The following is a 72089-nucleotide window of genomic DNA, read 5'->3' as shown; positions in this document are numbered from 1 at the left end:
GCCATATTGAGACACTATTAGAGTTCTCCAGAGTCCATCAATTGGAGTGTTGTATTAGGGTTGCAAATACCCTATTAACTTTCAATCTAGAAACACTCCTAGAGTTCTCCGGGCACCTGCAATTGGAGTGTTGTATTGGGGTTGTAAGTGACCTATTATCGCGCCACATGGAGACACTATTAGAGTGCTCCGAACACCTTCAATTGGAGTGTTGTAAATGCTCTATTATGTTGCCGTATGAAGACAGTATTAGAGTTCTCCAAACTCCTTCAATTGGAATGTTGTATTAGGGTTGTAAATTACCAATTATCTTCCCATGTGTGGACATTACAAGAGTGCTCAAAACACCTTCAATTGGAGTGTTGTATTAGGGTTGCAAATACCCTATTATCTAGTCAACTGGAGACACTATTAGAGTTCTCCAATCACCTGCAATTGGACTGTTGTAAAAGAGTTGTAAATGCTCTATTATCTTGCCGTATAAAGACACTAGTAGAGTTCTCCAAACATCTTCAATTGGAGTGTTGTATTAGGGTTGACAATGCCCAATTATCTTCTGATCTGTGGACATTACGGGAGTGCTCAAAACACCTTCAATTGGACTGTTGTGTTAGGGATGTAAATACCCTATTATCTTGCCATATAGAGACACTTTTAGAGTTCTCCAGAGTCCATCAATTGGAGTGTTGTATTGGGTTGCAAATACCCTATTAACTTGCAATCTAGAAACACTCCTAGAGTTCTCCGAGCACCTGCAATTGGAGTGTTGTATTGGGGTTGCACGTGACCTATTATCGCGCCACATGGAGACACTATTAGAGTGCTCCGAACACCTTCAATTGGAGTGTTGTAAATGCTCTATTATGTTGCCGTATGAAGACAGTATTGGAGTTCTCCAAACTCCTTCAATTGGAATGTTGTATTAGGGTTGTAAATGCCCAATTATCTTCCCATGTGTGGACATTACAAGAGTGCTCAAAACACCTTCAATTGGAGTGTTGTATTAGGGTTGCAAATACCCTATTATCTAGTCAACTGGAGACACTATTAGAGTTCTCCAATCACCTGCAATTGGACTGTTGTAAAAGAGTTGTAAATGCTCTATTATCTTGCCGTATAAAGACACTAGTAGAGTTCTCCAAACATCTTCAATTGGAGTGTTGTATTAGGGTTGACAATGCCCAATTATCTTCTGATCTGTGGACATTACGGGAGTGCTCAAAACACCTTCAATTGGACTGTTGTGTTAGGGATGTAACTACCCTATTAACTTGCCATATAGAGACACTTTTAGAGTTCTCCAGAGTCCATCAATTGGAGTGTTGTATTAGGGTTGCAAATACCCTATTAACTTGCAATCTAGAAACACTCCTAGAGTTCTCCGAGCACCTGCAATTGGAGTGTTGTATTGGGGTTGCAAGTGACCTATTATCGCGCCACATGGAGACACTATTAGAGTGCTCCGAACACCTTCAATTGGAGTGTTGTAAATGCTCTATTATGTTTCCGTATGAAGACACTATTGGAGTTCTCCAGGTTCTCCAGAGTCCATCAATTGGAGTGTTGTATTAGGGTTGCAAATGCCCTATTAACTTGCAATCTAGAAACACTCCTAGAGTTCTCCGAGCACCTGCAATTGGAGTGTTGTAAAAGGGTTGTAAATGCCCTATTATCTAGTCAACTAGAGACACTATTAGAGTTCACCAAACACCTTCAATTGGACTGTTGTAAAAGAGTTGTAAATGCTCTATTATCTTGCCGTATAAAGACACTAGTAGAGTTCTCCAAACACCTTCAATTGGAGGGTTGTATTAGGGTTGTAAATGGCCAATTATCTTTCCATCTGTGGACATTACAAGGGTGCTCAAAACACCTTCAATTGGACTTTTGTATTAGGGTTGTAAATTCCCTATTATCTTGCCATATTGAGACACTATTAGAGTTCTCCAGAGTCCATTAATTGGAGTGTTGTATTAGGGTTGCAAATACCCTCTTAACTTGCAATCTAGAAACACACCGAGAGTTCTCCGAGTACCTGCAATTGGAGTGTTGTATTGGGGTTGCAAGTGACCTATTATCGCGCCACATGGAGACACTATTAGAGTGCTCCGAACACCTTCAATTGGAGTGTTGTAAATGCTCTATTATGTTGCCGTATGAAGACAGTATTAGAGTTCTCCAAACTCCTTCAATTGGAATATTGTATTAGGGTTGTAAATGCCCAATTATCTTCCAATCACCTTCAATTGGACAGTTGTAAAAGAGTTGTAAATGCTCTATTATCTTGCCGTATAAAGACACTAGTAGAGTTCTCCAAACATCTTCCATTGGAGTGTTGTATTAGGGTTGACAATGCCCAATTATCTTCCGATCTGTGGACATTACAAGAGTGCTCAAAACACCTTCAATTGGACTGTTGTGTTAGGGATGTAAATACCTTATTATCTTGCCATATAGAGACACTTTTAGAGTTCTCCAGAGTCCATCAATTGGAGTGTTGTATTAGGGTTGCAAATACCCTATTAACTTTCAATCTAGAAACACTCCTAGAGTTCTCCGGGCACCTGCAATTGGAGTGTTGTATTGGGGTTGTAAGTGACCTATTATCGCGCCACATGGAGACACTATTAGAGTGCTCCGAACACCTTCAATTGGAGTGTTGTAAATGCTCTATTATGTTGCCGTATGAAGACAGTATTAGAGTTCTCCAAACTCCTTCAATTGGAATGTTGTATTAGGGTTGTAAATGCCCAATTATCTTCCCATGTGTGGACATTACAAGAGTGCTCAAAACACCTTCAATTGGAGTGTTGTATTAGGGTTGCAAATACCCTATTATCTAGTCAACTGGAGACACTATTAGAGTTCTCCAATCACCTTCAATTGGACTGTTGTGAAAGAGTTGTAAATGCTCTATTATCTTGCCGTATAAAGACACTAGTAGAGTTCTCCAAACATCTTCAATTAGAGTGTTGTATTAGGGTTGTAAATGCCCAATTATCTTCCCATCTGTGGACATTACAAGAGTGCACAAAACACCTTTAATTGGACTTTTCTATTAGGGTTGTAAATACCCTATTATCTTGCCATATTGAGACACTATTAGAGTTCTCCAGAGTCCATTAATTGGAGTGTTGTATTAGGGTTGCAAATACCTTATTAACTTGCAATCTAGAAACACTCCTAGAGTTCTCCGAGCACCTACAATTGGAGTGTTGTAAAAGGGTTGTAAGTGACCTATTATCGCGCAACATGGAGACACTATTAGAGTGCTCCGAACACCTTCAATTGGACTGTTGTAAAAGAGTTGTAAATGCTCTATTATCTTCCCGTATAAAGACACTAGTAGAATTCTCCAAACATCTTCAATTGGAGTGTTGTATTAGGGTTGTAAATTGCCAATTATCTTCCCATCTATGGACATTACAAGAGTGCTCAAAACACCTTCAATTGGACTTTTGTATTAGGGTTGTAAATATCCTATCATCTTGCCATATAGAGACACTTTTAGAGTTCTCCAGAGTCCATCAATTGGAGTGTTGTATTAGGATTGCAAATACCCTATTAACTTGCAATCTAGAAACACTCCGAGAGTTCTCCGAGCACCTGCAATTGGAGTGTTGTATTGGGGTTGCAAGTGACCTATTATCACGCCACATGGAGACACTTTTAGATTGCTCCGAACAACTTCAATTGGAGTGTTGTAAATGCTCTATTATGTTGCCGTATGAAGACAGTATTGGAGTTCTCCAAACTCCTTCAATTGGAATGTTGTATTAGGGTTGTAAATGCCCAATTATCTTCCCATCTGTGGACATTACTAGAGTGCTCCAAACACCTTCAATTAGAGAGTTGTAAAAGAGTTGTAAATGTCCTATTATCTAGTCAATTGGAGACACTATTAGAGTTCTCCAAACACCTTCAATTGGACTGTTGTAAAAGAGTTGTAAATGCTCTATTATCTTGTGGTATAAAGACACTAGTAGAGTGCTCCAAACATCTTCAATTGGAGTGTTGTATTAGGGTTCTAAATGCCCAATTATCTTCCCATCTGTGGACATTACAAGAGTGCTCAAAACACCTTCAATTGGAGTGTTGTATTAGGGTTGTAAATACCCCATTATCTTGCCATATAGCGACACTATTAGAGTTCTCCAAACTCCATCAATTGGAGTTTTGGATTAGGGTTGCAAATATACCTTATTAACTTGCAATCTGGAAACACACCTAGAGTTCTCCGGGCACCTGCAATTGGAGTGTTGTATTGGGGTTGGAAGTGACCAATTATCGCACCACATGGACACACTATTAGAGTGCTCCGAACACCTTCAATTGGAGTGTTGTAAAAGGGTTGTAAATGTTCTATTATGCTGCCGTATGAAGAAACTACTAGAGTTCTCCAAACTCCTTCAATTGCAGTGTTGTATTAGGGTTGTAAATGCCCAATTATCTTCCCATCTGTGGACATAGTGGTCCAAACATCTTCAATTGGATAGCTGAAAAAGGGTTGTAAATGTCATATTATCTTGAGAACTGGAGACACTAAGAGAGTTTTTCAAACACCTTCAATTGGAGTGTTGTATTAGGGTTGTAAATACCCTATTATCTTGCCATATAGAGACACTATTAGAGTTCTCCAAACTCCATCAATTGTAGTGTTGTATTAGGGTTGCAAATACCCTATTAACTTGCAATTTAGAAACACTCCTAGAGTTCTCCGAGCACCTGCAATTGTTGTGTTGCATTGGTGATGTAAGTGACCTATTATCGCGCCACATGGAGACACTTTTAGAGTGCTCCGTACACGTTCAATTGGAGTGTTGTATTAGGGTTGTAAGTACCCTATTATCTTGCCATATAGAGACACTATTAGAGTTCTCCAGAGTCCATCAATTGGAGTGTTGTATTAGGGTTGCAAATACCCTATTAACTTGCAATCTAGAAACACTCCTAGAGTTCTCCGAGCACCTGCAATTGGAGTGTTGTATTGGGGTTGCAAGTGACCTATTATCGCGCCACATGGAGACACTATTAGAGTGCTCCGAACACCTTCAATTGGAGTGTTGTAAATGCTTTATTATGTTTCCGTATGAAGACACTATTGGAGTTCTCCAGGTTCTCCAGAGTCCATCAATTGGAGTGTTGTATTAGGGTTGCAAATGCCCTATTAACTTGCAATCTAGAAACACTCCTAGAGTTCTCCGAGCACCTGCAATTGGAGTGTTGTAAAAGGGTTGTAAATGCCCTATTATCTAGTCAACTGGAGACACTATTAGAGTTCTCCAAACACCTTCAATTGGACTGTTGTAAAAGAGTTGTAAATGCTCTATTATCTTGCCGTATAAAGACACTAGTAGAGTTCTCCAAACATCTTCAATTGGAGTGTTGTATTAGGGTTGTAAATGGCTAATTATCTTCCCATCTGTGGACATTACAAGGGTGCTCAAAACACCTTCAATTGGACTTTTGTATTAGGGTTGTAAATATCCTATCATCTTGCCATATAGAGACACTTTTAGAGTTCTCCAGAGTCCATCAATTGGAGTGTTGTATTAGGGTTGCAAATACCCTATTAACTTGCAATCTAGAAACACTCCGAGAGTTCTCCGAGCACCTGCAATTGGAGTGTTGTATTGGGGTTTCAAGTGACCTATTATCGCGCCACATGGAGACACTATTAGATTGCTCCGAACACCTTCAATTGGAGTGTTGTAAATGCTCTATTATGTTGCCGTATGAAGACAGTATTAGAGTTCTCCAAACTCCTTCAATTGGAATGTTGTATTAGGGTTGTAAATGCCCAATTATCTTCCCATCTGTGGACATTACTAGAGTGCTCCAAACACCTTCAATTAGAGAGTTGTAAAAGAGTTGTAAATGCCCTATTATCTAGTCAATTGGAGACACTATTAGAGTTCTCCAAACACCTTCAATTGGACTGTTGTAAAAGAGTTGTAAATGCTCTATTATCTTGTCGTATAAAGACACTAGTAGAGTTCTCCAAACATCTTCAATTGGAGTGTTGTATTAGGGTTGTAAATGCCCAATTATCTTCCCATCTGTGGACATTACAAGAGTGCTCAAAACACCTTCAATTGGAGTGTTGTATTAGGGTTGTAAATACCCCATTATCTTGCCATATAGCGACACTATTAGAGTTCTCCAAACTCCATCAATTGGAGTTTTGGATTAGGGTTGCAAATATACCTTATTAACTTGCAATCTAGAAACACACCTAGAGTTCTCCGAGCACCTGCATTTGGAGTGTTGTATTGGGTTTGTATGTGACCAATTATCGCACCACATGGAGACACTATTAGAGTGCTCTGAACACCTTCAATTGGAGTTTTGTAAAAGGGTTGTAAATGTTCTATTATGCTGCCGTATGAAGAAACTACTAGAGTTCTCCAAACTCCTTCAATTGCAGTGTTGTATTAGGGTTGTAAATGCCCAATTATCTTGCCATCTGTGGACATAGTTGTTCAAACATCTTCAATTGGAGAGCTGAAAAAGGGTTGTAAATGTCATATTATCTTGAGAACTGGAGACACTAAGAGAGTTCTTCAAACACGTTCAATTGGAGTGTTGTATTAGGGTTGTAAATACCCTATTATCTTGCCATATAGAGACACTATTAGAGTTCTCCAAACTCCATCAATTGGAGTGTTGTATTAGGGTTGCAAATACCCTATTAACTTGCAATCTAGAAACACTCCTAGAGTTCTCCGAGCACCTGCAATTGTTGTGTTGTATTGGGGATGTAAGTGACCTATTATCGCGCCACATGGAGACACTTTTAGAGTGCTCTGAACACCTTCAATTGGAGTGTTGTATTAGGGTTGTAAATGCCCAATTATCTTCCCATCTGTGGACATTACTAGAGTGCTCCGCACACCTTCAATTGGAGAATTGTAAAAGGGTTGTACATGCCATATTATCATCTCAACTGAAGACACTATTAGAGTTCTCCAAACACCTTCAATTGGACTGTTGTAAAAGGGATGTAAATGCTATATTCTCTTGCAGTTTAAACACACTATGAGAGTTATCCAAACACCCTCAATTGGAGAGCTATATAAGGGTTGTAAATGCCCTATTTTCTTGTCAACTAGAGACACTTTTAGAGTTCTCATAACACCTTCAATTGGAGGGTTGTATTAGGGTTGTAAATACCCTATTATCTTACCATATAGAGACACTTTTGGAGTTCTCCAGAGTCCATCAATTGGAGTGTTGTATTAGGGTTGCAAATACCCTATTAACTTGCAATCTAGAAACACTCCTAGAGTTCTCCGAGCACCTTCAATTGGAGTGTTGTATTGGGGTTGTAAGTGACCTATTATCGCGCCACATAGAGACACTATTAGATTTTTCCGAATACCTTCAATTGGAGTGTTGTAAAAGGTTGTAAATGCTCTATTATATTGTTGTATAAATACACTATTAGAGTTCTCCAAACTCTTTCAATTGGAGTGTTGTATTAGGGTTCTAAATGGCTGATTGTCTTCCCATTTGTAAACATTACTAGAATGCTCCATACACCTTCAATTGGAGAGTTGTAAAAGGATTATTATTGCCCTATTATCGTGTCACATAGAGACACTATTATAGTGCTCCAAACACCTTCGATTGGAGTGTTGTATGAGGGTTGTAAATGCCCTATTACTTCAATTGGAGTGTTGTATTAGGGTTGCAAATACCCTATTAACTTGCATTCTAGAAACACTCCTAATGTTCACCAGGCACCTTCAATTGGAGTGTTGTATTAGGGTTGTAAGTGCCCTATTATCGTGCCACATATAGACACTATTAGAGTGCTCCAAACACCATCGATTGGAGTGTTGTATTAGGGTTGCAAATACCCTATTAACTTGAATTCTAGAAACACTCCTAGAGTTCATCAAGCATCTTCAATTGGAGTATTGTATTAGGGTTGTAAGTGCCCTATTATAGTGCTACATAGAGACACTATTAGAGTGCTCCAAGCACATTCAATTGGAGTGTTGTTTAAGGGGTAGTAAATGCTCCATTATGTTGCGATATAGAGACTTTACTAGAGTTCTCCAAACATCTTCAACTGGAGTGTTGTATCAGTGTTGTAAATACCCTATTATCTTGTCAACTGGAGACACTATTTGAGTTCTCCAAACACCTTCCATTGGAGTGTTGTATTAGGATTGTAAATTCCCAATTATCTTCCCATCTGTGGACATTACTAGAGTGCTCCAAACACCTTCATTTGGAGAGTTGTAAAAGGGTTGTAAATGCCCTATTATCGTGTCACATATAGACATTATTATAGTGCTCCAAACATCTTCGATTGGAGTGTTGTATAAGGGTTGTAAATGCCCTATTTTGTTGCCATATAGATACACCATTAGAGTTATCAAAACTCCTTCAATTGCAGTGTTGTATTAAGGTTGCAAATACCCTATTAACTTGCATTCTTGAAACACTCCAAGTGTTCACCAAGCACCTTCAATTGGAGTGTTGTATTACTGTTGTAAGTGCCCTATTATTGTGCCACATAGGGACACTATTAGAGTTCTCCGAACACCTTCAATTAGAGTGTTGTATAAGGGTAGTAAATGCTCCATTATGTTTCCATATAGAGACACTATTAGATTTCTCCAAATATCTTCAATTGAAGTGTTGTATCAGGGTTGTAAATACCCTATTATCTTGTCAACTAAAGACACTGTTTGAGTTCTCCAAACTCCTTCCATTGGAGTGTTGTATTAGGGTTGTAAATTCCCAATTATCTTCCCATCTGTAGACATTACTAGAGTGCTGCAACCACCTTCAATTAGAGAGTTGTGAAACGGTTGTAAATGCCCTATTATCGTGCCACATAGAGACACTATTGGAATGTTGTTTAAGGGTAGGAAATGCTCTATTTTGTTGCCATACAGAGACGCTGTTAGAGTTCTCCAAACATTTTCAATTAGAGTGATGTATCAGGGTTGTAAATGCCGTATTATGTTGCCACATGGAAACACTATTAGAGTTCTCCAAACATCTTCAATTGAAGTGTTGTATCAGGGTTGTAAATGTCTTGTTATCTTGTCAACTGGAGACAATATTAGAGTTCTCCAAACACCTTCAATTGAAGTGTTGTATTAGGATTGTAAACGCCATATTATCTTGCCATATAGGGACACGATTAGAGTTCTCCAAATTCCATCAATTGGAGTATTATATTAGGGTTGCCAATACCATATTAACTTGCAATCTAGAAACACTTCTAGAGTTCTCCGAGCACCTTCAATTGGAGGGTTGTATTGGAGTTGTAAGTGACCTATTATCGCGCCACATAGAGACACTATGAGAGTGCTCCGAGTACCTTCAATTGAAGTGTTGTAAAAGGGTTGTAAATGCTCTATTATTTTGCCGTATAAAGACACTATTAGAGTTCTCCAAACTCCTTCAATTGGAGTGTTGTATTAGGGTTGTAAATGTCTGATTGTCTTCCCATCTATAGACATTACTAGAGTGCTCCAAACACCATCAATTGGAGAGCTGTAAAAGGGTTCTAAATGCCCTATTATCGTGCCACAGAGAGACACTATTAGAGTGCTCCAAACACCTTCAATTGTAGTGTTGTTTAAGGGTAGTAAATGGTCTATTATGTTGCCATATAGAGACACTATTAGAGTTCTCCAAACATCTTCAATTAGAGTGTTGTATTAGCATTGTAAATGCTCTATTATCTTTCCATATAGAGACACTATTAGAGTTCTCCAAACATCTTCAATTGGAGTGTTGTATTATGGTTGTAAATGCCCAATTATCTTCCCATCTGTGGACATTACTAGAGTGCTCAAAACACCTTCAATTGGAGTGTTGTATTAGGGTTGTAAATACCCTATTATCTTGCCATATAGAAACACTATTAGAGTTCTCCAAACTCCATCAATTGGAGTATTATATTAGGGTTGCCAATATCCTATTAATTTGCAATCTAGAAACACTCCTAGAGTTCTCTGAGCACCTTCAATTGGAGTGTTTTATTGGGGTTGTAAGTGACCTATTATCGCGCCACATGGAGACACTATTAGAGTGCTCCAAATACCTTTAATTGGAGTGTTGTAAAAGGGTTGTAAATGCTCTATTATCTTTCCATATAAAGACACTGTTAGGGTTCTCCAAACTCCTTCAATTGGAGTGTTGTATTAGGGTTCTAAATGGCTGATTGTCTTCCCATCTGTAGACATTACTAGAGTGCTGCAAACACCTTCAATTGGAAGCTGTAAAAGGGTTGTAAATGCCCTATTATCGTGCCACAGAGAGACACTATTATAGTGCTCCAAACACCTTCAATTGGAGTGTTGTTTAAGGGTAGTAAATGGTCTATTATGTTGCCATATAGAGACACTATTAGAGTTCTCCAAACATCCTCAATTGGAGTGTTGTATCAGGATTGTAAATGCCCTATTGTCTTGTCAACTGGAGACACTATTAGAGTTATCCAAACATATTCAATTGGAGTGTTGTATTAGGGTTTTAAATGCTCTATTATCTTACCATATAGAGACACTATTAGAGTTCTCCAAACTCCTTCAATTGGAGTGTTGTATTGGGGTTGTAAATGCTCTGTTATTTTGCCATATAAAGACACTATTAGAGTTATGCAAACTCCTTCAATTGGAGTTTTGTATTAGGGTTGTAAATTCCCTATTATCTTGTCATCTAGAGACACTCCTAGAGTTCTCTACACACCTTCAATTGGAGACACTACACCTTCAATTGGAGTATTCTATAAGGATTGTAAATGCTCTATTATCTTTCCATATAGAGATGTTATGAGAGTTCTCCAAACTCCTTCGATTGGAGTGTTGTATCAGAGTTGTAAATGTCCTATTATCTTCCAATCTGTAGACACTACTAGAGTGCTCCAAACACCATTGATTGGAGTTTTGTATAAGGGTTGTAAATGTCCTATTATGTTACCATATAGAGACACTACTAGAGTTATCAAAACTCCTTCAATTGGAGTTTTGTATTAGGGATGCAAATACCCTCTTAACTTGCATTCTAGATACACTCCTAGAGTTCTCCAAAGACCTTCAATTGGGGAGTTGTAAAAGGGTTGTAAATGCCCTATTATCGTGTCACATAAAGACACTATTAGAGTGCTCGAAATACCTTCAATTGGAGTGTTGTTTAAGGGTAGTAAATGCTCCATTATGTTGCCATATAGAGACACTATTTGAGTTCTCCAAACATCTTCCATTGGAGTGTTGTATCAGGGTTGTAAATGCCATATTATCTTGTCAACTGGAGACTATTAGAGTTCTCCAAACACCTTCCATTGGAGTGTTGTATTAGGGATGTAAATTCTCAATTATCTTCCCATCTGTAGACATTACTAGAGTACTCCAAACACCTTCCATTGGAGAGTTGTAAAAGGGTTGTAAATGCCCTATTATCGTGCCACATAGAGACACTATTAGAGTGCTCCAAACACCTTCAATTGGATTGTTGTTTAAGGGTAGTAAATGGTCTTTTATGTTGCCATGTAGAGACACTATTAGAATTCTCCAAACATCTTCAATTGGAGTGTTGTATCAGGGTTGTAAATGCCTTATTATCTTGTCAACTGGGACACTAGCTCATTTATAAGAGTGTTATAGGTTTATGATATTATGCTCAAACCCTTTACAAATCATGTCATGTAGAAAACTCAAAGGCTTATCAATTTGACTTTTCTTGCATTCATGGCATTAGGCTCAAGCCCTTTAAATTTCATGTCGTGTAGAAACTTCATTGCCTTCTCAATTTCACTATTCTTGCACATGCCCTTTAGGCATCATTTCACATAGAAAATCTGGTGCCTTCTCAATTTCACCTTTCTTGCACAACTCATATATAAGATTTGTATATGTCACAAATTAGGATGCATGTATTTTTCTTAGATGCATGTATTTTGTCATCTTTTTTAGTTATTTTGAGATGATAACAAGTGCATTATTAATTTAACTAGATAGTAAAGAATATTCAATGATTTATTGAATCCCTTATAGAACTTGTGATGAGCATATAATACTTTTGGTATTATTTTTTTGTTTCTTGGCCTTTTTTAGGATGAAAGTGATGACTGAGTTGGACATAAATAGCTGGGTTAGAACTTTATTAATTACGTATATGTGTTGTTTTGTTAAACGGGGGTGTTTGATATTATGCAAAATAACAATAGGCTAGCTTAAGTTGGGAAAATTAGAATTGAGAATTTTGAGGAATATGTGTTGTTTTTTTTATATTTCATGACTTGAGAATTTTGAGGATATTGTAATTGATACTATGGAAAAATTAGAATTGTTGTGTTGATATTGTAACCGTTGTATCTCAAATAAAAACCGTAATTTTGTATGATATCTGATGTTACAATTGAATCAATCTATTGTGTATGTTTTGAGAAAAGTAAAATGAAAAAAAAATCCAAAAAACTAACAGAAAAGTAAATAACAAAAAAAAATGACATAATAGTATCAGGGACCGGGTTTTGGTCGCAGATACCTCTTCGGGACGTTAGCAAAAAAAATTAACAGCGACAAAAAAATGGTCGTAGAAAAAGTATCAGCGACCGGATGACGTCATTCAGCGACCGGTGACATCATCGATTGACTATTTGCGACAATGCTTTCAGCGACCGAAATCAGATTTATGCGACCAGAATAACTATCTGCGACCGACGACGTGACTATCAGCGACCGGAAAACCGGTCTCTGATAGACTTTTCTACTGTAGTGACTATGTTATGTACACTTGTTTCAATATTGATTTGTTTTGAGGCTTGAGCTATAGGTATTCTCAATTTCCTCACACACTTCCTGATCGAGTACTACCTACCTTCCTTTTTGGTCGCCTGAGTCAGTCATGTTTTGCATATCCTCAGTGTCTTGAATCATAGGGGAAACAAAAAATCAAACGCCTACCTTCTTACATGATGCCGATATATATACCACTATGCATGATTGAAGACTTCAAATTCCACTATGATTGAATTTCGCTCCATCTTCTATGTGACTTGAAATTTATTGATCATTCCTTTGTGGTTCTTTTCATTTTTTTTAATATTATATAACATATGTATGTGTTCAATTCCAATCATCCTGAATTGTTTAAATTATCTTAGTTAATTACTCATCGTTAGCGCATACAATAAATGCATGCTCGATGAAATATACAACATGGACTTATCAGCTCAAACAACATCGAGTAAGCCAGAAGCAAAATATACTCTCTTTTTTCAATCCACGGGTAAAACACGATTCTGTAAAAGGAGACTTAATTTCATTGCCTGTGATAACGCACAGATCGCTAACAAGTATATCTAATTCATGTTGATTGGCATCTGTTTACGTATATACCTTGAAACTCTTATTCTCCTTTCCTTGATTGTGTTAGAGGAGTACTATCTTCAAAAGTATCCAACTGATGATGAGTAGTATCTTGTATACATTGGGAACTTTTGTAATTTTTTATTTAGTTTATTTGAGATATTAATTAAAAAATTTGGCTCTAAACCTTGCTATAATAGATTTAATTCTCTTACTAACATAAAGTATCGTACCTGACATACGTGTCAAATAATCTTCAGAAGCCACTATAAATTTGCATGGAAAATGAGTAGTGTAAATCCTAAATTCTTTTTTCACACAATATATATTATGTTTCAGCCACATAAAATCGTCATAAATGACAATCGCAAGGTAACTTGGAATAACCGAATCGATCGAACTTTTATATATTATGAATTTGATCCAGACTGCCTCGGTTTATTTCTTAATACTCTGATTTATTTCTTAATCAATTGCTTTAAATACTTCAGTTTATTTCTTAATATCTTAATTTATTTCTTAACACTCTGATTTATTTCTTAACATACTTCGGTTTATTTTAAATCAATTGTTTTAAATAAACAAATTAATATATTTTGGTTTAAACCGAACAAACTGAAATAAAACTTTGGTTCGGTTCAGTTCGGTTGCAATGCTAATTCGGTTCGATTCGGTTCTATTTTTAAAACTAAATTATAATTTTGGTTTGCCTAGTTCAGTTCGAACCGAACCGATGAACACCCCTAATAATAACCAAAGTTTGATAAGGTAAGGACAGTAACTTATGCGAGAAATATTAATTAAGTGAAAGATAACAGAATCATACCTTATTTTCTACAACAGAGTAGACACTTTTCGTGAGGGAAAAAACACATTTATGATGGTACTCTCTCGCGAAAAGTACCGTCGCAAAAAGAAAAAGCTGAACAATGACGGTACTCCGTCACGAAAAGTCACTTTTTTTATTCTCGTGAAAAGTGTCTCATTCTTCTCATAATAAACCAAAAAGTACCTTAATTATTTGCATATTAGAAAGTGAGAGATAACATAAATGTCCTTCATCTTATTATTTCTATTAAAACTCCATTCACAAGTACTGTCATTAATTATTCTCATTTTTATACATATACGTTAAATTATCTCAATTATGTAAAATTGAGGTAAGTAAAAGATAGATCACGTCTAATTGCCTTGGCAGATTAATTGTAGCAAGTGTTCATTTTGGGGCTCATCGAGATCCCGATCACTTTCATTGACAAATTTTGTTTAATAATTTAAATGCTCATCTTGGCCTTTTTCACATTCTCATACTCTTTCTTCTTTCTCTTAGCCTAAATTTGTCAATTTGCATGATTCATTCAATTTGCTAAATTTTGAGATTCCTACACAGATGCATAAAATTGAAATTAATAATTAATGGCAGAGATTGAAATATGATTTTGATAAGTGGCTCAGATCCTCTAATAGTTGTTTGAATGCTAAAAAAATAATGGAGGGTGTGTGGCACAATATGCAGGTGTGAATTGAAAAGGTTAATGAAAAATGTGGAGGAGGTGAATTTAAGAAGTTATCAAGATTCAAGCCTGCTTTTAATGAAAAGATATATTGCACAATGAGCCACATGGCTAACGCAACAGAAAGATTTCTAAAAAAGGGAATTCGTGATATTCGAACAACATCTATTCCGGTGATCCTATTAATTGCACCGTACAGCCTAAATCTTCTCCAATCTTTCGTTTCAGAGATTAAATATTACAGATTTCAGATATCACTGTCTTTTGTTCTAATAGAAATTAGATAACAACCGACAAAAATTGATTAAGAACCAATAAAAATCAAACGACATGTTTTTTAATTAATGTATTACTTACCATAAACATCAAATAAGTGAATAACAAACTTGAAGTTCAAAATATAAATTTAACATTCATAAAAAATAAAATGGAAAGCGGCCAGTTTAGATTACATGTCTCATTCTGACATAAGCATTAATTAAAAATATCTAACTTTAAGATAGAAAGCAATACACAATTAATAATATATAACTTTAAGATAGTAGGATTCCTTGATATGTGAAAAAGTATAGTTCAAAATAGTTAACTAAATTTAATAAAAAAATTGATTGATCAGAGATAAAACAAATTCATAATATTTTGTCTTATTTGAATCATATATATATTTTTAGCAAGTTGTCCAGAAGCGTTTGAGTTTTATATAATAAGTTGAATTAGTAGAATATATTTTGTTAATTAGAAATTAAACTGAGAAGAAGAAAAGATTCAGTTGCAATTTCGGCACATCCCATTTGTCATATATATTTTTAAAATTTCAAGAAGTACATAAGCGTGCTAAAAAAACAAAAAAAACGTTACTAGTCTACTGCTAGCTAGGCACTGGCATAGCCTGCTGCTAACTAAGCATGCAAAAAGGTGATGAATGGAAACTATGGAACTTCAAATAAACTGTGGAATTTTGTATTTTGTGATTTCAGAATCTAATCCTGTAAAAACAATTAATTATTTACGCTAAAGATCTTGATTTCCCAACATGAAATTTGAGGGAATTGTTTAGTCTAAATGTCTAATCAGTTCATTACCAATGATAATTGCGGTTCGCATTCAAATTCGAATCTCGACCTTACCATTTTTTTTGGGTATTGAATGATTGAATCAAAAGAGATATAGAAGGATCTGAAATTCTGAATAGGAATCTAAATCCAATAGAAAAAAGTGAGTCTCATAAAATATTTTGTTAAAAAATTTAGGAGGTAAGGACCATATATATGTTTTAAGGTTTTTGAAAAAGGTGAATTTCATTTAATTTCCCAGTGTTAATTATAACAAATTCCTTAGAAAATTAGTTGAATATTCATATTTAAATTAGTGATCACAAGCTACGCATAAAAACAAATTCAAAGAAAAAATATATTCCTAAAACACAGAATAAGGATTCAATCCTCAAAACTAAAGTGATAAGCACACACTATAAGTATTTGAAATAATAAAAAAAACAAAGATTTTAAAAGGGTTAACTGACACGAGTGGAAGGACACAAAACAAATGAACAAAATTAAATGTCAACAATAGTGAATAAGGATTCATTCCTCAAAACTAAAGTGATAAGCACACACTATAGGTATTTGAAATAATAAAAAAAACAAAGATTTTAAAAGGATTAACTGACACGAGTGGAAGGACACAAAATAAATGAACAAAATTAAATGTCAGCAATGGTAAATAAGGATTCATTCCTCAAAACTAAAGTGATAAGCACACACTATAAGTATTTGAAATAATAATAAAAAAAAGATTTTAAAAGGGTTAACTGACACGAGTGGAAGGGCACAAAACAAATGAACAAAATTAAATGTCAGCAATAGTGAAGTGAATGTGTGAACAAAATTAATTAATTAAATGCTCCAATTCACATGTTTTTATGGCAATGTAGATTTATTTTTATGGCAATGTTATATATATATATATTCATCATCCGGTTAGACATGTAGATTTATTTACTACGTAACATGTGTAGAGAGTAGAAAGCAATACACAATTAATAATATCTGCTTTAAGATCGAAGGGTTCCTTGATATGTGAAAAAGTCAAAAAGACAATTCAAAAATAGTTAATTAAATTTAATAAACAAAATTGACTGCTCCTAGCGTTAGCATCTGGTGAAACAATTGTTTGTCCCACAACTATTGTGTTAAATATTGCGATACGCTTTATATATAAGTTAGTACGGAAGTAACACGTATATAGCGAATGTACAAGAGAGAAACTTGGGTTGTCAATTTGGGTTTGCAATTGACTTTGGATAGAAAAGTAGTTCTGCCAAAATGGGTTCGGGTAGGAAATTATTACGGATAGATATGGGTAATTCGCTCCGTTTAACCATCTTCAACTAATTTTAGTTGAAAAAAAAATATATTAGAAGAAGTGTTTAGTTGAAAAAAAAATTATTAGAAGAATTGTTGCCTCTATTTATGTATATTATATTATGTGTTTTAATGTAATCAGCAACTTTCAAAAACATTTTTAAAAATAATTTAACAACATAGATCATTAAACAGCATCAACAAAAATATTCACCGGAATATTATTTTTGAATAATATCTACATTTAATTCGTATTATTATCTTGAATTATTTCAGACAAGTTGTACAAACAATACATTTTTTTATTTTATAATCCATCACTCGCTTCATAGACCTCAGTACCGTGCTAACTCACACAGGAAAATAAAAATTAGTAGTAAAAATCAAAATACAAACTGTGCATCGCAAATTCTAAACTATTATATTACTATCCATGAAATTACAAACATTTTGTTTGTTTAATAATATAATTAATATTTTAATATACTATCATACTACAGAACTAACAAATTATTTCTGAATTACATTCTTATTATATCTAAATCCCGAATTGGAATGATAGACTTATTTCTTCTACATGCGAACTTTTTGATTAGATACATGTGCACAGTTGCCTTTCTTTCTGATAGGCTATAATCACAAAGAATCCATTACGAGAAAGGGAAAAGGGAAAAAAATAATAATTCAAGCGGTATTGATATGGACTTATGGAGTATGGAATGGACCATATGCCGACATTTTTAAAAATATTCAATTAGCTAAATCTTTTAATAATAATAACCAAATTTGAGCCAATTTAATAAAAATGTCCAAACCGTGGAAATTTTCACTGCTTGGAATTAAAATTCCAAGCCGTAAAAAATTTCCACGGTTTGGATTTTTTTTTTTTTTGCAAAACAGAAATTTAAAAAAAAAATTAGTTTTTGTATTGAAATATTAGAAATGTTAAACATATTTCTTTGAAAATAGATGGAATACAATATAATTCGATTTATTAGAAAGACTGTAACAAATAACCCGATCAACATTTTTGAAGCCAGATTTTTCGCGGCTGTAAGAAAAATTAATATATTTCTTTATGTGTTATTGGAAAAAATAAAAATGCTTGGATTTTGAGTAATTGATCCTGGTTCAAAAGTCACTTCTAGGTAATATAGAAAATATTGTGATCCTTCTAGTACATTTAGTTTCTAAAAAGTTGTATCTATTTTTGAAAAAAAATAAAAAATTTAAGTTATTTAATGATTGTTATTCAAAAAGAATTCTCAAAATAGATACAACTTTTTAGAAATTAAATGTACTAGAAGGATCACAATATTTTCTATATTACCTAGAAGTGACTTTTGAACCGGGATCAATAATTCAGAATCCAAGCATTTTTTTTCCAATAACACATAAAGAAATATATTAATTTTTCTTACAGCCGCAAAAAATCCAGCCTGAAAAATGTTGATCGGGTTATTTGTTACAGTCTTTCTAATAAATCAAATTATCTTGTATTCCATCTATTTTCAAAGAAATATATTTAAAATTTATAATATTTCAATACAAAAAATAAAAAAATTTAAAAATTTTCTGTTTTGCAAAAAAAAACCCAAACCGTGGAAAATTTCCACGGTTTGGAATTAAAATTCCAAGCCGTGAAAATTTTCAACGGTTTGGAATTAAAATTCCAAGCCGTGAAAATTTTCAACAATTTTGGCATTTTTATTTAATTGGCTCAAACCTATTTATTATTATTAAAAGATTTGTATTTTTTAAAATGTCGGGACCATATGGTATGTACTGCTAGCCTTAGCCTACCAGGTGATGTGATGTCACGTTGATTTTGGAAAAGAAAATTTGAATATCCACTTTTATTGTTGACTGACGTAGACTTTGCATCCAAAAAAAGTAATAATTTATAATTACATTCCTCTCTTGGAGAATTTTCTTTTTTTTTCTCCTTGGCTTATTTCCTCTGTAATATATTGAAGCTTGACCATTGACCAACGTAGAATCACCTCTCTCTCTTTCTCGACCAACGTAGAATCACCTCTCTCTCTCTCTCTCTCTAGGGTTGCTAATGATTAAGGTTTGGCTCAAACTCGGCTCGGCTCAATGAGAAAAATAAAATAATTCGGCTCTAACTCAGCTCGCTTTAATTTGAAAGGAAAAAGCTCGACTCAGCTTGGCTCGACTCGACTCCGCCCGCGAATCAGGTCATATTTTTACTTAATTATTAGCAAAAAATTGTGCCGAATATTTAATTCTGTTGCAATACATAAACATCATTTACGTTACTATTCAAAAGTTAGGTCTTCATATTATACAAATATTAAATAAATAAGTTAACAATAATATCATCTAAAGTAGCATAAGTATACAAGTTAAATAAAATAAAGACAATAACAGCGAAAATATAACTAATCGAATACAATAGAACTATGGATATGTGAAAAGTTAAATAAATTAATAAATAAGGTAATAAACTAAACTATATCATGTAAATAACATTCATATCAAACATAGAACACAATAGACATTTTTTTTCATCGATTTCAAATTTCAAATTTTTTCAAATATTAAACTTTTTTCAAATTTCAATTTTTTTTATATTTCAAATATTTGAAAAAAATTGAAATTTAAAAAAATCTGATATTTGAAACAAAAATTTGAAATTTGAAAAAAATTGGAATTTGAAAAAAAAATGAAATTTGGAAACAAATTTGAAATTTGAAAAAGTTTGATATTTGAAAAAGTTTGAAATTTGAAATCGATGGGCTTAACAAATTTCATTAGATATCCTAACACCGTGCCTTGATTCACATCATCCTGTCTACAAAAGTAAAAAAAAATGAATATATATGTCATGTTATTCAATTTTAAGAACAAATGTATTATTTAATGAATCAAAGCTTAGTGAGATAACATATAGTGTATGGTGCCTACTCGAGGATAGCGCAAATTAAGGAGTATTATTGTGCACAACTTCTTTGAACAGTTGAGATTGATGCACGTACAACTTATTTAAACTTTTGAGATATCTGACTAAGAGGATGCGAATTAAAAAACGAGAAATCGATCTGAAAAGATGGTGTGTACCCATCATCTCCTCATCTCTTGATCTTTATAGCGAACTGGAGAATGAAGGGAGAAGAATCCAACTGAAGCCGTCAAGGATGTTAGAGCAACACTGATTGGTGCCGGTGCATCAGTTCCCCCATGAAAACTCAAGCAATCAAAGCTCCCAACCACCCACAGTTACTCCTTCGTGTTACTTATTACTAGTTTCACATCGACCACAACAACAACATATCTCTTCCCCTAAGCAAACATTAACTCCTCTCTTAAATTCCTACACGGTACACACCCCCAGAACACACATATAAACCTTTGCACTCAGCACCATCCCACACACCTTACACCCTACAACAATTCTTCTTACAACTGCCCAAAGAAACAGTGAAAATTCACTCTACCTCACTACAATCTCCCAGATTACCACCACACAAAAAATTCACTCTACACATACTCTCCCCATGCCAATCTCAGACCCTTTCCCGCTACTCAGCCGACAGGCAGGAGAAGGATGCGCCTACCTCAGGCGTAATGCAATACACCGTGAACTACACGAGGGGCTGAAGAGATCTATCCTAGTGGTGGCACAAGGTAACAACCAAAACGGCGGTGGGGTTCTTGGAGAGGTACAATACTACCTACATAATACTTATGGTGGTTCACTCAGGCAATATACACCTCTCCAGTACTCCAAGGATATCTTCTTATTTCAACTACCGGCCGGGCTAGACCATGGAGAGGTCATTGAAGCAGGAAACGAATGGGGCTCATCCCATGAGTGGTCATTCCGTTATTTTGACATAGATGAGGATGCTGGAATGCAATCCAAAGCCTACCGGGTCAGGTTGCATATTACAAACTTTCCTTTGGATTTTTGGCATGAAACATTTATTCAAGATGCATGTGCTGCGTTTGGCGAGGTTAGACGCATTGAAGAGGAATTTATACAGCGGAACAATCGGTCACGATTGGCTCTCGATTTAATATGCATAGACCCGCGTCGTATTCCCCCGGCTACAACTCTCCCGTATGGAAACCAATGGAAAAAAATGTATATCCACATTGCGGGTTGGGAATATAACCAGTGGATACCTGAAGAGGCCAAGCTCACAAGAAACGAAAACAGGTCGTTGAGTTCCCTCACCGCAGGCACGGCTGATTTTTATAAAAATTCCTTGATAGCGGCACACGATAAACTCCACAGATATCTGACCACACCCGAATCACCTCCACCACCGACCTCACCTCCGTATCCATTCTCAGATTTCTCAGATTTGCAAAAATCTGAAGCCGCACCAGAACATGGGAAAGATAAAAAAATCAAAGAAGAAGGGCCCACACAAACTCCTACACAGCAAAACGATGGTCGATCATTACCAATGGCAGCGCATGACAAAGGGCCATTTTTTCAGGTGCAGCGCAGCTCTCCTCCATCTTCTTCACCTTCAAAATCAGAATCCTCTACTCCGGTTCACCATGTACCCAACCCAGGCACGCATAGGACAAATTTGGACCAAATGGAGGTGAGCGGTCCAATAGTTGAAAAGGAGTGGAAGGTGTTTCATGAACAGAGGGGCAAGCTATCTGTTAAAATTGGGGAAATATCGGTGGTCTGTGCAAATGTGATCACTAGCACGCTGTATGTGGGGTCACATGAGGTTAGTAGACACACCCAATCTGACTTATACACGGAACAAGGAAAGGAAGGCCATCAGGAATTAACACCAATGGTAGATAGGACATGTGACAAGGGTGACTCCCTGGAAGTGACATGCAAAAGGACGGAACCACAGAACCTAGGCAAAAGCTCTCTGAACCAACTCTATATAGCCTCCCACATGCAAGAAAACCCCAAAAGTCAAGTAGAAGTACACAAACCAGTCAGAGAGAAGTACACTCCCCAGAAAATTCACCCCACGCCATATCCCAATTTGACCACAGCAAATACATCTCCACAGCAGATATTTCAGCTCAGCACCCAAAAAATTAAATACGGCCAGGGGAAAAGTAATTTGGGCCAGAAGGACTTAAAGACCACGACCGAAACTTTAATTAGGGCCAAATCTGGAAGAAATTTCCCACAACCCATCAATGAAGGTCACCAACCACAAACAAAACATCTCTACTACAACTCAAATACAGCCTACAAACATAGCGCTCAAAAACAACCACACCCACGCCAAGAAATAATGGAGATTCCGGATGAACAACTAATTGCAAAATTCGCTGACCTCAAGGCATCCAGCTCTTTCAATCTCCCTCAGAACACTGTACACAAAAGAAACTGGGATTTGTGCGCACTGGTGCGAGTGGTTACAGACAAAGTGGTGATTGAGTCTCATTTTGTGCGAATAATGATGCGAGTATGGGCTATTCCGCCACAAACAGAACTAACAATGGTGGGAAGGAATATCTTTCTCTTAGTCTGTGTGAATGAAAAAGATCTCTTGCATGTACTACACAAGGGATTATGGACATACAGAGAGGATATAATTGCGACAAGGAGGGTAGATGGGCCGGCTGACCTAGACGAACCAACAGTCAAATACGCAGAAGTAACAATGCAATGGCACAAATTCCCGGCGGAGACATTCACGCAAAAGGGGCTCATGTTTCTGGCCGAAGGGATGGGCACTCCGCTCACAGAGGTCACTGAACACTGTTTTGGGGGGAATAGATGTTACAAGGTGAGACTCTTGATACCTGTGGATGAACCCCTAAAAGATACAATGTCTGTCACCCAAGAAACTATCGAGAGTTTTACTGTCTATGTGGTGTATGAAAGAGTACAGAGGATGTGTATGTTTTGTGCATGTCTGGGTCATGATCACACAAGCTGCAATGACAAGGCACGTATGCAGCGTCTACAGCTGGACACAAGGTACAAAGGCCGTCCATAAATGACAAATATAACCAAAAACAAAGTAGGATTGTGGATTAATAACTCAGCGCATATGCCAACAACACAGGGGCCCACTCATCCAAATCAGAAGAGCAACCGAAACCAAGATAACCAACCATCTCCACAAAATACCCTCGACCTAAATCGGCCCCTTGAAAAGGCCCGAAATCGTAGGGAGCTGAGGGGGACCCGAGCCGGTGGACTTAGCACAAATGTGGGCATCAAGAGAGGGGGATCGGTGCAGGGAGACCAAAACACCCAAGAGGAAAGGGATTTTGTAGGAGGGGAGCAAGGAGACAGTAGTGAAAATGCTGGCACGGTACATGCAACCAAGAAAAGAATAGTGGAGGCAAGTTTAATACTGCCTCCACCGCCTCAATGAGTCTCTTATCCTGGAACTGTCGGGGGGTTGGGGGCCCTCGAAAGCAAGAGTTCCTACAGTCACTTCTCCGGTCAACGCGTGCGAGTGTTTGTTTTCTTTCAGAAACCAAGTGCTCAACCTTAAAATCCAGAAGAGTTTTACAGCAAATGGAGTTAGAGAATTCTATCTTTGTACCGGCAGTAGGCCGGTCCGGGGGTCTTTAGTTGATGTGGAATCGAGACACACAAATTCGGGTCCACAGTCAATCTCGGTCAATGATTCATGGCACAGTAACACAGGTGGATGGCAAGGAATGGGATTTAGTCTGCGTTTATGGGGATCCAAATCACAATAGGAACCCTGTAATTTGGAGACAAATTTTGGCAATAGTGGGGGAAAAAGATAGAGTCTGTGTGGTAGGTGATTTCAATGCCATAGCGGACGAAAGTGAGAAAGTAGGAGGTGACCCGGTGTTAAATCGGAATAGTAGAGAATTCAAAAATTTTCTATTTGAAGGGGGGCTTATTGACCTTGGCTTTAAAGGTCCTGCCTTTACATGGACGAATAAAAGAAACGCGTCACAAGCAATACATGAGCGATTGGATAGAGTAGTGGCAACGGTGGGATGGTTACAAATACATGGCCAGGCATATGTAAACCACTTACCGCGGTTGCATAGTGACCATGCCGCTATACTGTTGCGGCTAAAGCATATACCACAAAGGCAAAGAAGGTTTAGAATGGAGGCTTGGTGGTTTGGAGTGGAGGGATTTCGAGATGCATGGGAAGGAGATTGGAAGGAATCCAGGAATGTGTCCTGGGAAGAGAGGATGCGTAACTTAAGCAGTAATATACGCAAATGGGCAACGGAATATGATTCTCCTCAAAACAGACTCCAAAGGGCAAAACAGCGCCTATTTGCAAATCAGCACCTACACCCGAACCTGCAAGATCCGAATCTAGAAGAGGCATGTTTGAAGGAAATATACAAGGCAGAAGGGGAAATTGAGATCTATTGGAAGCAAAGGTCAAAAATTCAATGGTCATGTGAAGGAGATCGTAACACGGTGTTCTTCCACACAATGGCCACAAATCGGAAAAGACACAACATGATTCTAAAGATTATGAATGATCAGGATGAATGGATAACTGAGGAAGCCCAAGTGAGAGGTCGGTTTATCCAGTATTTCAAACACCTATATAGCCCCAACCAGAACCCGGTACAAGCTGATGTAAAGACCTACTTTGATCAATTTAGGCTCACGAATCAAGATTCCTTACAACCTCATGAACAGGTAGGCTTGATGAAGCTACCTTCACAAACTGAAGTTAGAGATATCCTCTTCAGCATGGGCCCCGATAAATCACCGGGTCCGGATGGAGTTCCGGCCCGCTTTCTGCAGCAATATTGGGAAACTGTGAAAGAAACGGTAGTGCAACAATTGCAAACTGTGTTCTTAACAAAAAAACCGCCTCCTGAGTGGATGTCAAGCCATATTGTTCTCATACCAAAGGTTGAAGAACCGCTGCTACCAAAGGATTTTCGGCCAATCACGGTGGGGAATATTATGTACCGGCTCCTCATGAAAATTATTGCAGCTCGGCTCCAAAAACACATGTGCAAACTGGTTTCAAACAACCAAACAGCATTTGTAAGGGGAAGGAGTATATCCGATAATGCGATTCTTGTGCGAGAAGTCTTGCATTCTTTCGGGAGCAAAGATTATATGGAGGAAGCATTTTTACTGAAAGCCGATGTAGCCAAGGCATTTGACACAGTGAGATGGCAGTTTGTGTGGGAGGCCCTCAAAGCGGTAAATTTCCCAGCAGACATGATAGAACTGATCAAGGCTTGTATGGAGAGTGGAAGGGTGACAGTCCTCATAAATGGTCATGGAGACGGTTTTCTTAAACCGAACAGGGGGTTAAGGCAGGGCTGCCCATTGTCACCCTTTTTATTTATTCTATCAATGGAATTTCTTACGAAACAACTACAAAAATCAGTGGTGAGCGGCACTATCAAAGGGGTCAAACTAGCAGTTTCAGCTCCCAATATTACTCATAGCATCTATGCAGATGACTTAGTCGTTATGGGGCTAGCAACTGGAGAGGAAGCAACAGCTTTTGTAACTGTTCTTGATGAATTTGCTCGGTTTTCGGGTTTAGAAGTAAATCCTGAAAAAAGCACAGTTTGGTTTAGCAAGAGGTGTGGTGACCAGAGCAAGCATGAAATGTTGCAAATTCTAAAAGCGCGAGTGGCAACACAAAAAGAAAGGTACCTAGGAGTGGTATTGACAAATGGAAGGGCACAACAGAAACATACGGGAGAGCTTTTATCAAAGAAATTTGAAGACAGGCTAGCGGGTTGGAAAGTCAACCTCTTATCACATGCGGGCCGTATGGTGCTAATCAGGTCAGTGCTTACCTCGGTACCGGTCTATTACATGTCAATCGAGAAATTAAGCAACAAGACAATTGATAGTTTGAATGGGGCAATGAGGAGGTTTTTTTGGGGTAAATTGGGAAAGGATCGGTACCTTGCAATGATTGCATGGCATAAGATATGTGTGGAGAAGGAGGAAGGAGGGTTAGGGATTAGGAATCTCAAACTGTTTAACAAGGCGCTAATTGAGAAGTTGGTATGGCAGTTGGGAACCGAACAAGACAGAATTTGGATAAAAGTGGTAAAAGCAAAATACTATCCAAATGGTTCTGTATGGGAGGCAAATGTAAGGGGCGGTACCAGTGCCTTGTGGAAAGCAGTGCAGGAGTTTAAACCGGGCTTAGTGGAGCAGATACTGTGGCAAATAGGGGACGGGCATAAGGTACCAGTGGTGGGGCACCCATGGTACCAAGGGTGGAGCGCACGGCGGGGGAGTGCAACACGAGATAGTAGGTTGCGGGTAGTGGATCTATATGATCAGCAAAATGGCCAATGGAAAGGGGGGGTGATCGAGCAATTGCTTGGTCCATAGGCACTGCAACAGATAGTCCAAACAGTTCGGGTACCAGTACCAAATCATGTCCTAGGAGATCGGCTGATTTGGATGCCCGGTAAAAAAGGATCATACACTGTTAAAGAAGGCTACAATACCTTGCTCAGAGATAACCCATTTGCATTCCCCTATGACCAACAAAAAATACGGGCGCTTCGGGCCATATGGAACTGGAAAGAAGTTATACCTAGAGTTCAAATGTTTCTATGGCGAGCTTTGCATGATGGGCTCACAACAACAGTGGAGATGGCAAAAAGGTTTCGCACAGTGCAACCATTGTGTCCTCGCTGCGGTTATGAAAATGAATACACAATGCATCTTTTATTTTTCTGCCCATTAGCAAGAGCAACGTGGTTTGCGTCGCAAATACCATTAAGAGTGGCAGACCTTCCCCTCAACTTCGCGGTCACACTTCTAACTATAGTTCAAAACCTGCAGGTAAACAAAATTCCAACCCTTTGCAACTTATTATGGTGCCTTTGGAAGGCAAGAAATGAAGAGCTTTTTTCGGGTATCAAATCAACACCTGAAATGATAGTAGCCAAGGCAGCAAATATGCAACTGGGGCCAATACAATCAAACCCGGGTAGGCAACGGGCGGCGCAGACAAGAATACCTATACCGCAAGGGGCAAGAGTGGTGCTCATAGATGCATCCTGGGATCAGAAATACGGGGCAGGTATTGGAATGGGGGTTTACAATAGACGGGGAGATCTGGTATATGTAAGCTATGCACATGGGAATACAACCGATCCTTTTCATGCGGAGGCGGAGGCTATGTGGCAGACGATCAAATACGCAACAGGAGGTGAGCATCCGGGACTGTTCTACATCTTCTCGGATTGTAAAACTCTAGTGCAAGCAATCATAGATGGCAATACCAGGGATCTCCCATCGTGGAGAGCAGCAGAGACAGTGGGGAAATGCATACGGGCTTATCAAAGGAACCATCACAGTTTAAGTATTTTGCATGTGCTAAGAGTGGTGGTGCAGACTCCGCACCGTTTGGCTAATTGGGCAAGAAAAACTGGAAAGAATGGAAGTGGGACACCAATACAGTGCTATCTCACGCACCTAGAACTGGAGCAGAGGTTAAATCCGGATCACTTTAGCATTGGGGATACGGGAGTGTCAGGGATGTAATGCTTTTCTTTTATTAGTAGTCTAATGTTTTCAATTTTCCCTAAAGTGCGAGTTTAGGCACAATGTAATGTAGAACAATATTATTTTCGTTCAATACATGCCTACGGGATTTTCTCAAAAAAAAAAAAGAGGATGCGAATTCGACAAAATAAGTACAAAACATATTTACATCAAAGAAGATTCATGCATTACTTGGAACACAATTAAAATAAAAAATATTCTACAGTTGGATTTATTTTTACCAACGTTGCTTAATTAATTTCCTCCAATAGTAAAAATGTTGCTTACTGATTTAATTTGTGCAACGAAGCAAAGTAAAAAGTAAAAACAATAAACCTAAAAAGAGAGTACTACGTACTACGTACGTATACTCCAATCATTCTACATGCACTAAGATAAGATATGTTCCAATTTTACATTTTTCTGAATTTTTTTACTATTTATTAAGCTACTTTGAAAATCGCTAATCAAACGGTTTTACTGTTTTGTTAAGTCACCATTGGATCAGCAATTTTCCAAGTGGCTTAATAAATAGTAAAACAATTCAGAAAAATGTAAAATTTGGTCTCCAAGCACATATTAATATAGAGAACAAGATGAATGGTTCAGATCGACTTTTTGAATTTTGAAATTTCAAATTTGGACCATGTGTATTTCGACCCATATGCTACCAAAAGCACATTAGCCTATCTCTCTCTCTCTATATATATATAGAGAGAGAGTAAGGCTACGCTACTTCACGAATTAAACAGGTTTTTTAATTTGTGCTCATATCTCTAGCTTCGAAGTCCAAATAGCCGATCCAAACTGTTAGATGTTTAATCTATATTAAAATGTACTTGGAGACCAAATTTTACATTTTTTGGAATTTTTTTACTATTTATTAAGATGGTTTGAAAATCATTGTTTTTTAATGGTGCAGAATTTTAATAAAAACAACGATTTTCAAACTATCTTAATAAATAGTAAAAAAATTTCAAAAAATGTAAAATTTGGTCTCCAAGCACATTTTAATATAGATTAAACATCTAACGATTTGGATCAGCTATTTGGACTTCGAAATTACAGATACGAGCACGAATTAAAATAGCTCGTTTAATTCATGAAGTAGCGTAGCCTTACTCTATATATGCCATTGGTGGTCATTTTAATCACAACCTAACAATATATAATAGCAACAAATTAAAGGTGGCAAATTGGGTGTAATTAATTTTTCCACAAATTAAAAGACTATCGAGTATGACCTACACTACAACATATCTGACTATCTGCGACCGATTTTTCGGTCACAGAAAATCCAAGCGCCGGTCGCTGACGATCAATTCTGATCGCTAATAACCCGGTCATTGTAAGCATTGTCGCAGATACTCGTCTGATGACGTTACTGGTTGCTGAATGACGTCACCGGTCGCTGAATGACGTCAGCCTGGTGTAAGCCCGAACCTCCGTCCTGTGAGGTTGTAAGAAAGTAGTTTAGATAATTACAATTTAGGGTTCACAATTAAAACATACTTAAATATTAAATTTCGTACCCGAGAAGCTCTCAACTGACCCTCCAACCGAGATTCCACTCGAGCCTCCACCCGAGCCTTCACCCGAGCCTCCATCTGATCAAGTACCTGAGAAGATATTCAGTCGATATCTTCTTCTGTGAGATGCGGAGCTGGCGGCATAGAAGAATATGACTCTGAAGAATGCGATTGAGAACAGCTAGACCCACTGGAGTGAAACATGCATCTCGTCTTGCCTGGAACATTAAAAGTAAGACAATTAGTATTATTTGACAAAACTAAAAATAAATTTTAAATTTTAAAGAATCCACCGAGACCATAGTTGTCGCCGTGGACATTCTGATCATCAATGTCAGCTCAAACAAGTAACCGGTAAGTAGGCTTTGGCTGACTTCTACCGGTCAGGTACACGAAACAGCCACAAGGGGAAAAAAATAAGCCGTGCAACAAAAAAAGAAATGATATATTATAAAGGAAACTTATCTTACAAGCTAAACCGTAAGGAAGCCATGGTTATTGCATGCGTACCGTTCCAAGAAAGCAGCCCACTTCAAGAAAAGGTTCATCTACATAAAAAAAAAGTACAACCCAAATATCGGTACTAACGAAGAGTGAAGGTTGTGAGATCTGACCACCTAAAAAAATAACATGGACCTATCAGCTCAAACAAGTAACGGCCAAGTCAGCTTTGGCTGACTTCTACCAATTATTTACATGAAACAGCCACAAGGAGAAGAAATAAGTCGTGCAACAAAAAAAGAAGTTCAAACTACGTATCCTACCCGCATCATGGCTGACGCGAGTCATATCCTACCCTGACGCTACCACAAGACACGAGGCGCATCAAGCAGGTCTCACTATCAACCAATGCGAGGCGCATCAGATAGGTTCCAACGCGAGTTGCATCACTGTTGACGCGACTCGCATCAAAGTTTCCCAGAGCTGAAGGCGGAGGCCCAATGAAGCCCAGTAAAGGCCCAAATTGGATGGGGTTGTTTTGGGAAAGCTATATAAATACCACCCTCTGCCACCAACGATTACATTCAAAAAATTTAAGAAGTTCAAACTACGTAACTCTTTGGAGTGTCATCCAAGAAAGGAAGCTGAGGATGGAAAATTTGAAGATTCCTCATAGATCCATTTCTTCCTTCGGTTTTATCATGATTTCTTCTCTTATCTCTTTCTTTATGATGCTTGAGTAGATCATTCTTGTTTCTATGGTTGATGTAATCTGAAAATCTGTTTGTAATGCATTGAACTTGAATTTGAGTTTTTCTTGTGTTTGTTTGCCTGAGTATTATTCTTTCATTGCTTGATTGAGATTGCTTGAATGAATCTTGTTGTCTACTGTTGAATGTTTTTAGCATTTCTTCAAGTACCTAGGCCTTGATGTTTCTTGCAATTAGATTAAGTATTTGAGGTAGATCTTGGATCCGAAAGGTGAGATCAATTGAACTGAAAGGTGAAATTTCCATCTATTGAGAGATAGTGGATACCTTTAACAAACCAGACAAATGACTTAGGTTGAACACCAGTAAACGAGAGTTTGAGGTTGTAGATCTAAGAAGGTGAAGTTGCATTTCCTTACCAAGTTCATTAAGCCAATAAATGAGAGTTAAAGGTTAGGAACATTATCTACGGTCAATAGATCCTTACACAAGTGAATAACTCAAAAACAGGCCAAATGCTGCATTCACTCAAGGACCACGCGAGTCGCATGGGAGACCATACGGGTCGCGTCACAAGGGTCGCGTGAGGGTCCAGAGAGGTAGAGTTGAGGATGAAATCTGAAACCCTGTAAACTTCATTTTAAAATTGAGTAAAACCAAACGTTTAATTGCTATTATTTTTGGTTATTGAAATTAGGAAATTTACACATATCAAATCAATCTATTCTCAGATCTATACCTGATTAGGGGTCCAGAGTTGAACCGTACCATCCCTGTGGATCGATACCTGATTATACTATTGAATAGAAAGTTGTGCACTTGTAACCTAATTCGAAAGCTAAATCACTATTTAAAAGGGTACAGCTAGCTGTACTTGAAACTTTGTGTATACGCTTACGTGTGAACAAGCTTTTGGCACCGTTGCTAGGGACGGCTATCATTTATTTTCTGGATTTTTGCTTATCCAAGTTAATCTAGGTTTTAATATGTATCCTTACATTTACTTTTCTCATTTACAAAACTAGCATTCTTACCCCCCTTCCACAGATAACTATCAATTGAGGACCAGAAACAACTACTACCTGAGGAGCAAGGGACCAGTTTTTGACGAAACTCTTCCAACTGACATTGATCCTGCACAGTATTCTCTTGACGCAACCAAGGCCCCAGCCGAAGCGACTCGCATCATACCTGACACGACCCGTATCGAGACAGACGCGACTCGCGTGAAAGAGACAATGTCAGAACATCCAAGCAGGAAAGATAGGGAAGCAGAGGCCAGAGAAAGAGAAATCAGAGAAAGGGAAGACCTGACTGACCAGTCTGACGATGACATGGATGTCTTCATGCTGAGGACCTTACGAGAGTTTAATGTGCCAAGGGCTGGAGATGTTAGAGGTGCAATCAGACTACCAAGAATTTGTAGGCAGCAACCGAACTTCAACCCAGGAGTTGTCAACATGGTTCAGCAGAATGTCTTCAATGGCATGGATCATGACAATCTGACCACCTAAAAAAAACAATAACATGGACCTATCGGCTCAAACAAGTAACGAACAAGTCAGCTTTGGCTGATTTCTACCGGTTCAGTACAAGAAACAGTCTCAAGGAGAAGAAATAAGTCGTGCAACAAAAAACAAAGAAATGATATATTGTGAAAGAAACTTTTCTTACAAGCGAAACCGCAAGGATGTCATGGTTGTTGAATGCGTGTCATTCCAAGAAAGCAGCCCACTTCAAGAAAAACTCCATCTACATAAAAAAAGTACAACTCAATTATCAGTACTAACCAAGAGTGAAGGTTGTGAGATCTGATCACCTAAAAAAACTATAACATAGACCTATCAGCTCAAACAAGTAACTGGCAAGTCAGCTTTGGCTGACTTCTACCGGTTATGTACACGAAAGAATCACAAGGAGAAGAAATAAGCCGTGCAACAAAAAAAGAAGGGATATATTGTGAAGGAAACTTATCTTACAAGCGAAACCGCAAGGAAGCCATGGTTGTTGCATGTGTCACACCCCGAGACAACCCGCCACGTATATATACGTAAGGCGTACACACATCACATACATTATCAATAAAAAAAATCAAACCAACCACTTAATTGAATATCAAAAGGAGTTTATAACATAGAAATGATCAAGACGGACATGGCAAGTAAACTAACTACTGCCATGCCTGTTCAATGTATCAATTTTTCAATAACAAAAGTAAAGCAAATAGTGGCTATTTGTATTCCTCCGCTTGACCTCACTCGCGACCTTGCTCGAGCTCCTCTCCTTCATTACCTGGAACCCACATAAAAGTGGAACGGGTGAGATATCGAACCTTCTCTCAATGCGGGATTTAGTTCCAGCCCAGAGTTTTACAAAACCTTTGCTTTTAATGAAAAACATGCATAACTTTGGTTTGCAACATGTGAGAGCTTAATAGTAATTCATATTCAAGATTTGATTTCACTTTTTTTTTAAATTCCACACTCTGGATCCGTCACAAGGACAGTCCAGCGAGTCGCCACACAAGGACGACCCGAATTATTCACACTCTGGATCTATCACACAAGGACAGTCCAACGAGTCGCCACACAAGGACAACCCGAATTCAAAACAATTTCCAATCAATTATTGAAATTCCACACTCTGGATCTGTCACAAGGACAGTCCGGCGAGTCGCCACACAAGGACGACCCGAATCGTTCACACTCTGGATCTGTCACACAGGGACAATCCGGCGAGTTGTCACACAAGGACGACCCGAATTCAAAACAATTTTCAATCAATTATTGAAATTCCACACTCTGGATCTGTCACAAGGACAGTCCGGCGAGTCGCCACACAAGGACGACCCGAATTCAAAACAATTCAAATCATTTTTCAATTCATGCAACCTGTCAATTCTTTTATGCATTTTCCAAAACACATCTCAAAATCATGCAACTTGTCAATTCTTTTATGCATCAAAACCCTATGGTGCAATTCTAAACAATTCCAAAGGGTGGTTCGATTTCAACATGCACAAGTCAACTATTAACATAAATAACAAGATACTGTTAGTTTGTAATAATCTAGAAGTCAATAATACGATAATTTATCATAAATCTTTGTTCATGAATTGGATGATTAATATCATTTTGTTGCCTTGAGTATTATTGAATTTATGGATCATTTCGAGTTCATGACTGAAATTGTGAAACTCCATAATATAGATGATATATACTCTTAAAAAGTCACTGACCAAGGTAATTAGCAGGAACACTAATTACCGCGATAAGGTTAGTATGTGGATTAAAAGATGGTTAAGTTTTACAAACCACCTGACACGAGATGTCATTTTAATCACATAGATACATGTTCTAGGAACATGGTATTTGACAGACCCCGAATGAAACATTAAATAGAATTGTGTTCGTGTCATTAATGTTTTCATTCAGTGTTAAGTTCTAAAGTATGAGGTATTCATCTTTCATACTAAGAAATGTATATGTGTGATTGTTATCAAACGCTGTCAGTAAAATGCAGTTATAACGGTAGCTCTTCGGTACACATGGCTTAGCTGAGGTAGTGATGGTTTAACAAGAATACTATTTGTCCCTCGTATCTCTATACGAGCTATAGCATCACTGGACCCCTTGATAGAGTAAGATTATCTGCTAGCGGTATAATTACAAGAGTAATTATATTTGATAATCTGTTCAAGATCAAGAAAAGATTCAGTTAGCAAGGATGACACACATCTACCTTGAAACTAATCTGATAGCTATGAGACAGAAGAACAGACACAAGTAAATTGTTTACTGGATCGTGATATTGTATTGTACAGCATCATCTGTGTAATTGGATGGTCATGATGTGTTGCCAGATGCCGCTCATGATTATAGAAGTTAAAACAGTTTTAACTCTGTTTACCAACATAACACAGATCCTATTGGGTCACACCATATAGGAGTTAATCGGAGAATCTTATTGTGATTGATTATAAATTGGTTATGATCAATAGTAAGATGGTTATAATTAATTATACGTGTTATAATTAAATTATAAATGTTATGTAAAAATAACAAGCAAAAACATTGGTTAATTTATAAACGTGTGTGACACGTTGTATAAAAGTTAACCGGTTAATTTATAAATGTGCAGGACACATTGTATAAATTACCGAAACAACAACCGCAAGAAAAATATATATAATTGTTCAGAATAATTATACCAATATTATTTGTATTCGGGCCGAGGGCATTCGGGTCTTTTCAGATTCATCCTTATCTACATGACATGTCATCAATCCTATCCAGATGACACATCGTCGATACCGAAACAAACAACCGCAGAAAAATATATATAATTGTTCAGAATAATTATACGAATATTATTTGTATTCGGTCCGAGGGCATTCGAGTCTTTTCAGATTCGTGCTTATCCGCATGACCTGTCATCGATCCTATCCAGATGACACGTCATCGATCTTATCCACATGACATGTCATCCTTATCCATTCAATGGCATATCTTGTAAATAGGCCAAACTTGGAGGGCATTTTGGTCTTTTGGCAACCGACCTAAATCCTATAAATAGGGGTGGAGGGGTAGAGAGAAATTTACTAATTCATTCGTACCGTTTCGTGTCGAAACGGATCGGTATTTTCTCTTTCTCGGTTTCTCTCCCAAATAGTGTTTCGGTTGAGAAAAGAAAGTTATACGTAGTTGACGTATAATCTTGCGGGTTGTTGTGAAGTATATTTACGAGATCGATGAATAGTGTTTTACCAAATTTTGCGGTATGTCAGTTTTGCATATTGATGAAACTGAGCAACCGAAAATTCGTGTTTACGGGTTTTCGTCTTTTCCCCGTGAATAGTGTTTTTGCAGAATTCCGCGGTTTACGGTATTTCTGGCAGAAGAAATAAACCGCTCTCCGATTAGTCCTGGTGGATAACCGATAGAGGTATCACACGTGTGATACTCCGAGTCAATTCCTTCCCTGGTGAGGCTCTACTCGCTCGGTCTGCATTCCAACTGTGATTTGGAAACAAGGTATAAATATGTTATATTAATCTATTTAATTGGTAAGTAGATTAAAGTTTTAGAAATCAATCATGGAGTAGATCTGTAAAAGGATTAAATTGGGTTTTGATGCCAAAGGAATACTGAAGGTGGACCGCCTTGGAAAGTTTCCTGACATACCCCGTTTAATCCTGAGCTTAAGTTGGCCGTAGAAATTTTTGTTCCACGGTCATTCTGCAACTTAAGCCTAAACGGGTTTTTGGTTACAGCACCGCGAAACCCCAACAGATACCAACCTTGATCCAAGCAATTTGAAATTTTATAAAAGTTCCGGGAAACCCGCACCTGTTTGCGGAGTAAATTCTTGCACGTTATCTACGTCTCTTAATTCCTCAAAAGTAGAACCTAAAAATAAATATATCTCAAATTAATAAAATTTGAGTTCACGTATTCTTATTTCCTAAAGTTTTATATTTTTAGTCGATTATAGAAGAATATAATTTAATAATCAAGTATTTATTATAAGAAAGAAAATAATATTTTTGATCAAAACCTTATTACTTGGAGTTTGCGGTTTAGAAAAGATACGTATAGCAGTCACTGTTTTGGATGGTTCTCGGTATTGGAGACTCCAATCGGGGTGAGGCCAGCTCTAACGGATCCGTATCTGCGAGCACTACAACTTCCTTCTTGCAGGATCCTTGAGATTCCGGACGTATGGAGTGCAGGTTCCTGCGGAACTCGGCTGACTGGTTCAGCTCGGTTTTCTGGTTTGAGTATGAACAGCAGCCACGGTTTTGGCCATATCTCGGTGGTGGAAGGTCGGATCGAGGTAAATATAGCGCTCAATCGTCCGTATCTTCGATCACTGTAACTCCCGTGTTGAAGTCTAGTTCATATTCTGAACATACGGATGGTAGTTCTTCACGGAAGCTGACTGGACGGTTTGGATCCACCAGGGGTTCGGATCTGATTTGGGGGAGAGGGGAGGGGGCTGGGGCGGCTAGGGTTTGAGGGGGGTTTATATAGATGTGAGATTAGGGTTGCCTCACTATTTTTGTTGGGCTGAACTGGGCCTTAATGGGCCCCAAATCAATTTTATTTTGTCGTTTTGGGCTAAGGACAGAAATCTGGTTTTGCTGTTTTAATTTTCTTCTTTAAAGATTGACAAAACTGGTATTATAGGTTCATATTCCGATATTATTTTCTACATAAGAGTTATAGTAATTTTCATTACGGTTCTAACACAGCTAGTTTTATCTCAATCAGAATTTCCAGTGAGGAGAAAAAATACAAATGGTCGATGAAGGTCTGTAGTCCCCGAACAGCATTGTTTACTGACTTTGAACATCTATGGAGAATTTTACGTTTAGAATTTGGGATAAGTTTTTAAATGAATGTTGTAGATCTTGAGGTTAGGTTTCCAGGTATTAAATTTCATTTAGATCCGAATTAGTATGAATGATAAATGATTAAAATACTAACAGCTGTCTGACTGAAATTTCGAAGTCTCCTAAGTTTTATTCTATTGTGCTTATGAAATTTTAATTTGGCTATAGAATTTTATTACCTAAATTATGTGGCGTTACAGCATGCATGTCGTTCCAAGAAAGCAGCCCACTTGAAGAAAAACTCCATCTACATAAACAAAAGTACAACTCAATTATCGGTATAAACCAAGAGTGAAGGTTGTGAGATCTGACTGATATCTCGCAAACTTATCTATATTCCGACCTGTATTTTGTACCAAAACCTGTGTTTAAATTATTAAATCGGTCGTATTTCATTGAATATCTATAAAATATGGTACTGCTACGCTTTTATTCTTATTTTGCATAAAACAAGCGAAATCAGGGAAATTACTTAATTCTAAGACTCTGACGAGGGTAGCGTCACCCCTGACGAGGGTAGCGTCAACCTCTGTCCGACCCGTACAACATCCTACATGACCCGTACAACATTTTGTTCGACCTGTGTCAGACATTTCTGGAAACATATCCATAAATTGGAAACAAGGCCTATTGAAGGAAGGTCAGCCAGAAAATCTTATAAGCGGGATTTCTTGCACCAGAGAGCTCATTCTGAACCAGAGGAGCACATTCTAGGGTTTGGACTTAGCGGCTAAGCTTGGAGACGAAGTTGAGAAGCAAAAGACGCGAGTTTTCGACGGATCTTCTTAGTACTTCGGGTTTTGTCATGGCTATTTTATTATTCATTTCTTTTATTTGTTTTAGAACTATGTTTGAGTAGTTTTCTTTGTTTCTAGGGTTAAGATATATTCGAATGTTTTGTTTTCCATGAAACTTATTGTATTCTTGTGTTGAAATTTGTGTTTGATTTATTGTGTTTGATTTTAATGCTTAAATTAAGTTGTTTGATTTTTATTAGTTTGTCACTAGATGCATGATCACATCTAAAGCGCATTCTCCTCTTTAAAATCTCTCAACCAAAGTTAAGTACCTGAGGTAGGTTTAGTGATTCGAAAGGTGAACATTTCCTCTTATCGACGATAAGAGAATACCTTTAGAATACCAATCAACCAACTAGGTAATTCGGGCCGACATGAAAGTCGAAGTAAAGAATCCGAAGAGGATAAATATTGCAACTCCATACCAAGTTTTATGAACCAATATACGAGAGTTGAGGTTTAGAAACATTAGGTCTGGTCAGTAGAACCCTACACGAAGGAACAACACAAGAAAACAGTAACTGGTGCGTTAACTCAAAGTCAGTACGGGTCGGACAGGAAGCTGTACGACCCGTATCAGGGACTGAGAGGCAGAACTGAGATGAGTCTGAAACCTTGGAAATGCCTTTTATCATTGATTCAAAACCAAACTTTATTTTCTGTCATTTAATTATTGCAATTGAACTATTTAGGAAACTTAAACAACAAATCCAACTTTTTCTCACTTCTAGTACCTAACTGATTTAAGTAGAGTCCGGTTTAGATTTGAACCGTCCCTGTGATCGATACCCAACAATATACTATTCAATAGGACTGTGCACTTGCAGTCTGAACCGAAGAGCGTATTTAAGGTTAAAAGATACAGCTTGCTGTACTGAAACTTTGTACTATACCTTTTTGGTGAGACAAGTTTTTGGCACCGTTGCCGGGGACGGCATCATTTATTTTCTAGATTTTTACTTATTTTAGTTAATCTAGATTTTACATTGTATCTTTTCTTTGTTTAGTTTTTTCTCTTTCAGGAAAGCTAGCTTTCGTACCTCCACCCACTGGAGACTACCAGCTTAGGAGCAAGGGACCTGCCTCTGACCTAGAAAGCTCATCACACGCTAATGTTCCTATTCGACCTTGTCCCAACACGACCCGTACCGGAACTGACACGACTCGTATCGGAGAGACAGGATCCGAGTACCCAAGCAGAGCAGCGATGAATAACACTGGGGAAGAAAAAGAAGAAGAGGTCCTGATCAATCATGATGAGGAGTACATGGATGACTATGCACTGCCAAGGACCTTGTGCGAGTTTAATGTGCCTCGAGCTGGAGACGTGAGAGGTGCAATCAAGCTGCCAAGGATTGTTGGCCAGCAACCGAATTTCAATCCTGGAGTCATCCACATTGTGCAACAAAACACCTTTCATGGCTTGGATCACGAGGATCCACATGCCCATCTCCAGACTTTTCTTGAGTGTTGCACAACCATCAAGACCAATGGGGCCACTGCTGACTATACCAAACTGGCTTTATTTCCTTTCACTCTTAGGGATAAGGCAAAGAAATGGTTGGGATCACTACCACGTGATTCAATAAACACTTGGAGGGAACTGTCTAATTTGTTCTTAACTAGGTTTTTCCCTCACAAAAGAACTGCCAAGGTAAAAACCCAACTGACCAGCTTTAGGCAAGGGGAGTGCTATACTGAGGGCAACATTTGAAATTTTGAGAGCTAAGAAAAAATTTCTCTCTAAATACCAATTTTGTCCCTTAGCTTTTCTCTCTCATCTTAATTAATAAAAGAAGTAAATAAAAGAAAGGAAAGTTACTTCTGTTAGAAAAATCAGCCCCATAGATCCTTCTCTTCCGTCAAAAAACTCACACCCCAAAAATCCTTTCCTTCCATGATTTTAAATCCTTAATAATCCTTCTTCCCATGATTCCCTTTCTCCTTCAACTTTTTTTTAAAATTTGAAATTGTTGTTTAGCGTGTACAAAAATTACAATGAATCACACAATATCAATCCGAGAGGAATATCAAACTTGTTTCAATACAAAAATTGCTTCTCAACACAATATCAATATCAAATCGGAGAGGAATATCAATACAAAAATTAGAAATGGATCCACGAATTTAATATGAAATCAAATCTGTTTATTTAGAGAGAAACTGTTGAATTAAAAATGAGTTGTTATTCATGAATTCTCTCTAAAAAAACAGATTCAGTGCAACCTGATAATTACTTCTCGTCAGGTTGCCAATCTAACAGATTGACCTAACATCTTAAAAAAGTTGAGGCAGCAACATAAGATCAATTAAAAAATAAAAAGAATCAAGTTTGGAGGCATCTATGATTGATTAGCATTTTATGTTATAATTTGATTATTACGGTTTCAAGTATCAAAATGATTTATGTAAATATCACGATGAGAACAAAGAACATAGAATTTTGGAAGTACTACAAATGTTGCATATTAGCAAAAAAAATGTTTTATATTAGTAAAGCCCCAATTTGATTACAAATATTTATTTTCGTGAGATTGTAATTTTGGTAAAAAAATTTATCAACTATTATGGCTAAATAACCAGACGTTTGTTGGGGAGTACCAACTGGTGCAATAGTAACAATCACAGTACCAACTGGTACAACAATTTTAGAAAACATTAATGCTACTTATTTACTAAATAGTTATGTATTTTTTAAGTTCGATTGAAATAATATTTATAATATTATAATCCAATTTTATATTTTCAAAATATGCAATATACAGTTTTTTTTAGAAGGGCATTAGTACAGAAAAATGCCAAGAATAATATATAGTTTCTTCGACTAAGGATAAAGAAAGTTATCCATGTGATGAAATTATGTATTTACTAAGAGTTCATTTTAAAGAAGAATAGAGGAAATGTAAAATTTTAAATAAGTTAGACTAAGGTATACTTTTTGCTTTTGTGGTAAACAGATTGTTGTAATTGAATTTTGTTGTACTGGTTATAATTGGGGCATATAAAGAGAGAGAGATGTTTGTTACCAAAATTAACTTTTTTTAGTGGAGTAAATTTTTTTGTTATTTTTTTTCCTTAATAGATTTGTATATTAATTGTGACATAATTAATTGTGAAGATAAGAGAGAGAGAGCAGAAGGACAAAATCGGTATTTAGATTGAAAAAATTCTCTCAGCTCTCAAAATTTCAAATGTTACCCTCAGTATAGCACTCCCCTTAGGCAAAGGTCTGATGAACCCCTAAATGAAGACTGGGAAAGGTTTAGGGATTTACAATACTCTTGTCCTCATCATGGTCTCCCTGATTGGTTGTTAATTCAAACTTTTTATGATGGTCTAACAGAGGCAACTCGATCTTCTGTTGATGTTGTTGCAGGTGGAGCTCTAATGGAGAGAGAGCCTCATGAGGCAATGAACCTGATCGACAACATGGCTCAGAACCAACAATGGTCCGGCCGCGACAATTCCAGACCTGGAGGAGGCAGCTGATTTGAGCTCGATCAGATCTCAGCACTTACAGCCAAGCTGGATGCTATGCAGAAGGCTTTCGACAAAATGAGTGTTAAGTCTGTTGGAAACCATCTAACACAGCCGCAATCCTGTTGCATGTGTGGAGAGGGGCACTCTTACGAACAATGCCCACTAGCCCAAAGGGATGAGGAACCTGAGCATGTCAACTACCTCAATAATGACTCATCCCATTTTCAGAGACAACAGTTCAACAACCCTTCGAGCAGCAACAACAACCGAAACTTCTTCCAGAATGCTTCTTTTCCCGACTCGAACAACCGATCATTTCAATCCGGTCCTCCTAAGTCGTATATCGCTCCCGCTGTGAGTGATTTCATGCATGAGCAAGAGAAGATGAACATGATGATATTTGAGCAGATGCAACAACTGGCTGATCAAAACAAGTTGATGTTAGAACAGTTAGGCCACCGAAGTGCACCGAACCAATCACAACCACCTCCTGGAAGACTGCCCAGCCAACCAGAACTCAACCCTAGAGGAGAGGTCAAAGCCATTACACTGCGAAGTGGGACTCATTATCAGGGTCCTACCAAGCCCACTAACTCATCACCCCAGCACACGGTCTATACAGATCCTACACGGGCCATGTCAGAACCCCCTGTTGAAAAGGAAAACCCTGGTCGGGTAAACTCGACTCAATCAGCACAGACTAAAAACCCTGTCGACACGGACCGTACAGCTGACACCTAGCCCGTGCAGAAACCAACTGAGAGTCAGAAACTGAAGGGGGCCTACAAACCACCACCCTACCAGCCGCCTATTCCCTTCCCTCAGAGGCTAGTCGAGTACAGAATAAATTAGCAATTCTCCAAGTTCATTCAAGTGCTCAAGCAGCCGCACATCACCATTCCTTTCACTGACGCCTTGACCCAAATACCAACCTACACCAAGTTCCTCAAAGACATTCTTTCGAACAAGCGAAGCTTGGGGGGGACATGAGAAAGTGAAACTCACAGAGCAGTGCAGTGCAATCTTAAGCAACCAACTCCCGCCAAAACTAGAAGACCCTGGTAAATTCTTCATTCCTTGCACAATTGGAAAGGCTACCATCAAGAAAGCCTTATGTGACCTAGGGTCCAGCGCGAGTCTAATGCCACGCACCATTTTTGAGCAAATGGGAGTAGGGGAGCTCAAACCCACGCGCATGACTCTGCAGCTTGCTGATTCTTCCGATAGACTACCACTTAGTATAGTGGAGGATGTGCTGGTTTTGGTCGGTAAGTTTTATGTACCGGTTGACTTCATTGTCATGGAAATGGAGGACAAGGAAATCCCCATCATTCTTAGAAGGTCATTTTTGAAGACAGCTCGAACACTCATTGACGTGGAGAAGGGGACTCTGACTCTGCGGATTGGAGATGAAAAAGTGGAGTTTAATCTCAACCAAGCTATGAAGTGTCCCTCTGAAACAGAAACATGATGCGCAGTTGATGTGGTATATCGATCGGCCAAGGAACAAACTTGTAAGCAATTTGGCAGTTTATTTAAAGATTATCCTGATTATTTGGCTGATCCGCAGATGCAGAAGGCTGTCCTAGAGAGTATGTGTGCAGCAAAAGCAAAATTTGATAGTCCGAAGGAACTCTCACGCGGACCGGATAAATCCCACACGGACCGTGCATCACATTCTGAGAAGCTGGAGAACAGAGAAGTCAGGTCGAACAAGGTTGACACGAGGACGCTACACAGGTCAAACACATCCCACACGGACCGTGCGAGGGCCCAGACAGAGTAGCCAACTCCTGAGCTCAAGCCTCTTCCATCTAACCTCAGGTATGAGTTCCCAGACCCGAATAAATCTTGTCATGTGGTTTTAAATGCAGACCTCGACCTAGATCGCAACCTCATATGCTTTGAGGATTTGAAAGCGCTGCAAATGGTAATTCGGGGTATTACAATGAAAGCTCAGCAAATTGTGATTGGGGGCTTGATCGAGAAGTTCACAAGTGAGAAACCAGCCACCTACCGTGCCAGCGGAACAAGCACCAGCACACCCGGATTGTACAGGTATCATCCGGGCCGTGCAGACCAACACACGGTCTGTGTACCTCAAAAGTGGACACCCCTCCCAAAACCACCCGACCCACCTTTCACCAACCAGTGAGACGCCCCCGCCTCACCCCTCACTCCATGTCTGGTTAGTTTCCATATTTTTTTTTTTTGTGAATTCAAGCATTGAGTACAATGCTTCATTCAAGCTTGGGGGAGTTGAATACAAGAAAACTGTATCTGTATTTAGGTCATGTTTATTTTTCAAAATTTTGTATTTTTAGGTGATAAATTTGCGTGATTGCTTGAATTAGGGACTTTTGTTAAAAGTTTTGGTTAGGTTTGGGATGACCTTGAGAAATTACAACTAACCCCATAATTGATCAAAGAACTGAATAAGAATGGATGTTTTGAGAACTTAAAAAGATGAAAACTTGAATTGTATCGAAAAGTCATTTTGAAACTGAACTGTGTCTTTTTAATAAAGAAATGAAGATTTTAAATAAAGAAAGATTGGGATATCTGTTGGTATGAATGAATACCATTGGATGTGTGTATTCATGGTGTATGCGAAAATTTTAAAAATATATATATAATTAAAAAAAAGTTTTGAAATTAATGAAAAGATGGAGAAAATAATAGTACTGGCAATAAGTCCTATTAGGCGCCTTTGAGCTCGTCTCCCAAACTTAGAAAAGAAAAGAACTTTTGCATACATCAACACACGAAGTCCGTGACTTTCTGACCTAAGCTTGTTCCAAGCCTGGGAAGGGGGGCTAAAAGAAGAAAAATCACCACAAACGAGGGCATAGTTTCAGTGAAAGAATGAAATATTGATCAATTCGGGTAATTAGCTTTGCAAATATTAAAACATTTCAGAATTTGAAGTTTGATTAATCGATTAGTGGGGTGAATCAAAATTGATCAAGGAAAATCCAAATTGTATCCAAAAAGATTCTCATGGTTCTTGATAAGAGCAGTTCATGTAAATTTTCACATTTAGAAATTTATCTGCATTTAGGTAGTCCAACCCAATACCTAAGTTGGCATTTTTGCTTGAGGACAAGCAAGATTTCAGCTTGGGGGAATTTGATATCTCGCAAACTTATCTATATTCCGACCTGTATTTTGTACCAAACCCTGTGTTTAAATTATTAAATCGGTCGTATTTCATTGAATATCTATAGAATGTGGTACTGCTCCGCTTTTATTCTTATTTTGTAGAAAACGGGCAAAATCAGGGAAATTACTGAATTCTGAGACTCTGACGAGCGTAGCGTCATCCCTGACGAGGGTAGCGTCACCCCTGACGAGGGTAGCGTCAACCCTGACGCGGGTAGCGTCAACCTCTGTCCGACTCGTACAACATTTTATCTGACCCATACAACATCCTACACGACCCATACAACATTTTGTTCGACCCGTGTCAGACATTTCCGGAAACAGATCCATATATTGGAAACAAGGCCTATTGAAGGAAGGTCAGCCAGAAAATCTTATAAGCGGGATTTCTTGCACCAGAGAGCTCATTCTGAACCAGAGGAGCACATTCTAGGGTTTGGACTTAGCGGCTAAGCTTGGAGACGAAGTTGAGAAGCGAAAGACGCGAGTTTTCGACAGATCTTCTTAGTACTTCGGGTTTTGTCATGGCTATTTTATTATTCATTTCTTTTATTTGTTTTAGAACTATGTTTGAGTAGTTTTCTTTGTTTCTAGGGTTAAGATATATTCGAATGTTTTGTTTTGCATGAAAGTTATTGTATTCTTGTGTTGAAATTTGTGTTTGATTGATTGTGTTTGATTTTAATTGTTTAATTAAGTTGTTTGATTTTTATTGGTTTGTCACTAGATGCATGATCACATCTAAAGTGCATTCTCCTCTTTAAAATCTCTCAACCAAAGTTAAGTACCTGAGGTAGGTTTAGTGATCCTAAAGGTGAAACCAAATAATAGCCGAAAGGTGAACATTTCCTCTTATCGACAGATAAGAGAATACCTTTAGAATACCAATCAACCAACTAGGTAATTCGGGCTGACACGAAAGTCAAAGTCTAGAATCCGAAGAGGGTAAATATTGCAACTCCATACCAAGTTTTATGAACCTATACGAGAGTTGAGCTTTAGAAACATTAGGTCTGGTCAGTAGAATCCTACACGAAAGAACAACACAAGGAAACAGTAACTGGTGCGTTAACTCGAAGTCAATACGGGTCGGATAGGAAGCTGTACGACCCATACAGGAAGCTGTACGACCCGTATCAGGGACTGAGAGGCAGAACTGAGATGAGTCTGAAACCTTGGAAACGTCTTTTATCATTGATTCAAAACCAAACTTTATTTTCTGTCATTCAATTATTGCAATTGAACTATTTAGGAAACTTAAACAACAAACCCAACATTTTCTCACTTCTAGTACCTAACTGATTTAAGTAGAGTCCAGTTTAGATTTGAACCGTCGTTGTGATCGATACCCAACAATATACTATTCGATAGGACTGTGCACTTGCAGTCTGAACCGAAGAGCGTATTTAAGGTTAAAAGATACAGCTTGCTATACTGAAACTTTGTACTATACATTTTTCGTGTGACACTGACCACCTAAAAACAAACTACAACATCGAACTATCAGCTCAAACAAGTAACGGCCAAGTCAGCTTTGGCTGACTTCTACCGGTTATGTACACGAAACAGCCTCAAGGAGAAGAAATAAGTCGTGCAAAAAAAAAGGGATATATTGTGAAGGAAACTTATCTTGCAAGCAAAACCGCAAGGAAACCATGGTTGTTGCATACGTGTCGTTCCAAGAAAACAGCCCACTTGAGAGAAAGCTTCATCTACATAAACAAAAGTACAACTCAATTATCGGCACTAACCAAGAGTGAAGGTTGTGAGATCTGACCTCCTAATAACAATATATAACATAGACCTATCAGCTCAAACAAGTAACGGTCAAGTCAGCATTGGCTGACTTCTACCTGTTATGTACACAAAACAGCCACAAGGAGAAGAAATAAGCCGTGCAGCAAAAAAAGAAAGGATATATTGTGAAGGAAATTTATCTTACAAGCAAAACCGCAAGGAACCCATGGTTGTTACATGCGTGCCGTTCCAAGAAAGTAGCCCACTTCAAGAAAAGCACCATCTACATAAACAAAAGTACAGCTCAATTATCGGTACTAACCAAGAGTGAAGGTTGTGAGATCTGACCACCTAAAAACATACTACAACATAGAGCTATCAGCTCAAACAAGTAACGGCCAAGTCAGCTTTGGCTGACTTCTACCGGTTATGTACACGAAGCAGTCTCAAGGAGAAGAAATAAGACATGCAACAAACAAAGAAGGGATATATATTGTGAAGGAAACTTATCGAACAAGCAAAACCGCAAGGAAGCCATGGTTGTTGCATGCGTGCCGTTCCAAGAAAGCAACCCACTTGAGAGAAAGCTTCATCTACATAAACAAAAGTACAACTCAATTATCGGCACTAACCAAGAGTGGAGGTTGTGAGATCTGACCACCTAAAAACAGACTACAACATTGAGCTATCAGCTCAAACAAGTACCGGTCAATGCAGCTTTGGCTGACTTCTACCGGTTATATACACGAAGCAGTCTCAAGGAGAAGAAATAAGACATGCAACAAACAAAGAAGGGATATATATTGTGAAGGAAACTTATCTAACAAGCAAAACCGCAAGAAAGCCATGGTTGTTGCATGCGTACTGTCTCAAGAAAGCAGCCCACTTTAGGGAAAGCTCCATCTACATAAACAAAAGTACAACTCAATTATCGGTACTAACCAAGAGTGAAGGTTGTGAGATCTGACCACCTAAAAACAAACTACAACATAGAGCTATCAGCTCAAACAAGTAACGGTCAAGTCAGCTTTGGCTAACTTCTACTGGTTATGTACACGAAGCAGTCTCAAGGAGAAGAAATAAGACATGCAACAAAAAAAGAAGGGATATATATTGTGAAGGAAACTTATATAACAAGCAAAACCGCAAGGAAGCCATGGTTGTTGCATGCGTGCCGTCCCAAGAAAGCAGCCCACTTGAGGGAAAGCTCCATCTACATAAACAAAAGTACAACTCAATTATCGGTACTAACCAAGAGTGGAGGTTGTGAGATCTGACCACCTAACAACAGACTACAACATTGAGCTATCAGCTCAAACAAGTACCGGTCAATGCAGCTTTGGCTGACTTCTACCGGTTATGTACACGAAGCAGTCTCAAGGAGAAGAAATAAGACATGCAACAAACAAAGAAGGGATATATATTGTGAAGGAAACTTATCTAACAAGCAAAACCGCAAGAAAGTCATGGTTGTTGCATGCGTACTGTCTCAAGAAAGCAGCTCACTTTAGGGAAAGCTCCATCTACATAAACAAAAGTACAACTCAATTATCGGTACTAACCAAGAGTGAAGGTTGTGAGATCTGACCCAATGAGAAAAAATGAGCCGTGCAACAAAAAAAAGGGTTATATTGTGAGGGAAACTTATCTTACAAGCGAAACCGCAAGGACTTACATTATTGCCCTGGAAAGTACTTGTCTCCACACTTAAAACACAATCCCAGAGCCCTTCTTTGGTCCATCATTGTATTTCTATTCTGATTTGAATTTTGGCCCTGCTGATTCTGGAATTTGCCCTTATCTGTAACAACCTTAAACTGAGTATTGGCTCCCACCGTTACTCCCTTACTATTCCCCTTCAGTTTCCTGAATTGGTTCTCCATGGCTTGCTCCATATGTTGTGAATACTCGAAAGCATCAGAAATGCTATGGGGTTTAAAAGCACTCACAAAGGGCTTGATTTCTTCCTTCAACCCACTGACAAAGGCTTCTAAATAAAAGGATTCTTGTAACAGTTTTCCCTCCAACACCAATCTAGATTTAGCCTTTTCAAAGTTTTCCATGTACTCATCCACAGTACCAGTTTGGTGAATTCTTTTGAACTCTTCCACAGCACTCTTACTTCCCTTCTTGTTGAACCTCTTCTTTATCAGCTCAATCAGCTCCAACCAAGAGGGGGTTTCATTTTCTAATATGTACCATCCATACCATTCATCAGCTTTAGATTGGAAATGTAAGGATGCTAGTTTATTTTTCATCATTTCTGGTACCTGATTCAGTTCAAAATAATACCGACACTTCCTAATCCACTCTAATGGAATATCTCCATTAAAACTAGGGAAATCAGTTCTAGGAGTGTGCAATCTGAAATCCTTTTTTCCTAGTTCCCCATCATCTTCATCATTTTCAGTCATATTTGACTTATTTGCCCTTCTATCATTTCTAAAGGTAGCTAACCCCATGTGAGACCCTTCTCCGACTGCTATAGGCCCCTTTACTTTATCATTAAGATTTTCAGACCTGTTCAAGCGGATCTCCAGTTCTTGATTAACAGTTTGGATCAGCTGGTCTCTAACGGCTTTCAGATGATTGCAAATGGTACTGACTATCAACTCCTGCATATCTGCCTCTCTCCTCTGACTCTGATACCAAATGTCATGAACTTATAATAAAATGTGGATAATAAGGAAAAGAAATCGAATATTGGAAGAGAAGTTTTTGGGATAAAATGGTATAATAAGATTGAGAAAAAGTTCAAGTCTGATTACAACGATAACAAAAATACAAGCCTCAGCTCTCTACTTAATAAGTCATTTATTCAATTACATCTCTTAACTAAACCTAGTAAAATAAGATAAATTCAGGGACCTTTTAGTAAAAGTCTGAGATTCCTCCTAACGGCCTCTGCACTCTCCACAAGTCTTCTCCATTATTGCCTCGTGTATTATCAGCAATTTAGTCTATCTTGCGCTCCACCTTTTCATTAGAAATGGAGAGATAAGTGGAATAACGCTTCTGGTGCCCACCAGAGCAACTGACTTCTTCAGAGGTGGAAGGAGACAGCCTATCACCTTGGACCTCATTATTCAGCCCTTTAACTTATTTCCCTTTTAACTCAAACTTACTAGCCTCTCCTTTCAAACTCACAGGCAATAATTGAGCTGGCCCGTTAACGAGCCCATTCAACCCAACCTGAGCTTGTTTCTCCTTTAATTGCTCTTCACGCCCTTTCCTACTGATAGCAAACTGCTGGTCAACGCTCTCAGCTGACCCTAATTCTCCCATTGCTGGCACATAAACAAAAGTATAACCCAATTATCGGTACAAATCAAGAGTGAAGGTTGTGAGATCTGACCACTTAAAAACAAACTATAACATAGACCTTTCAGCACAAACAGGTAACGGCCAAGTCAGTTTTGGTTGACTTCTACCGGTTATGTACGCGAAACAGCCTCAAGGAGAAGATATAAGCCGTGCAACAAAAAGAGAAGGGATATATTATGAGGGAAACTTATCTTACAAGCGAAACCACAAGGAAGCCATGGTTGTTGCATGCGTGCCGTTCCAAGAAAGCAGCCTACTTCAAGAAAAGCTTCATCTACATAAACAAAAGTACAACTCAATTATTGGTACTAACCAAGAGTGAAGGTTGTGAGATCTGACCACCTAAAAACAAACTATAACATAGACCTATCAGCTTAAACAAGTAACGGCCAAGTCAGATTTGGCTGATTTCTACCGGTTATGTACACGAAAAAACCTCAAGTGGAAGAAATAAGCCGTGTAACAAAAAAAGAGGAGATATATTGTGAGGGAAACTTATCTTACAAGCAAAATCGCAAGGAAGCCATGGTTGTTGCATGCGTGCCGTTCCAAAAAAGCTGCCCACTTGAAGAAAAGTTTAATCTACATAAACAAAAGTATAATTTAATTATCGGTACTAACCAAGAGTGAAGGTTGTGAGATCTGACCACCTAAAAAAAAAACTATAACATAGACCTATCAGCTCAAACAAGTAACGGCCAAGTTAGCTTTGGCTGACTTTTATCGGTTATGTACATGAAACAGCTTTAAGTAGAAGAAATAAGCCGTGCAACAAAAAAAAAGGATATTGTGAAGAAAACTTATCTTACAAGCCAAAACGCAAGAAAGTCATGGTTATTGCATGCGTACCGTTCCAAGAAAGCAACTCACTTCAGAAAAAGCTTCATCTAAATAAACAAAAGTACAACTCAATTGTTGGTACTAACCAAGAGTTAGATGTACAACAACAGTTGATGAAGGTCTGCATTGGAATGGCTGCGAAGAGACAAAAAGATAAGAAAAGGACCTGAGATTCAAATCTGAAATACTTCCGTACTTGAGTCACTTTATACTTTGGTCTTGCAAATTAATTAAAAATCTCATACCATTTCATAACCTTGTCGCAGGCCTACAGGTAAGTTCATAAATATTTTATCCCTAAATCCCCCCTCCTGAAAGACAGCATCTACAAATAAGCTGACAAAAAGATGCATTTCTCAATTTATTTGGCAACTTTTAAGTTTTATTTAATTTTGGCAACTTCATGATAGTCTACCAGTTATCTTGAATTCCTCATGCCCAGACTAAAAGCACTCTAGTCGTTTTAATGATAAAATTATGGCCATGTCTTCAGACTAGAATTGACTGAAACAAAACATACTACATGTATTGAATTTCTTATTCATTTTCAATGACACGCAACTATTAAGGACCCTCTATACTTTTAATCGAGAATGCCAAAACTTATACTGTTTCCATGCATTATTAACATAAATGTGCATGTCTACAATCCAGATCCACTTCTAAGAATCCTCCTAACTGAGACAACTTTGCCGCCTGCAATGAATAGACTTCACAACTAAATTGTTTTCAGTCGCCAGAATTTTAGTGGGAATTTCCAGGCCCGACAGAATAGGCTGACCCATGTCAACCTTAACCTACAAAAATAAATAAAGCGCAAGATTGGTAATCCTCTTGAAAAAATGACTTGAATCTAAAGAAAGAAGATATAAAATGTAGCCTACAATAGGGTCAAAGACTAGATACATTCAATCAGTTCTATATGATAGTTGTTAGAAAAAATAATCAGAATTCCAAGCAACTCTGACTAAGATTTTCATTATTTATTTTCTTCATTTATTGAAAAATAATGCCAGGAACCAAATCAAAATTTAAAGAACAGAGATAAGCTTGTTTACCTGCCCATCTTCTTCAATCTCAGGTACAATAAGACCAGCGTCAGTGTGAATAGTGAAACTGAAATAGACAAGCATCATAGGTTAAATTAAATTTTACATTTAAAAACTGAAATTGAAATTTCTGTCATTTAAATAAAATTTGATTGGAAAATAATTGCTTGAAGAGCATCCTTTCTTGATAGCAATTTTGCATCAGAAAACATGTTACTATTACTTGGGCAAAAACCCAAGAAAAAAAATATATATTAGTTACATGAATTTTGAAAAATGAATTGGCCTAAAATATTTCGACCACCAACAATTTTTTCAACATTCTACAAATGCTAAAGTTTTGAGTCTTTGTACGTATGGCTCCCTTGAAGATTTTCAAGTTCATCTATGAACCTAGCAAAGCACCGTACCCGGCCCATTACCGCACATCTAACACCAAACAACACATCAGAGATGAAAACTGAAAGAAAAAAACTCAGCATTAAACTAATAAAACAATTGAAAATTAATAATCACTCCAACAGTCAATTCAGCTAGCACACATTCAAGACCTAAAACCTGAATGATAAGAGATCTATAGGTCCACATAATAACTTGATCATTTTTATTTCAGTTATAACTTCCTATTGTGGACTACGCAATCAAATGAAGTACCTCAGGTTCGCTCCCATCAGAAATGAAGATTCTCATGGTGTAATCGGCACCGTTGGTTCCTGGCATGACAAAGATCACCCGATCACCGCCTATACCGAAATTTTGATCGCATAGCTTCACAGCCCTCCAAGCAGCTTCAAACTGTACCAACAAAAAGAACAATGCACCATTATATAAAAAAAAAATTGACACATATAAGAATGTTTAGGTTCCAGTTCAAATAACTTTACCTGAATATCAAACAAACTCGGGGTCATTTTGCAAAAAATCCTTTTGGCTGGTCAAACATTACTAACTGATCAAACATTATTTCTTACCAAGGAATTATGAAATAAAGGAGATATTATTACTTACCAGCAATAAAGTCTCCTTCAGCACCAGCAGCTTGTAGGCTAGAGCTTCCTTCTTTTTTGTCCTTGTCCTTGTCACTGTCTTATTTGCTCGACTTATCATCCTTCATCGATTTTTCACTTGATTGATCTTGCGGGCTTCATGCCTACCAGATATCAATATAAATGTCGTTTAGAACTTTTTTTGTAAACGACTCAAAAAGTTGTTATCCTTTAGAAGGTAGAAAATAATAACATGTATTTAACAGGTGCATTATATTTTTCACCTTTGATCATTTGGATATGTTATAAATACTGTTACTTTTTGTTAATAGTAATAATGACAATAATAACAGAATAACAACAATAAAGTGAATTCAGACAGAGAAACCTACGCTGGACAAGGCGAATAAAATGCTGAGGGGCACAAAGGCACGCTCCATATCAACAAGTGGTACCACCATATTTCTTGACTCAGTTTTGAATGATTCCAAAGCTGTTGTCGCGATTTCAATAACCTTTCACCAATAACAATAACAGTTACATTCAATTGTTAATAAAGAGAAATTAAATCAACTTAAGAATACAACATAGCAGACGCTTGAATGGGGGATATCTTCCAAGTCCAGCAGTAGCGTTGGCAGCCGCATTTACTATATCTATTAATACACGGTGCACCTAATGTCCTACATACATCGTAACAAACAATCAGTTAGAATGAATAAATATAGCAAACATAACTGAATATAATTTTCTTAATATATGCTATGTACCTCTCACCATGATAACAGGTCTTGAAATTTCGATTTCCTTAAAACTATTTGAGGGCACAAGTATAAAGGTTATGTTCTAGAAGGAGATGCACACAAAATATTACCTCATCCACACAAAGGCGAGATAGTTCCTTGGCCGTTTCAAGTACTTGTTTAATTAAAGATTTCAAACCTTTCTAAGGAGATACAAGACAAGGTTGGTACCCATCTGCCTCCAACACAATCTATAAGGTTCATAAAAAAAAAATCAGAAGGCACATGGATTAATTAGAAGCTTTAAAAAGCTAAATTTAAAGTTATCTTAAAAATATAAAGAAAACATTTGTACCTTTTGACATTGTTGAGCTCAATGTGGCGGTTCAGAGAAAGCTGCTTGATTCTGCTCGAGAAATTCCCCTCAAAGCCCGCAACAATTTTATGAGACCAACACCCTGCATAATAAAAAATTTATCGCAAATTAGATTACAATTATGAAAGTAAGTATAAGACCAGCTTCCATGATTTACCATTAGCTGCAGTATATATTTACCAAATTTATTTTATGTCCTTGAATGCATCTAAATCCCTTCTGTTCCAATTGCATATTTCACTTGTGCTTTTCACTTGTGGAATGAGAGAGAAAGAGATGGAACTAACCTCACCACCGGCAATATGCATTAGAAATCGTTCCTCAAATTGACGGCAGAGCTCCAAAGCAACAGCTCGAGTTCCATCAGAACTTGCCACCATTTGCTCACCTAACTTCACCAATTCTTCTTGCACCATCTGAGACCTTCCCTGGAGCCTACGCCAACCCAAAATAAACATATAACCTTTGCTATTTTTCTCTTTTTCTCTACGTATGTCTTGAGTTTTGACCTTTTGAAATTTAACCTCTCTTATTTTGCTTCAACCAAACAAACCGAAATTTACTTGGGTCTTTTGGTTCGATTGTTATTTGGTTAACAATTTTAATTTGGTTGGTTCGGTTAAATTTTTTTCTAAAACCGAATAAAATTTTGGTTTGAATATTTTAATTCAGTTTTAACAGAACTGACCCAATGAACATACCTACTCCTAACAAGCAGGGAAATCAGACAAACTAACTAGTGTCAAGCAAATTTCTTCTTATTTTCAACTTGCATTTACTAATAAAGAAACATACGCAGTGAGCACATTTGGAAGCCTGACATTCACCCGGTTCCTTATCTGCTTCCCCTACACATCCACCAATGCCACTCTCCCTAGCTTGCTTGGTGGGGCCCCGCTCAAAATTGATTTCAGACTCACGCTCTCGACCTGCCAGGCAGTTTCTAGAGAATTTTCAGCCCCATCTGAGCCGCCTGATTGTGCTGAGGAAACAGACTGCCCAATGAGCGCAACCCAAGGAATGTCAGCTGTGCTGTGTGGGGCCCTGGCCCGCAAGCAAGCAAGCAATGCGGCCTTTGTGGGTCCACACACGTGCATCAACCACGTTACACTCAAAGTCAGTCCGCACAGCAAACACTTCAGAAAAGAGGCCCGGTCGGTCTGAGCCGGTAAGTTCGATGGCTGTTAGGCCTTCAAAGCTTTGTGACCTTGTTGGATTCCATGAACCCAGAGACTGTAATTAAGAAAGGGAAAATAATATGAGAAATCTATTCTTAAATAGTTTGTCACATGACCATCTCGAAGAAGGTACTTTCCAAATTAGATTCAAATAGAGTGAAATTAGGCTGTCAGTGGGTTTAACATGCTTTGTATTTTAAATTAAGAGAATAGCAAAATGTGAAATGAGTTTGATTAGTCCAGAGCCTTCCTACATTTTCAATTAAACATACTTGTTTAATTCTTTTCATTCCCAAGGAAAGGTTTTCCCAGATCTAAAAAAAAACAAAAAAGCGGAGCAACTAATTTGGACTAAAAGAAAAAACTTCACCGATTAAGCTACATTGTACATCCAATTTCAAAATTAGAGACAATCGAATATCTAAAATTAGTTGTTGTACCTGCTCAATGAAACTGAGCACACTGTCGTCGGGGAGTTTACTCAGCGCCGGTATAACCCCATTTTGTTGTATTGTCTTCCTCGATCTCTCTTGCGCTCTCGCTCACGCTTTGTCCCTCCAAAAGGAAGTGAAGTTGCGGCTTAGGGTTGTTCGGTGTATGAGAGGCGGAGACTTGGCGCGAGAGGAGAGGCGTAAGACAGAGGCACGCTCTCCTGCTCTCTCTCTCTCTACCTCGCTCTTTCAACGGAACTAAATGGCTCTCTCTACCTCGCTCTTTCAACGGAACTAAATGGCATTAAAGAGGAGCGGGGCTACAAAATGGAAAGAATCTTTGATGGATTTACTAAGATATGAAAAAGATTCTGAGTTGAGAGAAAAATTTGGAATGGAGCTGAGAAAGAGGGTGGAGCAGAATCGGCCAGACATAAATTTTGAGTTTAAAGGTACCGGTACATTATTTGATGATGATTCGACAGCCCTTTGCGTGCAGAGCAAGCCACCTAATTCAGCTCAATTTTATTTCACTAATCCTACAATTTTTATAAATTTCGTTAAGATTTTTATTTTGGATTATTTTAATGGGATGAACTAACCGTCCTCCTACTTTAGTCCCCTAAATGTCCTCCTAACTAACTGATATATAAAGTACAATAGGGACCACTAATTATGTGGGAGACTACTAACTACTTAGGGGACCACCTATATTTGAAAAAAATTACAACTGGCACGTGAATGTATGTATACTTATATGTGCAAGTGTTACCATATAATATATTAAGTATTCATATCTAAGACATTAAGTATTAAAAATAAAAACTGGACATCAACTTTCTTTTGTACACCCATCTTTTACACGTTTTTAGAAGCGGATTTTTTTTGTTCGTTTAATATCGTCAATATTTCTAACGATTTGTGAGAAATTTTGCGAATTTAAAATCACAAACATCTTCTACATAATTTTCTCTTTCAAATGAGATCCATGATGAAGTACTTTCGGGTTCTTCGTCATTCAAGTATTCATACCTCAGTGTGAAAATATTCATATCTTGTCAAGTATTCTTCTCTAAAATATTGAGTATTCATACTTACTCAGTAAAGTGTGAATATTTATGTTGTAAATTATTTCTGAGAAATCCACATGTGTCTTTGTCATTAACTACCTAGGGGATCACTACTGACTTTGGGGGGCCACAAACGTCGCTTGAAAGCGACTGCGATAGGGACCACATGCAGAAAACCAAGGACAAGCGGATGCGTAATATAACTTAAAGTTGAATTGTTATGTTGTAATGTTACACATCTTACACATTGAAGTTGAATTGTTATGTTGTAATGTAACTTAAATCAATTAATTTGTTTGGTACTTGAACATATTGATAGGTACCCAGAAAAATATTCATACTAATAATTGAAGTATGAATTGTTACATTGTAATGTATCTTAATTTAACATTTTTTAAAATTGATGATATTCAAGCTATTGATATATGAAACGGTAAATAACAATAGTTAAGACAACAAGTATTCATATCTAGTTAGTCAAATTTTGTTGTTACCCGTGATGTATATGTTTTTACTAATTTTTAAGACATGAAATATTCATATCTACTTGTACAAATTTTGGTGTTACTGTGATGCATATGTTTTACCAATAGTTAATACATGAAGTATTCGTATCTAGTCATTTATGTTATTATTTTTTTCATACATACTTTATTTGATTTATTGATATCTAAAACACTTAGTATTCCTACTTAAGCGTGAAGATGTGTATTGTTATTTATAGATAATAGCAATTATATTAACAATTGTATACATACCTATGAATTTATGTACAAATATTAATGTTAAAAAAAAATTTAATAAACCTCAACCATCTCCAATATTTATCAACAAATTTGTACATGCTGGTAATAAGCACCTAGACGCTCCCAATACCTATCAATACATTTACACTTTACAATATAAATATTTACACTTTACTTATTAAGTATGAATACTCGGCATTTTAGAGAAGAATACTTGACAAGATATGAATATTTGCACACTGAGGTATGAATACTTGAACGAACCCGGAAGTACTTCATCATGGATCTCATTTGAAAGAGAAAATTATGCAGAAGATTTTTATGATTTTAGATTCGCAAAATTCATCACAGATTGTTAGAAATATTGATAAGATTAAACGGACAAGAAAAATTCACTTCTAAAAATGTGTAAAAGATGAGAGTGTAAAAGAAAGTTAATTTCCAGTTTTTATTTTTAATACTTAATTTATTAGGTATGAATACTTAATATATTATATGGTAATACTTGTGCGTATAAATATCCATACATATGCGCGCCAGTTATAATTTTTTTTAAATATAAGTGGTCTCCTAAGTAGTTAGTAGTCCCCCCATGTAATTAGTGGTCCCCATTGTACTTTATGCATTAGTTAGTTAGGGGGATATTTAGGAAACAGACTCAAGGGGACAACATCTTTACTCTATTTTAATTTCACTTTTTTTATTCAGTCCTTCAAAGTTTCGAGTCCATATAGGACCAAATGTTACAGTTTTTCCCCTCTATTTGACATATGAAAATAACTATTTATATGTATCAGTACAATCCAAGTTCCTTACATATTTTTTTTAATTTTGGGATGTTGTGTATTTTTTTTTCTTAAAGCAAATATTTGGTCGTTTCTTGATAAACTAAATAGTTTTATTATATTTGAATGAGAAATTTTATTAATCTATAAAATTAATTTTTATAGCGTAATATGTACTATAGGTATTTTCTTATTTGAAAACATTATTATATTTGATTATTTATATTAATAATCATATTTGATAAATATAAGTATTTAAAAAACTAGTAACCGTTGACCCGAAGGTTTATCGGTTCGACGTTAGGTCTTATTCTAATAAAATTATTCCTATTGATTATTGATGATATTAAGCAATACAACAATTACTCAGACAATTTTGTCCCTCAATTATCTTCTGGGCATGCTTTTATTTTCCTTTTGTGTTAGCATGTGATCTCTTAAAAACTATTTTTTAATTATTCAAATTTTCTCATTTGTTGTTGTCAATCTTTGAAGACAAAAATTATTTGACCATAAATTATATTCTGCTCGTGCGTGATTCTATTTTCTGAAATTTATTCTCATGATCTTTGTCTTTATAATTAAATATTCTTCTATACATTTTGCGTTGAACGAACTTACATGCATCAATGATGTTTATTTGGCCGGAATAGAGAGAGGGGCGTGTTGCAATAAACAAATTTGTACGACTTTTTTATCTTAATACAAATTAATGTCAGCGAACAATTGTCTAGTGACCTTAAGAGAGAGAGAGAGCAATAATTCTTACTATAAAAGAACATTTAGTAAAAACTTAAAAGGAATAGAAGTATCTTGAGAGAAAGCACTTAATGAGGAGTAAATTTGTCCAAAATATTTAAAAATTTCGAGACATAGATTTGGTTAAAAAAAAACTACATATTTAAATTTGTTACCAACAACTGCAATTGAATTTAATTGAAAAGATACAAAGTTTTGACAATTAGATGCATATTTCATCTTCTATTCAAAGGATCAATTTTGAGTTTATAAATATAATTATTCGTAACCAATGCAAATTGAAATCTAACGAGTTAGGGGAAAAAAAGAAATTAAAGTATTGCACTTTCGTCCTTTATACAAGTTCGGATTCGATTTTTAAATTTCGTGCGACTTTGGAAATCCAGTCATAGTTAATTTGTCTTTACTCTCTCGATCGACTAAAGTTTAATTTTATGTGTACATTATTCAATCAAATTCGTATTTGTTAATTCAATTCGTTATATTTCAAATTAAAATATTATTCTTTCAGTAAATCAAATCTTAAAGGCATAACTACTTACCATTTTGATTTAAAAATTTTAAGAATTAACTTTTTATCTCTAATGTGATCAATTTGAAATTTGAATTGATCAATGTGTCGTGTGTTTAAATATTGTTGAAAATTTTGTAGTTTCTGAGATGACATAAATGTTAATATCAATATTAAGAATAGAACTACGGTGTTCTTAAGCTCGTTATTTTTTTTTGTGAATTTAGTTCATAATTTGTCAGAATGATTTTAAACGATGAATCCAAAATGTTGAAACATATCTACTTAACTAGCGATATGTTTACATGTCAATGTTATAAGCTTTTCAATTAATTTAGTATCAAGTCAATACTTAAAAAAAAAGTAATTTTTATTATTACTTAACTTGATACCAAATTAATTTGTTTTTTTTAAATGTGAAATGTAAAGGCATCGCATGTGCAGTAGATCGATTTTAACAGTTTTTATTCGTCGTTTGCAGTTCATTCGATAGATTTTGTGTTAGGCTCACCAAAGACTTGGATTTTCTTTTCTTTTTTTAAGAACAATTATAATAAAAAAAAAAAAAATTAGGGAACCAACATAATTTTTTTTTTTTTACAAAAATTATAAGTACCGAATAGACCATTCCGTACTTCCAAGGAGTACCCAATAGTTTATTCAGTACTCATGCCATAATTTTTTTTCACGGTATTGTGTCAAATAAAATGATAAAACTGGGGGTTCCGAACAGCCTATTGGGTACCTCCTTATACGTACCGAATCTATTCAGTACTTATAGTTTTGTGAAAAAAAAAATATTATTATATTGGTTCTCTAAATTTAATTTTTCTAATTATGGTTTTAGATAAAAAAAAAAAAAAATCAAATGGCTCGGGGAGTTTAAGGTCTTTTGTGGGCTTAAGAGCACCTTAGTTTTACTCAATATTCAATGTTTATATCACCTATATTCAATGATCTAGATGATAATACTAATACCATGTTAATTTTATTGACGGTATAGGTGATAATTTTAATGACGATACTATTGTATATCAAACTTTTTTTATGTACACTAGTTTTTTTTTTTTGGTGGTAAAAAAGACATAAGAATCTGTTTCATATGGAAAAATAAGAGTCATTACAAAGTTAAACCAACATACAACCCAGATACAATACACTAGTTTCTCATACAATATATAGTCAATTTTCCGAAATTTTTATAAATATCCAAATCAAATAACAAATTACGGAATCTACCCTGTTTTGCAATAAAATTCGAAAAATACCCAATCCGGTTATCCAATAACCGGATTTAATACAAATGTCCGGTTACCCACTCCCCGGACTCAACAAAACAAATCCGGTTAATGGTTAACCGGATTTGTGCATTTTTTTTTTTAAAACAGAAATTTTTTATTATTTTTATTTTTTGTATTAAAATATTAGAAAAGTTGAATATATTTCTTTGAAAATAGATGGAATACGATATAATTTGATTTATTAGAAAGACTGCAACAAATAACTCGGATCAATATTTTTCAGATCGGATTTTTCGCGACTGTAAGAAAAATTAATATATTTCTTTATGTGTTATTGGAAAAAAAATAAAAATAATTAGATTCTGAGTTATTGATCCCGGTTCAAAAGTCACTTCTAGGTAATCCAGAAAATATTGTGATCATTCTAGTACATTTAATTTATAAAAAGTTGTATCTATTTTTGAAAAAAATCAAAAACTTTAATTTATTTAATGATTGTTTTTCAAAAAGAATTCTCAAAATAGATACAACTTTTTATAAATTAAATGTACTAGAAAAGTAACAATATTTTCTGGATTACCTAGAAATGATTTTTGAACCGGGATCAATAACTCAGAATCTAATTATGTTTATTTTTTTTCCAATAACACATAAAGAAATATATTAATTTTTCTTACAGCCGCGAAAAATCCGATCTGAAAAATATTGATCCGGGTTATTTGTTGCAGTCTTTCTAATAAATCAAATTATATTGTATTCCATCTATTTTCAAAGAAATATATTCAACATTTCTAATATTTTAATACAAAAAAAAATAATAAAAAATTTCTGTTTTAAAAAAAAACAAAAAAAATAAAATGCACAAATCCGGTTAACCATTAACCGGATTTGTTTTGTTGAGTCCGGGGAGTGGGTAACCGGACATTTGTATTAAATCCGGTTATTGGATAACCGGATTGGGTATTTTTCGAATTTCATTGCAAAACAGGGTAGATTCCGTAATTTGTTATTTGATTTGGATATTTATAAAAATTTCGGGTCAATTTTGATATCTATTAATAATAAAGACCGAAATAACAATTAGAAGACTGACACTTTAAAAATCACTTATGTAATTTTACTTGTGTTATTCTCTTCTAAAATAAGGATACAATTATACGAATAAACAAGAAAACATTGTTCGATTAGTTATTCCTCCTATAATCATATATTTAGGAATAAAAATCTCACCAATTTACCGCAATAACAATATCTATCAAATTATGATGCTTAATTAATAAAATCCAGCCTGTTTATGGCAATTTATTTTCAAATAAGAAAAAGAAAATATAAACACACATCACAGGAGGGGATACAATACAATGCTTCTATCAGGATTTGAAAAAAAGAAGAAGAAGGGAATACAATTAATGCATCTAAATAAAATACCAAAACCTTATTGAGACCCAGGACAGCATTCGACGGCCCACTTGGGACGCCACATGGAGAGATCTCAACTGCTTGATTGCAACATCTACGGTTGATTTTCAAATCCCATAACATGCAGTTGAAATGATGGAGCTTTGTAAAAAGTAAAAAGTAAAAACCCATTCATTATTTTTTTCTCGGCCATTTTTATTAATAACCCAAAAAAAAAAGTTTTTTACAAAAATAACCTCAAAATCTGATTTTTTTCAAATATAACCAAACCGCCAGGGTTGCTGGCGGTCCCCTTCTATAGCGGACCGCCACGATCCCTGGCGGTCCACTATTTTTTTTTTTTTTTTTTAGAGATCTGATTTTTTCTTAATATTTTCATTTGTGAAGTTTTAGTTTTTTTTTGTTTAGGGTATTTGTCAAAAAATTAAGGACTTGGCCTTTATTAAAATTTTAAATTTCAAGTTCTGACAGCTTGGGCGGTCCACTAGGGACCAGACCGCCAGTATCCCTGGCGGTCCGCTAGCTGTCTTATAAGCACGCTTTCTCTCTCTCTCTCCAGCACACAGTCTCATTTGTTAAACCACAGAGAAGAAAGAGAGAGCGATTTTGGCGATTTTGAAGCGATTTTAGGCGATTTAGAGGCGATTGCTACAGGTATTTTATTTTTTATTTAATTATTTTCTGTTTAATTTTTAATTAATAATTATTATACCCGCAGTATGTAAATACTATAAATTAGTCTTTAATTAATATTATAATTAACTTTTAAATTGCAAAAAATAATGAATCTATTATACTGTAATTCTTATGAATTTTTTTTTAAAATGTAGTTTGTTAAGGAAAAAATGTTGATTGCACTGTACGTGGGCGGTAAGCTAACTAAGGGTGTAGAGGGCGTGTATTACTCGAAAGATGCCTCATTCGGCTTGCAGGTTAATGAAAGAACCGCATTTATTGAACTTAAGCAACTAGCATACGAAAAGACTGGTGTAAACCCCAACCGCTATGACTTAGAATTGGCTACCCGAATTGACACACAACGGGCTGGGGCGGGTAAACCTTACTTTGTGAGTTTTCCTATAACAGATGAGGAGTTGTGGAAGGCTGTGTACCAATAATTTGAGTCTAGGGGGGTCGCGATAATAGACTTATATTCCAGGAGGGTTCCCCAGGCCGGGGCTAGACCTTTTAGTGCGGCTGGGGCTGGACCTTCTAGGGCTCCCCCTGCTGGACCTTCAGGTTATGACAATTCGGCTTATGACAGCCAGGGGTACCACCACTCCCCTCATGACAACCATGTAGGGTTTTCGGATACCACTTTTGGGGTTTCGCGGTAACCAAAACTCTTTTAGGCTTAAGCTGCGGAAAGAACGTAAAACAAAAATTTTTACTTCTAACTCAAGCCGTGAATTAAAAGGGATATGCCGGAAAGACCAAAGCAGAGTTCCTTCTGAAGTCTTTCATTGCAAGGACCCTTTTAATCCTTTTTACAGATCTACTCCATGATTGATTTCTAAAACTTTAATCTACTTACAAATTAAATAGATTAATATAACATATTTATACCTTGTTTCCAAATCACAGTTGGAATGCAGACCGAGCGAGTAGAGCCTCACCAGGGAAGGAGTCGATTCGGAGTATCACACGTGTGATACCTCTATCGGTTATCCACCAGGACTAACCGGAGAGCGGTTTATTTCTTCTGCCAGAAATACCGTAAACCGCGGAATTATGCAAAAACACTATTCACGGGAATAAGACGAAAACCCGTAATCACGAATTTTCGGTTGCTCAGTTTCATCAATATGCAAAACTGACATACCGCGAAATTCGGTAAAACACTATTCATCAATCCCGTAAATATTCTCCACAACAACCCGCAAGATTATACGTCAACTACGTATAACTTTCTTTTCTCAACCGAAACACTATTTGGGAGAGAAACCGAGAAAGAGAGAAAATACCGATTCGTTTCTGCACGAAAAGATACATGTGAATGTGCATATGTATATATGTGAATATATGTTTTCTCTCTCTACCCCTCCACCCCTATTTATAGTGTTTTGATTTGGTTGCAAAAGACCAAAATGCCCTCCAAGTTCGGCCTATTTACAAGATATGCCATTGACACCTCATCCTTTTATATGTGAAATGACCAAAATACCCCTTCCACACCCTTCCACATCCTTCTCCATGCTTCTACACATGCAAGGTGGCATAGATGTGAAATGACCATTTTGCCCTTGTGGATAGGATTGATGACATGTCATCTGGATAGGATCAATGACGTGTCATGCGGATAAGCTCGAATCTGAAAAGACCCGAATGTCCTCGGCCCGAACACAAATAATATTCGTATAATTATTCTGAACAATTATATATATATTTTTCTTTCGGTTATTTGTTTCGGTATCGATGACATGTCATCTGGATAGGATCGATGACGTGTCATGTGGATAAGGTCGAATCTGAAAAGATCCGAATGCCCTCGGCCCGAACACAAATAATATTCGTATAATTATTCTGAATAATTATATATATTTTTCTTGCGGCTGTTGTTTCGATAATTTATACAATGTGTCATGCACATTTATAAATTAACCGGTTAACTTTTATACAACGTGTCATACACGTTTATAAATTAACCAATGTTTTTGCTTGTTATTTTTACATAACATTTATAATTTAATTATAACACGTATAATTAATTATAACCATCTTATCATTGATCATAACCAATTTATAATCAATCAAAATAAGATTCTCCGATTAACTCCTATATGGTGTGACCCAATAGGATCTGTGTTATGTTGGTAAATAGAGTTAAAACTGTTTTAACTTCTATAATCATGGGTGGCGTCTGGCAACACATCATGACCATCCAATTACACAGATGATGCTGTACTGTACAATATCATGATCCAGTAAACAATTTACTTGTGTCTGTTCTTCTGTCTCATAGTTATCAGATCAGTTTCAAGGTAGATGTGTGTCATCCTTGCTAAATGAATCTTTTCTTGATCTTGAGCAGATTATCAAATATAATTACTCTTGTAATTATACCGCGCGCTGATAATCTTACTCTATCAAGGGGCCCAGTGATGCTATAACTCGTATAGAGATACGAGGGACAAGTAGCATTCTTGGCAGACTATCACTTCCTCAGCTAAGCTATATATATCGAAATGCTACCGTTATGACTGCTTTTTACGGACAGTGTTAGATAACACTCACACATATATATTTCTTAGTGGGAACGATAAATACCTCATATTTTAGAACGTGACACTGAATGAGAAACATTAATGACACGAACACAATTCTATTTAATGTCTCATTCGGGGTCTGTCAAATACCATGTTCCTAGAACATGTATCTATGTGATTAAAATGACATCTCGTGTCAAATGGTTTGTAAAACTTAACCATCTTTTAATCCACATACTAACCTTATAGCGGTAATTAGTGTTCCTGCTAATTACCTTGGTTAGTGACCTTTTAAGATTAAGAGTATATATCATCTATATTATGGAGTTTCACAATTTCAGTCATGAACTCGAAATGATCCATAAATTCAATAATACTCAAGGCAACAAAATGATATTAATCATCCAATTCATGAACAAAGCTTTATGATAAATTATCGTATTATTGACTTCTAGATTATTACAAACTAACAATCTCCCACTTAAGCTAGGAGTCAATCATCGTAGACCCTACTTATATACAAAACTCTATATTCTCTAAGATCTCGCAGATCCTGAGAAAATCTCACAGCCAATCTTCTATGTGTTCCAAACTCATAGAAGCATTAAGCATCTAGTGCTTGGCTTGAGGAAGAGATTTTGTGAGTGGATCAGCTGTGTTGCTGACTGTGTCAATTCTACTTATCTTTACATCACCTTTATATTAATTATATCTTTTATAATTAATTATAAACATCTTATGATGTTTATGATCTTTCGTATTAGGTGATAACGTTGTAGACGAGAAACATATCCTTAGTTCTTCTCAAGAACTTAAGGACATTCTTTACTGCATTCCAGTGCTTTATGCCTGGATTAGCCTGATATCTACTCGTCACACTCAAAGCGTACGAGACATCAGGGCGAGTGCACAACATGGCGCATATGATAGAGCCAATAGCCAAAGCGTATGGTACTCTACTCATAGTGCTTTGCTCATCAGTTGTCGAAGGACACTGAGTCTTGCTAAGCAGTGCACCATGATTCATGGCAGGAATTCTCTTTTAGAATCCTGCATGCTGAACCGATTCAGCACTTGGTCAATGTACGTGCTTTGACTTAATCCTATAAGTCTCTTTGATCTACCTCAGTAGATCTTTATGCCTAGTATATAGACATCCTCGCCCAAGTCCTTCATCGAGAAAACTTTTCTTTAATGAAGACTTGGCTAATTGCAATAGAAGAATATCGTTTCCTATATTAAGAGTATGTTATCTACATATAAGATTAAGAAAGGCGATGACACTCCCACTAGTTTTTCTGTACACATAAGATTCTTCTTCGCATCTGACGAAGTCAAGCTTTTGACTTCTTCGCCAAATCGAAGATTCCAACTCCGTGATGCATGCTTCAATCCATAAATGGATTCAAGAAGCTTGCATACCTTCCCAGCTTTCTCTGGATCTTCAAAACCCGTAGGGTGTGTCATGTACACATCCTCTTCTTAAATTTCCATTTAAGAATGCGGTTTTGACATCCATTTGCCATATTTCATCATCATGAAATGCGGCAATTGCTAGGAGTATCCGAATTGACTTAAACATAGCCACGGGAGAAAAAGTTTCATCAATTCCCAGAATTTGTTTGAAACCTTTTCGCTACTAGCCGTGCTTTGTAAATAGTCATATTGTCATCCATGTCTGTTTTCCTTTGAAACCCACTTGTTAGCTATGGGCTTCACCCCATCAAGTGGTACAACTAGGTTCCAAACCGTGTTGTCATACATGGATTGTATTTCGGATCTCATGGCCTCCAGCCATTTATCAGAGTTAGGCCTATCCATTGCTTCCGCATAGGTTAGAGGATCTTCAGTGTCAAAAACTAAGACCTCGTGCAGTCCCAAGTACCTCTCGGGTGCATGGACTGTTCTCATTGACCTACGTAGCACTTGTTCTTCAGGCTGTCGAACTTGATCCACAACTGTCTGCGGATCCAGTTCTTCTTCAACTTGCGTTGAAGCACTTGAGCTCAGGACTAGAACCTTATCCACAACTACTTGTGGACTTGGTACTTCCAGATGCTCATCAGCCAAAGAATCAAGAGGTGGGTTAATCTGATCTAGTTCAGATATTGTATTGTGTGATGTATCTTGAATTTCTTCAAGTATTACATTACTCCCACTACTTCCTTTTGCAAGAAACTTGTTCTCCAAAAGTATACCATAACGAGCAACAACTAATTTGTTCTCGGACTGGTAATAGAAGTAATATCCTTTCGTTTCCTTAGGATACTCTACGAAAAAACACTTGTCAGATTTGGGACCAAGTTTGTCAGACGTCAGGCGTTTGACAAATACTTCGCAACCCCATTTTTAAGATAAGACATATTTGGGATTTCCCAAACCATAACTCATATGGAGTCTTTTCAACTGACTTGGATGGAACCATATTTATCATTAGTGTGGCAGTATTTAGTGCGTGTACCCAAAATGATTTTGGAAGGGTGGCGTCACTCATCATGGAATGAATCATGTCCAACATGGTTTGTTTCATTTTCTTGGCAACACTGTAACATTGTAGTGTTCCTAGAGGTGTGAGTTATGAGACTATCTCACATTCCTTTAAGTACGTTTTGAAAACCATAACTCAAGTATTCGCCTCCACGGTCCTACCGTAATGCCTTAATACTTTTGTTCAGTTGATTTTCTACTTTAGTCTTAAATTCCTTGAACTCGTCAAAGGATTCAGACTTATGTCTCATGTAAGTCAATACTTTCATGAAACGTTTTGAGTCTTTTGTTATTGATGTTAAACACGTGGTTTTCCATTTCTAGCATATAAAGATCATTTAACAAGTAAGATGATCCATAATATGTCTCATTTTTATAAATAGAACATCTATTGTCCTTTATAACAAATGAGAAACCATTTCTCTTTACACGAGATTGATATGATATTTCTAGAAATGGTAGGAACAAAATAAACATTTTCTAGTTCCAGAATAAACCCGCTAGGCAAGTACAATTTTATCCTACCGACTGTAGCGGCCGCAACTTGTGCTCCGTTACCAACTCGGAGTTGTACTTCCTTATTGCGTAACTTCCTCTTAGTGCGTGCATATTCGTGCAAATATGAGCACATGATCCAGTAGCCAGTACCCAATCATTAACAGAGGTCGCAACATTAATTTCAATAACATAAATACTTGAGACTGAGACTTTTGAGACATTCTCAAAATTCATATCTCCAAGATACTCCGGGCAGTTTCTCTTCCAGTGACCTTTGCTATTGCTAAAATAGCAGTCAGAGTTAGCAGAAACATTTATCTTGGGAGAGTTCGTTCCTGGAACCAACTTTCCTTTGCCTTTGTACTTAATCGCCATTTTTCCCTTTTGCTTTCTTGATCTTCCTCCCACATTCTTGGATCATGAGGACATGAGAGCTATTCTCAATGTCTTTATCAGTGATCCTTAGCATCCCTTGGAGCTCCTGCAAGCTCTTATCCAACTCTTGCTTATGGGAGTTCACAATGAACTCCGAATAGCTGGGAGGAAATGAGTTCAGGATAACTTCCGTGGCCAACTCGTGGCTCCACGGACAGTTAAGCTTCTCCAGTTTCTCATCATCACTTGTCATACGAAGCGTGTGAGTACTGACAGAGCTGCTCTCTACTATTTCAGCAGGGACCGATGTATTTAGGATATATTCCTTTTTCTCACGTATGTCTACCTTTTCGGGTAGGGAGCGTAAAGAAAAAGACGTTTCTTTAGCCATATTTCTACAACGTTTTAAAGTAAAGATTTTAGCTTTGTTCATGTAATGTTTTATTCAATAATAAAACTCCCACTGCAAATTTGTTCTATTCCCGTTTGCAGTAAAACCAAGATCCATGTTTTCACCAATAACCAAGGCAGTGTATGCATATCATGGCTATCAGTTATCTTAGGTAAGCAAACATGCTAATCACAACTCTTTGTGATTCTTAGTTTCGTTAAAACATCACGTGTATTTAACGAAGACTTTGCCCCGAGCCTAAAACTCTTTTAGAAATCATCGGTAAGTAACCTCACTCTATTTTGTTTTGTTATGTCTCACATAACCCTCGACCACCAAAGGTAAAAGGCGATGCCTACTGAGTAGGTTTCAATCATACAACCAATGAACAACGATGTGAGGAGGATAGAGTGGGAAGGGCATACTACTTAATATTTAATGGGTTGGTGTTTATGCTTAACAGTGCCAGCAATATCCAAAGGGGTATGTCAGAAAGAACGACTAATGTGATTCTATTCGTATATTTATAGCGACTTCTTTCATATGCTTCATTAAGCAATTATGGAAAGGAAGTCTTGAATACTGAATGTGATCTCCATTTCTTTTCTTATCTTATGTCAGAAAGAACGATTAATGTGATTCTATTCGTATCTTTATAGCGACCTCTTTCATATGCTTCATTAAGCAGTCGTGGAAAGGAAGTCTAAAATATCAAATGTGATCCCCATTACTTTCTTTTCTCAGCATATGTAAGAATGACTAAATGTGATTCTATTCGTATCTTTATAACGACCTCTTTCATATGCTTCATTAAGCAGTCGTGGAAAGGAAGTCTTGAATACGAAATATGATCTCCATTAGTTTATGTTCTTATTAGTACCTCTTTGATACGCTTAGCTTTGTTAAGCAGTCAGTTCTTGTAACTGACTTTGGACACGTGAAAGTCGTCTGCCAGAAAGACAACGGTGAGTTCCTTCACAAATCTTTCTTTGACATCACGTTCTTTCACGGTTCCTTTGAAAGCAATAAATCTAATTTATTGAATTCATATCAAAGCAGTAAATCTAATTTACCTATATATGTGACCGAGTCACGTATATTTCTTTCAGTTCGTAATGTTGACCTTGGTCAGCGTTACGGACACGTGAAAGTTGCTTGTCAGAAAAATACCGATTGTGATCCAATTCCTATCTCCTTAAAGACCTCTTTCATATGCTTCAGTAAGCAGTCGTGGAAAGGAATTCAGAAAGAAAACAATGCCAAATGTGATCCTACATTCGTATTTTTCTTCAAAGAAAATTTTCTTTCACGGTTCCTTGGAAAGACGGTAAATCTAGTTTTACCCATTTTCATTTTAAAGCAGTAAATCTAATTTACTCTAAGTTGTAAATCTAATTTACTTATATACGGGAGCAAGTCAGGTATATTATTTATCAGTTCCTAATTCTTTATTTTGCAGCTATGCTCAGTTCTTATTTATACCATTTAAAGCACATAAACAATTTATATGTTTTAAAATCAGATATTCTTTTCGGTCCATAAAGCAATTTGGTAACGTGACAAAGTTCCTTTTGGGCCAGCCATTAGGACACGTGAAAGGGGCTCCCAGGAAAGATCGGGGTCACAAGGACCGCTAAGACTCAATCTTTCCTAGACAGAACCATCTCTTTCTTGTGTGGAAATGACAGCTCTTACTCAGGTACTTTATTGCTTCATCACATTCTTCGATGAACTTTACTTATCCGAAGGTTTTCGAAAAGGCAAAAACTTACACTAAATTTTGCCATTTCAAAAGTATAGAGTAATTTGGTAACGTGACAAAGTCCCCTTTGGGCCAGCTATCAGGACACGTAAACGAGGGTTAGACGAAAAGTCGAGACTTTTCTTGTCATTAACCTTGTCGTTTACGGGTGGAGATTAGCAGTTCTTACTTGGGTACTTTATTGCTTCATCACATTCTTAGATATACTCAAACGCAGTTGAAAGTTTTGAAAACGAAAACATAAAGAAAGCATAAAATCCTATTTTATCTTTCTCGGTCGGAAAACCGATCCAAGAAATGTAAAAGTTTACATTTCATAAGAAAGCATAAAGAAAGCTTAAATCTAATTTAACTTTCTTAGTCGGTAGAACCGATCCAAGAAAATCTCATTTCTAATCGGTTTTGGACTTAAGCTGCAAATGTAAGAATTAAACTGATATGCGGTATATGCACCTAATTTGCATAAGTTATAACTTTTAGAAAATCAATCAGCGGGAGAGCCTTGTGCTCTGATACCACTGTAGGGTTTTCGGATACCACTTTTGGGGTTTCGCGGTAACCAAAACCCGTTTAGGCTTAAGCTGCGGAAAGAACGTAAAACAAAAATTTTTACTTCTAACTCAAGCCGTGAATTAAAAGGGATATGCCGGAAAGACCAAAGCAGAGTTCCTTCTGAAGTCTTTCATTGCAAGGACCCTTTTAATCCTTTTTACAGATCTACTCCATGATTGATTTCTAAAACTTTAATCTACTTACAAATTAAATAGATTAATATAACATATTTATACCTTGTTTCCAAATCACAGTTGGAATGCAGACCGAGCGAGTAGAGCCTCACCAGGGAAGGAGTCGACTCGGAGTATCACACGTGTGATACCTCTATCGGTTATCCACCAGGACTAACCGGAGAGCGGTTTATTTCTTCTGCCAGAAATACCGTAAACCGCGGAATTATGCAAAAACACTATTCACGGGAATAAGACGAAAACCCGTAATCACGAATTTTCGGTTGCTCAGTTTCATCAATATGCAAAACTGACATACCGCGAAATTCGGTAAAACACTATTCATCAATCCCGTAAATATTCTCCACAACAACCCGCAAGATTATACGTCAACTACGTATAACTTTCTTTTCTCAACCGAAACACTATTTGGGAGAGAAACCGAGAAAGAGAGAAAATACCGATTCGTTTCTGCACGAAAAGATACATGTGAATGTGCATATGTATATATGTGAATATATGTTTTCTCTCTCTACCCCTCCACCCCTATTTATAGTGTTTTGATTTGGTTGCAAAAGACCAAAATGCCCTCCAAGTTCGGCCTATTTACAAGATATGCCATTGACACCTCATCCTTTTATATGTGAAATGACCAAAATACCCCTTCCACACCCTTCCACATCCTTCTCCATGCTTCTACACATGCAAGGTGGCATAGATGTGAAATGACCATTTTGCCCTTGTGGATAGGATTGATGACATGTCATCTGGATAGGATCAATGACGTGTCATGCGGATAAGCTCGAATCTGAAAAGACCCGAATGTCCTCGGCCCGAACACAAATAATATTCGTATAATTATTCTGAACAATTATATATATATTTTTCTTTCGGTTATTTGTTTCGGTATCGATGACATGTCATCTGGATAGGATCGATGACGTGTCATGTGGATAAGGTCGAATCTGAAAAGATCCGAATGCCCTCGGCCCGAACACAAATAATATTCGTATAATTATTCTGAATAATTATATATATTTTTCTTGCGGCTGTTGTTTCGATAATTTATACAATGTGTCATGCACATTTATAAATTAACCGGTTAACTTTTATACAACGTGTCATACACGTTTATAAATTAACCAATGTTTTTGCTTGTTATTTTTACATAACATTTATAATTTAATTATAACACGTATAATTAATTATAACCATCTTATCATTGATCATAACCAATTTATAATCAATCAAAATAAGA

General features: G+C 36.9%; 3 protein-coding genes across 3 annotated transcripts; 1 reads left to right on the top strand and 2 right to left on the bottom strand.

Moving 5' to 3' along the window:
• Positions 1-26587: 26587 nt before the first annotated feature.
• On the top strand, positions 26588-27679 carry LOC144558573 (uncharacterized). The gene has a single exon (XM_078307414.1). The coding sequence runs from the start codon at positions 26588-26590 to the stop codon at positions 27677-27679; it is 1092 nt and encodes a 363-aa protein (XP_078163540.1).
• A 22859-nt stretch (positions 27680-50538) lies between these two features.
• LOC144558572 (diaminopimelate epimerase, chloroplastic-like) lies at positions 50539-51561 on the bottom strand. The gene is made up of 3 exons (XM_078307412.1): positions 51497-51561; positions 51152-51209; positions 50539-50890 (listed from the first exon to the last, which is right to left on the bottom strand). The coding sequence occupies exons 1-3, from the start codon at positions 51559-51561 to the stop codon at positions 50768-50770; spliced, it is 246 nt and encodes an 81-aa protein (XP_078163538.1). The 3' UTR covers positions 50539-50767.
• On the bottom strand, positions 51561-52404 carry LOC144558724 (uncharacterized). Its single transcript, XM_078307575.1, has 3 exons — positions 52151-52404; positions 51797-51937; positions 51561-51602 (listed from the first exon to the last, which is right to left on the bottom strand). The coding sequence occupies exons 1-3, from the start codon at positions 52247-52249 to the stop codon at positions 51561-51563; spliced, it is 282 nt and encodes a 93-aa protein (XP_078163701.1). The 5' UTR covers positions 52250-52404.
• Positions 52405-72089: the final 19685 nt, after the last annotated feature.

This window comes from Carex rostrata, chromosome 8 (assembly GCF_964058835.1).
Source record: "Carex rostrata chromosome 8, lpCarRost1.2, whole genome shotgun sequence".
NCBI classification, from domain to species: Eukaryota; Viridiplantae; Streptophyta; class Magnoliopsida; order Poales; family Cyperaceae; genus Carex; species Carex rostrata.
The sequence above is the reverse complement of the archived record's forward strand: the minus strand, read 5'-3'. Positions and strand labels throughout refer to the sequence as shown.

Coding starts and splice junctions, on each gene's coding strand:
- LOC144558724 (XM_078307575.1), bottom strand. CDS start 52,249: ATGATAAGTCGAGCAAATAAGACAGTGACAAGGACAAGGACAAAAAAG. Junction 51,938..52,150: donor TGAAGGAGACTTTATTGCTG/GTAAGTAATAAT, acceptor TTGTTGGTACAG/TTTGAAGCTGCTTGGAGGGC. Junction 51,603..51,796: donor CTGATGGGAGCGAACCTGAG/GTACTTCATTTG, acceptor TTTTTCTTTCAG/TTTTCATCTCTGATGTGTTG.
- LOC144558573 (XM_078307414.1), top strand. CDS start 26,588: ATGCCCGGTAAAAAAGGATCATACACTGTTAAAGAAGGCTACAATACC.
- LOC144558572 (XM_078307412.1), bottom strand. CDS start 51,561: ATGGGCCGGGTACGGTGCTTTGCTAGGTTCATAGATGAACTTGAAAAT. Junction 51,210..51,496: donor AATCTTCAAGGGAGCCATAC/GTACAAAGACTC, acceptor TGTCTATTTCAG/TTTCACTATTCACACTGACG. Junction 50,891..51,151: donor AGATTGAAGAAGATGGGCAG/GTAAACAAGCTT, acceptor TTATTTTTGTAG/GTTAAGGTTGACATGGGTCA.